The 57500-nt window shown below is 37.1% G+C and overlaps 1 protein-coding gene across 4 annotated transcripts; it reads right to left on the bottom strand.

Moving 5' to 3' along the window:
* Positions 1-9283: 9283 nt before the first annotated feature.
* On the bottom strand, positions 9284-44869 carry Cnep1r2 (CTD nuclear envelope phosphatase 1 regulatory subunit 2). Of its 4 annotated transcripts, XM_076188390.1 has the most exons (6): positions 44769-44784; positions 43958-44028; positions 31459-31509; positions 28086-28157; positions 10267-10401; positions 9284-9502 (listed from the first exon to the last, which is right to left on the bottom strand). In XM_076188390.1, exons 2-6 carry the CDS (start codon positions 44004-44006, stop codon positions 9357-9359), a joined length of 453 nt encoding a protein of 150 aa, XP_076044505.1. In that variant the 5' UTR covers positions 44007-44028; positions 44769-44784; the 3' UTR covers positions 9284-9356. The 4 variants fall into 4 exon arrangements, with proteins under 4 accessions (XP_076044505.1, XP_076044504.1, XP_076044507.1 ...); XM_076188389.1 differs by lacking the exon at positions 43958-44028 and having other exon boundaries at positions 44769-44869; XM_076188392.1 differs by lacking the exons at positions 43958-44028; positions 44769-44784 and adding an exon at positions 44584-44664.
* Between the last annotated feature and the right edge of the window lie 12631 nt (positions 44870-57500).

Below are 57500 nucleotides of genomic sequence, written 5' to 3'. Positions count from 1 at the left end.
AAGGTGTGATTAGAAAAAAGGTATATACATGATAATAGATAGAAATTCTTATGAAAATAAATAGATAAATTAATAGATAATTGAATAAGTAATTGAATAAAAGATATAAATAATAATATTCATAATGAATAATAAATTAATAATAGAAAATAAACATATATAATTGTAAATAAATAAATAATACTAAATGAATAGATAAAATAAAATAAATTGCAGGCATTACAGCATATTGCTTAGGTGTTTATCTAAATGACTTAAAACTTCGAGGTATACTACATTGCACTGCCTCTGCAAGAAGTTTATTCCATTCATTTACTACATGGTTGGCGAAGTTGTTTCCATCCAATTCCAAATTAAGTCTACTTCCTGACAGTTTTAAACTATTATTTCTTGTCTTAATCGCATTCAGTGTGAAAATATCGTCACTTCTGATGTTGTCAACTCCCTTTAGAATCTTACAGACCTGTATCAAATTACCTTTGAGTTTACGCTTTTTTAGGAAAATAGATTCGTATGTTTTAGTCGATTTTCGTATGATTTATATTTGATATTTGAAATCAGTTTTGTGGCTCGCCGTTGTTTAATGAGGTTCGATGACCATATGGAAACAGCATATTCCACATATGGATGAACAAATTATCTATACGCTTATTAATGACAGATGGACTTTTAAAATCAAAAGATATCGCAATTAGTCCTAGAATCTTATTTGCTTTCTCTGAGGCGGAAATACACTGCTTAGATGATTTGAGATCATTAGTAATAATTACGCGGAGTTCCTTTCCACTATCCACTTTTGTTAACGAATTTCCAAATAACTTGTAATCGTATTTATTGTTATTTTCACTTATGTCCTCAACCACCACGTTACTTAGGAAGTGTACAAAGTTTAAATTAATCCTTTCCCTGACTGAAATATTTTGGCGTCAGTCAGAATATTTTGGATACATTCTGGTGCTGAAGGAATTAATCGATATACATTATTATTGTTTTTATTTATTCATTTATTTGTTTATCATTATTATATACATATATATATATACACATATATATATAATATATATATATACATATATATATATATTTGCATCCGACCTAGATATGGACCAAAAGGTCTCCTGTCGGCATGCTCCGCCTTTGTAATCCTTTGTAATTTGTTCGCCACGGTGGCATCCTCAAAACTAAACTGAATCATTTGGTTTTATGACGTGATAAAGAAGCCTGCAAAGTACGTCATTGTAATAAGGCTGTATAAAGAAGGTCAATATTCTATACCAGGAGGCGATGAGTAGATGCGGCCGAAGCCGCCATCTTAGCTCCACGCGCTTTTTGGACTGCTGGGTCAGGTAACAATCTGTCACTGCTGGGAACCGGAGAGGAGTGCGGGACTCGAACTCATAAAAGTACTTGCGAGACCATCACGTAGTAAGCTTTTCATTGCTGTTAACGACTCTGAAGCATTTGTTCTGGCTGATACAAATTCATTTTATGCAATTAAGGGAAACCCTGTTTCGGCATCAAGTTCCCGTCTTTTCGGCAGCTTTTTCCCGTTTTGATGAGCAAAGCGAGGAAAAGCTGTCAAGAAAACGGGAACTTGGTGTCGAAACATTACTCGTATGAACCGCTCTAACCAAAGGGATCAAGTCTTTCAAAGATAAGAGTTTCACACCCAATTTTTATTTGACAACATTTTAGCTTTTAAGCGTTGAAAAAATTACCTCAGAAACTTAGAATTAAAAGAGCATTTTATAGAAGTTAGTAAATAACATTTAAAAGAAAAATGTATACACTGCACGAGTAGCTGGAATAACTTACATTGAAAAAATCGCGTATGAATTTCAGCTTATACAGTACGTCTTCAATCCCTATAGTATTGAGTGACAATTTTCCTTTAATTCTTTCTCCTGCCCCCAGACGATCTTATTCTTTTCCACAAGACCCCTTCCGCAGCGAAAGCGCTGTTATGGAAATATTAACCTTAAAATGTCTTTTCAGAAACAAGAGAAAAAAGTCATATAATTCTATAACCCTAACAATTCTCTTCAAGATATATTTAATGTTTACGAATATATTTCTATTATGACAAGGTTGATTATAGAAATATTAACCCTGAAATATATTTTAAGAAATGAAAAAAAAAAGTCATTTAATAACCCTTACATTGTCTTCAACATATATTTGATGTTTACAGATACACTTACAGTATGTTTCCACTATGGCAAGGCTTTCGGAGCAAATTGTAAGTTTTTTCTTGCGGGGATGCTGAACTGGAAATAAAAGTTGAAAATCGAATTCTAACGTTTGCAGACCACCATTCCAACCTGCCCCACAATGCTGAAACAAACTAAAGTTCACGATTTGTTTACTTCTGATTAAGAGATCTTGTCATTGCAGTAAAGCTAATGGTGTACGTGACAGGAACTGAGCCTCTTGTTTAATGCTAACATCTCTCTCTCTCTCTTTCTCTCTGAGCCGTCGTATGCTAATTGGGTCCATCCAAAACGAGTAGCACTTGTTTCATTCTGGCTGCCGCTAGGCTGCTTTATTTACATTCATGGTACAGTACTTCCTTGGCAGCATGGGCAAATTAGGACCCTCAAAGGCCTACCTTACCTTACCTTATGGAGATCTCGACGACTTCTCAGCTAAAGGAACTGCCGCTGCTCCTCCCAGGCCGTGTTGCCACCAGTGAAGTGCTATACGATGTACCAGCTTGTTGTAGTGGGTCCACGTATCATTATAGGATGGTATGAGAACTGTGTTTTCTATTTCTTGTAGTAAGGCATCCAGCAGTCTTTTGAATACTTCCACTGTGCAGGATGTAGTGTTCTTCAGGTAGCTGGGGAGACAGTTGAAGAGCTTGGGGAGGGGGTGGGGGCGCTCTGGTGAGGAAATTTGCTCGGGGAGACATGGTGCTCCTTGAGCTGCTGGCTATTCCTTCAACATAGCAAGATCTCCTTCTCGTCCTCTCTTGGCTGAGCGTCTCATAAGATTTTGCTGCCCCCATATATTTAAGTGTTTAAATGCATATTTGAAGATATCCCGTCATTATGAAGACAGCATTTAACTATAAATGTAATTCAAAATATAAGCAATAATAAACCATAATATAAAACTACATTTTTCGAGATTAAATATAATTTCCTGAAAGATGGAAATGTTTATTTTTATATATCCACTTTATAATTAAAAAAAGCTAAACATATGTGAAAAAATAACTTTTTTTCTGTGATGTCCCCTTTACCTTGATGACCTAAACACGTGCTTGTTTGATTTTTACTTTTATTTTGCTTATTTTGGTTAACGCAAGCCTGCTGGGCAGCAATGGGGTTAATATTTGATAAGAGATATATACATGATCTGTTTCTTCTTTTAGAGGATCTGCAGGGGTCACTCGGTATGTGTTGGTGAGAAAAACATTCAATATTCTTTCTCAAGTCCCTGTGGTGTTGTGATAATACTTATCTCGATGAGAAGCTAGTCTTTGCCCATTTCGAATATTTATGGAATTATGGAACAGACTTTCTTTCCATCTCGCCGTAAATATATGTTATTCTTAAACCTGGACAAGTATTTTAAGCCTGGATTATTTTAACTACACCTAATATTGTGATAATGAATATTTCTAGGTCTTCATAAATGGATAATCTAGTATTTTTTACTCCCTAAACCTTCAATGTAAATACGAGCGCAAAGAATTAGAGTGATCCTGTAATATGTACACATTTCCTGGGAATTCCTGATAATTAATTACAAATGCTATATACAACATACATGTCTCGGTGTCTAGGAGAAAAATAATGTCATAAAACCAGACGGTGAGTTTGGTGTGTAACCCTCTAGAAAATAAAAACGGTAAGAAAACGCTTGCGGGTACACTGAATATACTCTCGTCATAGAAAACGGTATCACTGTGAACACCGAAGAAAACGTAATGTAACATCATTACCTAATTTAAAAAATTACTAGCAAAGTTCTTACAAAATCCGTAGGCTGGGATTATCTTTTTCGATAATGTTTTTTTTATAAAAAAAATTTTTGTTCATAAACAATCTCCCCTTCAGCTTACATTTCCACAAATGTGTGATGAGACTAATGAAGATTTTTTGTATTCCTTACTTTTTCCTGTAAGAAACATGGATTGTTTGTACATTTCTAGTTTATTGTTATTATTATATCAGTCTATCTTTCCACCACCCTTTCCCCCCTCTTATCATGGATCCTCATGGATAACGGGTCATCCTTTTATCCCACCCACTGCCCTGGGTCAGAAGTAATGTAGCAACAGTAGACCTACATCCACAGTAAAGCCGCTTCACATAATCGGCGAAACCCCTCTCCTTTCTTCGTGTAGAAAAAGAGATGACGGAGAGAAATCCCTTCGGCAGCGTCAAAATATCTTTCATACATAACCACTCACTATCCCCCCTCCCTTGCATCATTTACGCATGAACACACATATATACGTGTATATATATATATATATATGATTGATATGGTTCAACATCCTCCCCTGTAGGGAGGATAGGATGGTGCCTCTTATAGTGAACTTTGTAGCGTGAAGTTTAATGATTCATACAGTTCATTCAACTTCACCAGTGGCTAGGTTCAAACCACCATTCCCTTGACCTTCACCGCAAGTAACGACGACCTAACCCCCCACAGCTAGTTGGCAAGGAAACTAATTCAATAGAGTGTTATATATATATATATTATATACATATATATGTATATATATATATTATATACATATATATATATATATGAATGTATATACATATATGTATTTACCTAGTTGTATTTTATGGCAAGGGGAGCTATGCTTGTGGCATCCTGTCTTCATATATAATTTTATCTAGATTGTTTTTAAATTCATGTATTGTTTTTGCACACACCACTTTCTCATCTAACTTGTTCCAAATGTCTATTACTCTGTGGGGAAAGCTGTTCTTTTTCAGGTCTCTTCTATAACTGTCTTTCTTGATTTTCTTTCTGTGTCTTCTTGTATTTCTTCTATCCCATTTTATTAGATCCTCTCTATCAATAATTTCTATGCCTTTCATGATTCTATAGTTATCAAGTCTCCTCTCTCCTCTTTGCTCTAATGTCTGTAGCTCAAGTTTTGCTAGTCTCTCTTCATATGACAGTTCTGAGTGTTGGTGCCAATTTTGTAATTACTCTTTGTATTCTTTCAAGTTTTGTTATACATTTTTTGTACTTGGTGGCCACGTCGTCGCTGCATATTCCAATCTTGGTCTTATCAAAGTGATTAGTATTTTCTTCAACATTTCTTCATCCAGATATGTAAATGCCACTTTGATTGTTCTTATCAAATTATAAGTTTCTCCAAAAATTTTGTTTATATGTTTCTCGGGGGACATATTATTCATAATAATGACTCCCAGGTCCTTCTCATTTTCTACTTTTTTTTTCTTCTTCTTTTCCCAATTTATATGATCCCACTATTCTTTTTTTTGCTTCTTCCAAATTCCATTATACTACACTTCTTAATATTGAATTCCATCTCCCACTTCCTACTCCATTTCCATACTTTATTGAGATCAATCTGTAGCAACTCACAATCTTCTTCAGGGTTCACTTTTTTCAACAATTTTGCATCATCTGCAAAGAAGCTCATATAACTTTCAATTCCTTTATCCATATCATTAATATATATAGCAAACATTATTGGGGCCAGAACTGTTCCTTGTGAAACACCACTTATCACTTTATGCCAATTAGTGTTTATCTCTTATCACTACTCTCTTTTTTCTTTCATGCAAGAAGTCTTCCATCCACTTCAGTAGTTTGTCCTGTATTCCTCCTGCAGTTTCTAGTTTCTTTAGCAACTTCTTATGTGGCACCTTATCAAAAGCTTTTTTCAGGTCTAGAAAGGCACAATCAGCCCATCCATCTTTCTTGTATTACATCTATTAACCTTGAAAAGAAACACATTAAGTTTGTGAAGCATGATCGTCCTTGTCTAAATCTAAATTGTCTTGGATTAAGTACGTTTTTTTTTTTTTCAAATGCCTTACCCATCTAATTTTGATAATTCTTTCACAAATTTTAGCTATCGTACTTGTAAGAGAGACCGGTCTATAGTTAGTAGGATCTTCCTTGTTCCCCCTTTATATATTGGTACTATATTTGCTCTTTTCCAATCTTCTGGAACTTTTCCTTCTTTCAATTAATTGCTTATTAGACTTTGTATTTTGTCTGTTAGTTCATTCCTGCATTCTCTCAAAATCCAGTTTGCCATTTCATCTGGACCATGCGATTTTCTGACATCGAGATTACTCAAGTGATTCATTATCTTATTCCTTGTTACTTCTATCTCTTTCATAGGGGTGACTTTCTCCTCCCACTCGATATCTCTAGGTTGTATGTTCTCCCTCGTAAACGCCGATTTAAAATGCTTGTTCATAATTTCTGCCATTTCTATTTCCTCTGTGTATTCAATTCCTTGCCATATTTTATCTAATTCTTGTTTGTTTTTCAGTTTGTTGTTTACAAATCTGTAAAATAGTTTTAGTTGATCTTTACATTTTTCTATGACATCTTTTTAGTAATTTCTCTTTTCTTCTCTGCACACTTGTACATATTCATTTCTATAACTAGTACATATTTTCCATTTTTCAGGTCTTTTGTCTTTTTTCCGTTTTATCCAAGCTTTTGTCTTTTAACTCCCTACATCTTTTGTTGTACCAACACTTTACATATTCTTTTTCTTGCTTTTGTCTTGGGACATACTTTTCCACTCCTTTATAAATTTTGTCAAAATATTCCAATTCTCTCCTATTTCCTCCTTGTGTATTCTTTCCCAGTCTGCTTTTGAAAGAATTCTCTTATTTTATAAAAATTTGTTTTTCCATACATCAATCTTTCCTTTCTATATTGTTCGTTTTTTTTTATATGTATTTTTCCTAATTTAGTTCCAGTTCAACCAATATGTGGTCACTTTTACTTATTGGTGTCTTATATTCAATCTTGTCCACTATTTTGGGTTCTGATGTGATTATTAGGTCCAGTCTCAATGGTTCTTCCTCATTTCTATACCTAGTATTCTCTTGTATTCATTGCGTCATTGTATGTTCTATAATCATATCAAGTAGTACATTTCCCCATAGGTCATCTCCACCCTTCACTGTCATCTCTTCCCAGCAGATTTCTTTACAATTAAAGTCACCCATTATGAAAATTCTTCCTCCATTTTCCATTATCTTATTTAGTGTTATCCTTGTGTCTTCCAACATATTTTTGTGTTCTTTCTCTTCCCATGAAGCCATTTTAGGTGGCACATAACCTACTCCAAATTTCCTGCTCTTCCCATCCTTGTCCTCTACTGCCATCATAATCATTTCTATTCTTTCCAATATGTGACATTCCTCACATTTATATCCTTCATAGTCTGGAACATAACTCCACCCCCTTGTTTTACCTTCCTGTTTCTAATCCAATAATCATATGTACCATGTCCTGCACTGTTGGATGGTAGTGGACTCTTCAATTTTGTCTCTACAATTCCCATTATGTCAGGTTCTTTTTCCTTCTGGTAATCATTCAGTTCATTCAAGCCTGTTATTAAGCCATCTAGATTTGTGCAAGACACTTCTAATTTTCTGCTACTTCCATTGTGTTTTGTTTTTCTGTGCCATGAACCATTTCCTCACTTTCATATTCACTACCCTCCAATAGAATTTCTATTTGTCTCTGTTCTTTTCTCATTTTTTTCCTTAGCTTCTAGTCATTTTGCTTTCTCATCCTCTCTATTCATTTCTCTTTTTATCCATACCTGTTTATATTGATCACTGGTAGTTTCCCTGTTTTTGCTAAGATATTCTCTGCTGTTTGTGACCTGAATTTAACTTTAATTGGTCTGGTCTTATCTGTATTTCTCTTGTCTATATACTTCTTCTATTTGTTTCCCTGTTTCTGGTTCATCTTCTTGAGCTACTTCTAATATTTTATTTACTTTTTCCTTTTCCTCCTTTATTCTTGTCTATTAAGATTATACTTCTCTTCCATCCCTAATATAATTATACATTTCTTTTTATCCGCTAAATCTCTCACTATATTCTCTTTCTCCCTCATCACTTTAATAACTATGTCCTTAGTTTGTTTTTTTCATTTGCTGTTTCACTATATCTCTAAATTAAATGTTATTGTTCTCTTGTACTCTTTTCCAACCACTTACCTCTTTTGCTATGGACTCTTTATTCTCTTTATTATTCCTTTTTAATTCCTCAATATCATCCTTTACTTCTCTTAACTGTCTTTTAATTCTTCTGTTTCTTTAGTTAGGTTTTGATTCTCCTTCTTTAGTTCTTCCAGTTTATCAACTCTTTGGGTAACTAGTGTTAATTGGTTAAACCTAACCTCCCATGCTTTGTTCATTTTTTTTCAGTTTCTCCTCTAGATTTACAAGTCGGGGGAGGTTGTCCCCTCCCCCCTCATTAAATCCATAAAAGCAGTTATCTTCTCTTTCCATTGAGCTACTATTATCTATATTTCTGCTCTTGACACCTCTGCTTCCTTGTTCTTCCTTGTCTGTGTGTTCTGCACCCCTTTTGTTCACCCCTTCTAACATCCGGGCCCGTTTGTCCCCTTCCTCATTTCCTTCCATTTTCCTCAGTAATACCTCTCTCCTTTTTCTTCACCTTCCCACTACACCACAAGCTTTCCCCTTCCCTACTAATACAACAAATGTACTCCCTCATTGTTGAGATCTATGAAACTTGAAATATTCCCAGAGTTCCAAACTTCGCTGTCACTTTGACCGACATGTGTGTGTGAAAAAACAACAATGTAAATAGTAAAAACCATAAAAAATTCTAAATTAAATCTCCTCTAATAAAGCAGTTGGTGCAACTGAAAGTAAAATGCCATCACCAAAACAGCAATGCAACATTATCAGCAAGTATTTCTCCAAAACAACCTTCAAGCCCAGAACACCAGAAAATAAGAAAATAATTGAAGAAATACAGAAAATCAAGCCAGAGACTGAAGCCACTGCCTCCCTCTTTCACCAGTAAAGATAAAGAAGTCATAGAGAAACTGAAAAGCTCCCAAGCAGAAGCCCTTGTCAGGACATCCACCTCAAACCTCTTGCCAAAACAACTATAAAAGTCTTAAATGAGATTTTCAACTACTTTTTAGATACACAACATAATCCTTATTTTGAAACCAAACAAGCTCTTGCAAACCCTGCATCATACAAACCAATCTCACTACTATCTAATACATAACCTAAAGGAAAGGCTATTCCAGGTTAAAAAACATAATTATAATCAACTTTATTGTAAATCTCTATATTATACAATTGAATTTATATTACACAGTTAAGTACATTTGAACTAAGTTGCAGTTGGCCTTGGCTTTAGTATCAGCTTTCCTGTATCATCACATGACATATTAAAGTCTGCAAGCACCTGACGAGTTCTAGAGGTGATAATAGAAGGTGCTACAACCCTTTTGTGTATCCCAAGGATGAACAAAAGAACTGAAAGAGAAAAAAATATAATAATTATAATAACATTATTAACCTACTTTCTCATCTTAGTTCTTTGTGAATGAAGGGTCATCCCTGTCTCCTGTCCAATGCCTGGGACAGAAGCAATGCAGGAAGACACAGTACATCCACAGCAAGTCCGTTTCAAGGTAATCAGCAACCACCCTCTTTGTACCCACATGCAGAATAATAATAATAATAACAATTATCACATTATCAAGACTATTCTCTTTAGTCATTGCATTAGCCACACAAAAAATATCAAATTCTAATAACTTCCTTCCTATGATGGATTCTACATGTAATATTTGATACCTGTACTGGTACCCCAGCATTGACTCTATGTTCTTGTGCAGTGGAATTGTATGGTAGCATACAGTCAAAGCTTTAGGGACTGTTTTGGGGCACCCCTATGTACAAAGGTCACACATAATTTGTCTATGGTAGAGTAAAATCTCTACTCATGGAGAAATGATACTTTTGTACTACAACTGTCCCTCTTTTATGCTGTTCCTCTGAAACTGTCCTTTCACACTTCTATAACCCCTCTTTTATCCGCTGTGGTGGTGGTGGTGGTGGGGGGGGATCTTCCACTGTGCCATGCAAGTCATACAAGGCAACAAAGTAGGAAAGATGTTCATTCTACAAGAAGTCCAGGTAAAAGAGGGTCTATGAGAACATCAACCAGAACCCTAAAATTTGAGTCACTAAATGTGTGTGGTTTGGTAATAGGGAAGAGATTCACATTTACTCACCTAAAATGGCAGCAGCAGCTGTGAAGAATATGTGGTTTACAAGGGACTGGAGAAACGTGGCATTCTGTGTTACTGGATCTGTCAGCCATAAATATGCCCCCAGTGCTGTACATGCAGAAACAACAGCAAGCAAAACTGGAAAGAAAGAAATTATATGCACATACATATATATACATACCCATATACATATATTATTCAAGTAATTCATTATTTCATTCTTACTTCTATCTCTTTCATAGGGGGATTTTCCACTCCCACTCAACATCTCTAAGTTGTATGTTCTCCCTTGTAAACACTGATTTAAAATGTTTGTTCATAATTTCTGCCATTTCTATTTCCTCTGTGTATTCTATTCCTCCTTGTCGTAGTTTCACTAATTCTTGTTTGTTTTTCAGTTTGTTGTTTACAAATCTGTAAAATAGTTTTGGTTGATCTTTACATTTTTCTATGACACCCTTTTCATATTTTCTCTTTTCTTTTCTACACACTTGTACATATTGGTTTCTATAACCAGTATATATTTTCCATTTATCTGGTCTTTTGTCTTTCCTCCATTTTATCCAAGCTTAGCCCTTTTATCTTTTAACTCCCTACATCTTTTGTCGTACCAAAATTTTACATATCTTTTTCTTGTTTTTGTCTTCAAATACACTTTTCCACTCCTTATAAAATATATAATTATACATTTCTTTTTATTTGCTAAGTCTCTATATTCTCCTTCTCTCTCATCACTTTAATAACAGTGTCCTTAGTGTGTTCCTTCACCTGTTATTTCACTATATCTCAAGTCAATTTTGCTATTCTCCTGAACCTTTTTCCACCCACTTACCTCTTTTGCTATGGATTCTTTAGTCTCTTTATTATTCCTCATTCTTATCCTTTACTTCTTTTAACTGTCTTTTTATTTCTTCTATTTCTTTATTTCAGTTTTGGTTCTCCTTCTTTACTTCTTTCAATTTATCAACTCTTTGTGTAATCAGTGCAAGTTGACTAAACCTAACTTCCCATGATTCATTCATTTTTGTTAGTTTTTCCTCTAGACTTGCTAATCGGGGGAGATTGTCATCTCCTCCCTCATTAAATCCATAGAAATAATTATCTCCACTTTTTATCCATAGAAATAATTATCTCCACTTTTTATCCATAGAAATAATTATCTCCACTTTTTATCCATAGAAATAATTATCTCCACTTTTTATCCATAGAAATAATTATCTCCACTTTCTATTGCACTGCTCTTATCTATATTTCTAATTTTTATGCTTTTACTGATTTTTTCAACTTTGCCTGTATCATCTGCACATCTCATTTACATTCCTTCTAACGTCTGGGGCCCATTCGTCGCCTTCCTCATTTTCTTCTATTTTCCTAAATAATCCCTCCCCTTCTCCTTTTTCTTCACCTTCCCACTACACATAGAGCTTTCCCTTCCCTACTATTACAACAAAGGTACTCCCTCGTCATTGAAATCCACGAAAATTGCATTTTTTCTGGTGTTTCAATCTTCGCCGTCAATTCGACGATCATGTGTATTTACCTAGTATTTACCTAGTTGTATTTTACGGGAAGGGGAGCTATGCTCGTGGTGTCCCGTCTTCATATCTCATTTTATCTAAACTATTTTTAAATTCATGTATTGTTTTTGCACACACCACTTTCTCATCTAACTTGTTCCAACTGTCTATTACTCTGAGGAAAGCTGTTCTTTTTCACATCTCTTCTATAGCTGTCTTTCTTGATTTTCTTTCCGTGTCCTCTTGTATTTCTATCATCCCATTTTATCAGATTCTCTCTATCAATAATTTCTATGCCTTTCATGATTCTGTAAATAGCTATCAAATCTCCTCTCTCTCTTCTTTGCTCTAGTGTCTGTAGTTCAAGTTTTGCTAGTCTCTCTTCATAGTTTTGAGAGTGTTGGTGCCAATTTTGTAATTGCTCTTTGTATTCTTTCAAGTTTTTTTATACATTTTTTTGTACTTGGTGACCACATCATTGCTGCATATTCCAATCTTGGTCTTATCAGAGTGATTAGAATTTTCTTCACCATTTCTTCATCCAGGTATGTAAATGCCACTTTGATTGTTCTTATCAAATTATGAGTTTCTCCAAAAATCTTATTTATATGTTTCTCAGGTGACATATTATTCATAACAATGACTCCCAGGTCCTTCTCATTTTCTACTTTTTTATTCCTTCTTCTCCCAATTTATATGATCCTGTTATTCTGTTTTTGCTTTTTCCAAATTCCATTATACACTTTTTAGTGCTGAACTCCATCTCCCACTTCCTACTCCATTCCCATACTTTATTTAGATCACTCTGTAGTGATTCACAATCTTCTTCCGTGTTCACTTTTTTTAATAGTTTTGCATCATCTGCAAAGAAGCTCATATAACTTTCAATTTCTTCATCCATATCATTAATATATATAGCAAACATTATTGGGGCCAGAACTGTTCCTTGTGGAAAACCGCTTATTACGTCATCCCATTTTGAGTGTTTGTCTCTTATCACTACTCTCATTTTTCTTTCTTGCAAAAAGTCTTCCATCCATTTAAGCAGTTTGCCCTGTATTCCTCCTTCAGTTTCTAATTTCTTAAGCAACTTCTTATGTGGTACTTTGTCAAAAGCTTTTTTTAGGTCTAGAAATGCACAATCAGCCCATCCATCTCTTTCTTGTATTATATCTATTAGCCTTGAATAGAAACATATTAAATTAGTGACGCATGATCGTCTTTGTCTGAATCCAAATTGCCTTGGATTTAGCACGCTGTTTTTTTTCTAAATATTTTACCCATTTACTTTTGATAATTCTTTCACAAATTTTTGCTATTGTACTTGTTAGAGAGACTGGTCAATAGTTGATAGGGCCTTCTTTATTTCCTCCTTTATATATAGGTACTATATTTGCTTTTTTCCAATCTTCTGGAACTTTTCCTTCTTTCAAGGAACTATTCATTATGCTATGTATTTTGTCTGCCAGTTCATTTCTGCATTCTTTCAAAATCCAGTTTGCTATTTCATCTGGTCCATGCGATTTTCTAACATCAAGATTACTCAAGTGTTTCATTATTTCATTCTTTGTTACTTCTATTTCTTTCATAGGGGGGACTTTCTCCTTCCATTCAATCTCTTCCGGTTGTATATTCTCCCTTGTAAACACTGATTTAAAATGCCTGTTCATAATTTCCGCCATTTCTATTTCCTCTGTGTATTCAACTCCTTGTCTTAATTTCTCCAAATCTTGTTTTTCAGTTTGTTTACAAATCTGTAGAATAGTGTTGGTTGATCTTTACATTTTTCTATGACATCTTTTTCATATTTTCTCTTTTCCTCTCTGCACGCTTGTACATATTCATTTCTATAACAAGTATATATTTTCCATTTTTCAGGTCTTTTGTATTTCTTCCATTTGGTCCAAGCTTTGTCTCTTTTGTCTTTTAACTCCCTACAACTTTTGTTGTACCAGCACTTTACATATTCTTTTTCTTGTTTTTGTCTTGGGGCATACTTTTCCACTCCTTTTTTATAATTTTTTGTCAAAATATTCCATTTCTCTTCTACTGTTGTATCTTCTTTGTGTATTCTTTCCCAGTTTTCATTTTGAAAGAATTCTCTTATTTTATAAAAAAAACAAAAAAAAAAAAAAAAAAAAAAAAAAAAAAAAAAAAAAAAAAAAAAAAAAAAAAAAAAAATCATACATCTTCCTTTTCTATATTGTTCATTTCTTTTCATGTATTTTTTCTCATTTAGTTCTAGTTCTATCAATATGTGGTCACTTTTACTTATTGGTGCCTGGTATTCTATCTTTTCCACTATTTCAGGTTCTGATGTGATTATTAGGTCTAGTCTCAATGGTTCATCTTCATTTCTATACCTAGTGTTCTCCTGAATCCATTGTGTCATTGTGTGGTCTATAATCATCTCAAGTAGAACATTTCCCCATGAGTCTTCTCCATCCTTTACGGTCATCTCTTCCCAGCAGATTTCTTTGCAATTAAAGTCGCCCATCATAACTATTCTTCCTCCATCTTCCATTATCTTGTTTAATGTTATTCTTGTGTTTTCTAACATACTTTTATGTTCACTCTCTTCCCACGAGGCTGTTTTTGGGGGCACGTAGTTTATTACAAACTTTCTGCTCTTCCTATCTCTGTCTTCTACTTCTATCATAATCATCTCAACTCTATTCTTTCCATATGTGACACTCTTCATGTTTATATCCTTCTTAGTCAGGAACATAACTCCACCCCCTTGTTTCATCTCTCTGTTTCTAATCCAATAATTACATGCATTGTGTCCTATGCTGTTGGGTGGTAGTGGACCTTTTAATTTTGTCTCTACAATTCCTATTATGTCCGGTTCTTTTTCCTTCAGATACTCGTTCAGTTCATTCAGTCCTGTTATTAATCCATCTATATTTGTGTAGGACACTCTTAACTTTCTGTTATTTCCATTGTATTCTCTGTTTCTTTTTTGTTTCTCTCTGTTATGGTCCATTTCCTCAATTTCATATTCACTACTCTCCAGTAGAATTCTTCTTTTTCTGACTCCGTTCTGGTCTCGTTTTTTTCTTTAGTTTCTTTCCTTTTCATTTTTTCTTCCTCTCTTTCCTCTTTATTCATTTCTCTTTTTATCCATACCTTTTTATATTGTTCACTTGCTGCTAGCTTCCCTGTTTTTGCTAAGATGTTCTCTGCTATTGTTTGTGACCTGAATTTAATCTTAATTGGTCTGGTCTTATCTGTACTATATTTTCCGAGCCTTAACATCTCTTCAATTTGTTTCATTATTTCAGGTTCATCTTCCTTAACTAATTCTAGTAAATTGCTTTCTTTTTCTTTTTCCTCACTGATTCTTGAAGTTCTAACTAGGTTATGTTTCTCTTCCATTCCCAATATAATTATACATTTCTTTTTATCTGCTAAGTCTCTTACTATATTCTCCTGTCTCATCACTTTGATAACTGAGTCTTCAGTTCGTTCTTTCATTTGCTGTTTAATTATATCAGTAAATGCAACTTTACTGTTTCCTTGGATTTTTTTCCAACCCTGTGTTCTTTTGCTATGGCCTCTTTATTGTCTTTATTATTCCTCTTTAATTCTTCATTTTCCTCTTTTACTTCTTTTAACTATCTTTTTAATTCTTCTATTTCATTAGTTAAATTTTTGTTCGCCTTCTCTAGTTCTTCCAACTTTTCAACTCTCTGCGCAATGTTGGTTATGTTACCGAACCTATCTTCCCAATGTTCGATCATCTTATCAAGTTTCTCCTCTAGTCTTGTCAATTGGGGGAGGTTGGTATCTCCCCCACCCTCATTAAATCCCTGGAAATTATTATCCTTACCTTCCATTGTGCTGCTCTTATCTATATTTCTAATCTTTACATTTTTGTTAATCCCATCACCAGAATCATCGGTCCTCCATTTGTTTACAAGACGTCTGGCCTCTTGGACCAAGTCTTCCCCTTCCTCATTTCTTTTCATTTCCCTCAGTAATCCCTCCCCTTCTCCTTTTTCCTCACTTTCCCATGACACCACGAGTTATCCCCTTCCCTGTAAATACAATAGGTACTTCCTTTGCATTGAGGTCCACGAAAATTTCACTTTTTCTTCAGAACTCTAATCCTCGCCGTCCATCCGACAAAAGTGTGTGTGTGTGTATATTATATTTGCAGACAATGCAAAAATATTGAATAAAGAGAGCACCAAAGAAGATTGTGAGTCACTGCAGAGTGATCACAATAAAGTATAGGAATGGAGTAGGAAGTGGGAGATGGAATTCAACATTTGGATGAAGCAAAAAAAGAATAGTGGGATCATATACGTTGGGAGACGAAGAAATTAAAAAAGTGGAAAAAGAGAAGGACCGAAGAGTCATTATTATGAATAATATGTCCCCTGAGAAACATATAAAAAAAAAATTTGGAGAAACTTATAATTTAATAATATCAAAGTGGCATTTACATACCTGGACGAAGAAATGGTGAAGAAAATGCTAGTCACATTGATAAGACCAAGATTGGAGTATGCAGTGATGACGGGGTCACCAAGTACAGAAAAATGTATAACAAAACTTGAAAGAATACAAAGAGCAATTACGAAATTGGCACCAATACTCTCAGAATCATCATATGATATAGAATCATGAAAGGAATGGAAATTATTGATACAGAGGATCTAATAAAATGGGATGGTAGAGATACAAGAGGACATGGAAAAAAAATCAAGAAAGACAATTATAGAAGAGACCTGAAAAAGAAGAGCTTTCCCCACAAGATAATAGACATTTGGAACAAGTTAGGAAAAAATGTGGTGAGTGCAAAAACGATACACGAATTTAAAAACAGTCTAGATAAAACGAGATATGAAGACAGGACACCACAAGCATAGCTTCCCTTCCTGTAAATTAGAACTAGGTACCGTATTTTCTGGCTTAAAATGCGCATCGGGTTATAATGCGCACCCATGCACTTCGTTATCTCAGTACACAGATAGCGCGCACCGACGTATAACGCGCATGCCCGATCGCCATCTAGCGAGAGAATCGAGAACCAAGAAAAAGTCGGAACTACATGTACCGGTATATGACTCATGTTGTGCGTTGGTCCCTTATTACTTTGTAGCTTAAATAGTTTGTAGGAAATATGATCTAAAAAAAGTTTATTGCAAGTAAAATATACAGAAAAATTTCGGGATTTTTACAGAAAATATTCATTTTATATCTTGAGGAAATAATTTGTCTTTACCATTTTTTATTTAATACTGAAACAAACTACAGACTGTTTCGTTTTAGCTTTGAACCTGCAATGACAGTGGTGAAATAGGATAGTCTCTCATCGAGGTGACATTTAGTTAATATAACTCCCGAAAGAGGGTGTTGTAGTCAGGTGTTTGACACGAGTTTATGAACGGCCACAATGGAATTTGTACCATACCAAAAGTGAAGCAACAAAGCCAACATAAAAATTCAAACTAGGATGCTGTGAACATGGGCAAATATCATGAATATTGATCATGTTTCATGGTGTTTAGGCTTATTTAAACATGAAAAATAAGATTCGATAGATACCTACCTATACCAAATATTTATATACGGTAGCACATGCTGGCGTATTCTTTCATGTCACCATGGCTGTTCTTGTTTTCACGGAACGTCATGGAGAAGTGTGCCGTCCCGACTTTGTGACGGCCAACATCGTCACATTGTTGTGAAAAAAATTACACACACAGCCGCAGAATTTTTATCGTAGGCCGTAGATAATGCGCACCACCGGATAACGCGCATCCCCCATTTTTAGGCCCTTCCAACGGCAAAAAGTCGCGCACTATAAGCCGGAAAATACGGTAAATACACATTGAACAGCCATGGTGACATAACACATACCTGTCGCAGTCCCACCTTTACTTCAAACCTCTTCCTCTCATTTCCAATTCAAATACAGGCTCTACTACTCTCATAAATGCTCTTGACTGCACTTAACAGCTTTCTGCCAATCCTAAATATCTGCAACATCTCCCATAGTGCCTTCCTGTCTACCCTGTCATAAGCCTTTTCCAAATCCATAAAGGCCCAAAAAACATCCTTACCTTCTGCTAAAGCTTTCTCACATATTTGCCTAACCACAAAAATCTGATCCATGCAAACCCTACCTTTCCTAAACTCACACTATTCCTCACCAATTACTCTCTCTGTTCTTCTAATCCTCTTAATCAAAACTCTCCCATATGCCTTCCCTAACTACTGTACATTCAACAAATTAATCCCTATGAAATTATTACACTCACATTTGTCCCCTTTTCTCTTGTAAGGCAGAACTATACAGGCATTCCTCCAGTCCTCCAACTCTACCCTTCCTTAACCTCTTCACTCCGCGGCACATCGCACCTCTGGCAGCATTAGCTGCCCAATGTGTGATGTTGTGTCATAATAATCGCATTATAAAAAATAAAGTCAGTGCTCAATCGTTCGTTCTCTTTCACCGTGTATTTTGATAACCATAGAAAATTGATGAAGCAAGTTTAGAGAGAATGGAGATTACGTAGGTACGACTACAATAAATATAATCAAGATGCCGACGTCGGCATCATCGAGTACCCACTTGCTCCTCATGCCACCTACGTAGGCGTCACCGTATGGAAGTGGTTAAACACACATTAAGCAACCTCACTAGCCATTCCACTATTACCGTACCTTCTTTCTTCAGACACTCCAAATGACACCCCCCATCTAACCCAGGTGCCTTACCTATTCTCATAATTTTCAAACTTACTTGCACCTCATCTTTTTGTATTTCTCCTCCATTTTCCTCTCTCATCACCATAATTTTCTTAGCACCTCCCACTGCTGCCACCAATCCCTCCCTATCTTCCTCCACATTCAGCAGTTCTCTAAAATAATCAGCCCTTACTACCTCCTCTTGTGTTGACATCTGTCCATCTGCACCTGTTAGCTTTTCTTCTTTAACTCGCCTCTCCTTCCTCTCTTGACTTCATACATACATTTGAGAAAGGTGTAAAAAGAGGACACGTGGTCAAGCTAAGGACTCGAACCCAGCTCAGATGTAACAAGTGAACAGTGACTTAGACCATTGCGCAATGGTCTAAGTCACTCTTCACTTGTTATGTCTGAGCTGGGTTCGAGTCCTTAGCTTGACCATGTATCATTTTCTGTATATACTTTCATCGAGCTCATCAGTCTTGACCATGGAATTAAAGTGAAAATTAATGTGGTTGAAAAGATGAATACAGTCGTACCTCGGTACTCGACCGCCTCTATACTCGACCAAATCGGTGCTCGACCAAAAAATTCGAGTAGAAAATGCATCGGACCTCGAACAGATTTTTGGTACTCGACTAGCTCGAACAGCGGGTAAGCGTCAGTTCGACTCAGACCGCCAGCGGAGTAAGACGTACGCAGTTTGTTCGAGTATTTCTTCCCAGATTTAAACTTTTTCGTGTTGCTCTAGCCCTTAATAATGGGTCCAAAGACAGTGATAAGGGGAAAATTGGTTTCGGTGTTCGAACAAATCGGTGCTCGACCACCACCTCAGAACGGATTATGGTCGAGTACCGAGGTACGACTGTATCTGTACATTGGGGACCATTCACTGTGTGTAAAACACACACATATACATATACATAAACAAATTTCTTGTCCTAGGTCTCTCTTGCAGAAGACCCATAACTCCTAATTAACTGGTAACAACCAGTGAACCAACCTATAATTCATTCAAGGAAGAAATATTATATTACTTGGGATATCCAACAGTGAAACTGATTGGCCAAACTCTTCCAATAGAAAAGAACCCTAAAATCCTGGACCATCTTTATGATACTCACATGATCTTGAACCCACATATCAACAAAAATATAAACATGCTATCAGTGGCAAGTGCAGATTTTAGACAGCATAAGAAAACTCCAATTACAGTATCTATAATCACTTCTTGATAACCACATTAGACTACATTTCCACAGCAATAATTAGGAAAACAGACACCTTAAAAACTATACAAAATAAAGTGTTGAGAATAATAACAAAATGCACAGAAACCATTCCAAAAGAACACCTTCAAACAAAAACCAGCCCCTCCCTATAAAATATCACATAAAACTGATAGGCACCAGGGTCCTCACATGTATGTGTGTGTGTGTGGGGGGGGAGCATATGCCCTGGGGTGGCACATTTAGGCTGACAAAATAATTATAATAAAAAAAGGTCAAAGCAGGCTTGAATATCCTACCGTAATATACGAATTTTGCTTTAGAATCAACACAATATCTTTTCTGCAATAGGGACATTAAAATTTCTAAAACCTGTTTGATGATTTCACAAGCCAGTAGCTATAATAGGCAGTAAGGAATGGTGGAGATAGGAATTGGTGATGGGGGAAGGGGGGGAGGGGGTGCATCACTGAGAACTTTGCCCTGGGGTGGCACTTGGGCATGTAAAGGCTCTGATAATCACACAGTTCTATGCAAGAGCCCTCAACCCTAATCACCTACTTCGTAACATTACACAAGCACAAACAACAGAATACACCAGCAGCATAATACTCAAACATCTACAACCTTCTACCTGGGCTATAGAGCATACCCATACAAAAACACATACACACTCCTACTCTACCAAACACCTCCAAACATTATCCTCTCATAAAATATCTCTCCCAAAAGAAGATTGATCCGCATTTAAATGGCTGCACTCTGGTTACTATCCAGCAAAAATAGCCAGAGGCATGAAAACCAACCCAAGCCCATATACATGTCCCATATGTATAAAACTAATATTACACTACACACATCCATTAAATCCAATACATGCCACTCTTGGTTCCACCTCACATATACTACACTATACATCATAAACCAGTACAGAAAGAACTGGAGCTGTAGTTATCACACAACATATGCAACCACAAACACTACAAAAAAATACCACTAAGCATATATGAAATTACAAACACACATAGCTGCTTCAGTTCCTCCATAAATACAACATACACATAACACTAATTAAGAACAAAATTAATACTACAATCTACAGTACCTACATTCATTTATTACACATCATAAACGGAAGACAACACTCAAAAATGACAGATACCACCCCTCATTTTACCAACAGACATACATAAATATATCAAAGGCTTTTTCCCCATTACAAGGGAGATGGCCAAAAAACAAAGGCATAGAATCCACTCCCACCCATTTCATCCCCAACATACTCCACTCTCATCCACCCCCCTCCCTCCCTCTTATCTTGGTTCCTCCTGGATGACAGGTCATCTCTGCATCTCGCCCACTGCCCTGGGTCAGAAACAGTGTTGCAAGACACAGCCCTTTCACAGCAAGACCACTTCATTAAATTGATGACTCTCCCTCTCCACCCTCTCATGCAGAAATGGAGAAGATGGGAAGAAATCCCTTTGGGCTGTGTCAATTTATTTTTCACACATAATCCCTCACCTCCCATCCCCCACCCATTCCCTTTCATGCATCACAGTATCATCCATACACAACCATCCTCCATTCACTCTTATCTTCTGTCTTCTGTCCTTTCTCAACAGACATTCTTCACTTACCCCTACTTTCTGTCTTCTCCCTTCCTTCCTTAACAGACATTCCCCTCTTTCTCAATACCCCTTTTACCCCATTCATCTATCTCATCCTTGGTCACCCCATTATGTTCAGTCCTCCTATTTCTGCCTTCCACACCTCTTTTACTAATCTTTCTTCAGTCATTCTTTCCATGTGTCCAAACCATCCCAATACTCTTTCATCAACACTATCTCCCAATGCTCTTTCCACTCCCATTTTCCTCACCTTGTTTCTCACTCTATCCAACCTAGTAACCCCTATCATACTTCTCAGGCATTTCATCTCAAACACATTCAAACCCCTCTCTTTCTCTCTTATGTTCCATGTTTCTGTCCCATACAGTGCTGTTGGTACAATCATTCCTTTATACAATCTCCTCTTAGCATCCATTACCAAATGTCTATTTCTCATTACACTTTTTAATCCCACAAGGCATTTCCTTGCTTCTCTCAAGCTACATTCTACCTCCACCTCCACTCCCTTTCCCGCCACATTCATACCCAAGTATCTAAAACTATCCACTTCCTGCAGTCTCTCTCCCTTAATATTCACTTTCAGCCTGCTGCCACTTTCTTCTATAGAACATCTCATCACCTTACTTTTACCCATATTTATCTTCAACTTTCTTCTTTTGCACACCTTCCCAAACTCTGTCACTAATTTCTTCAATCCCTCCTCTGATCATGCTACAAGAGCAGTGTCATCAGCAAACAGCAACTGGTTTATCTCCCACTTTTCTCCCTTTTCTTTAACCATCTTCAATCCCAGACCCATTACCCTTGCATTTACCTCTCACACCACCCCATCAATGTAATTGACAGTCAAGGCAACATAACAAATCCCTAGTGAAGTCATACCTTTACCTCAAACCACTCATTCTCTCCATTTCTGATTCTAACACAAGCTCTACTACTCTCATAAAAACTTTTGACTGCTCTTAAAAGCTTTCCTCCTATCCCATATATCTGCAATACCTCCCACAGTGCCTTCCAGTCTATCCTATCATAAGCCTTTTCCAAATCCATAAAGGTCCAAAAAACATCCTTACCTTTTGCTAAAGCATTCTAACACACCTGTCTTACAAAGATCTGACCCATGCAACCCCTGTCCTAAACTCACACTGTTCCTCTCCTAATCCTCTCAATCAAGACTTTCCCATATGCCTTCCCAACTACACTTAACAAACTGATCCCTATGAAACAACCACACCCACACTTGTCCCCCTTTCCCTTGTAAAGTGTAACTATACAGGCACTCCTCCAGCACTCTACCCTCTCTTAAACAAACTTTAAATAACCTTACCAATCATCCCACCATCACTGTACCTCCTTTTCTTAGACATTCTGCATGACACCCATCCAACCCAGGTACCTTCCCTGCTCTCACCATCTTAACAACTGCCTTCACCTTATCTTTCCTTATTTCTCCTTCATTTTCCTCACTTATCAATGTCATTTTCTTAGCACTTCCCACTGCAACTACCTTTCCTTCCCGATCGTCCTTCACATTTAGCAATTCCCTAAAATACTCTGCCCATCTTTCTCTTACTGCCTTCTCTTCCATAATCAACTCTCCATCTGCACCTTTTACTTTTTCTTATCTAATTGATTCACCTCCTCTTCCTCTCTTAATTTCTTTCCAAAACATCTTGTTGTTACTTTCAAAATTTTGTCATGCTCTTACCCCATTTCATATCTGGTCTCTTCTTTGCCTCCTTTATCTTATGCTTTACTTCTCTTATCTTTTCTTTGTACCTCTCATATGATTCTCTCACCCTATTTTGTAATCAATCTCTGAAAGCTTACTTATCTTCTACATCTTGCTTCTTCATCCCGCCACTCACTACCCTTCCTCGTATTTCCTCCCATCCTCCTTGTTCTACTAACCATCTTTGAACACCTTGTGACTCCCTCCTTGAACCATCCCCATTTCTTCTCCACTCCTAGTTCTACTCTATCCTTCACTCCCTCCTACTCCTCTCTCAGCTTCTTCTTGTACTCCTTCTCCCTCTCTTTCTCATTTGAGCAGTTCACTTTAAACATCTCCCTACTTTCTCTCCTTTTCCTCTTTCTCCATCTATCCTCCACTATCAACTTACTTTCCACCAAAAAATTATCTGATATTCCCCTACTCTCTCCCCTTTGAACATGTACATCCTTAACTCTTCCTACTATATTACTGGTTACCACTATACAGTCCATTAACACTCTACCATCCTTCCATCCACCACCCTCTCCCATGTGTACTTATGCTTGACTTTCTTCCTAAACATTGTATTTGCTATGATCAACTCTCTAGACACATCACCAACTCCCCGCTACAATTGTTTCCTGGAACTTCACACTTACCAACCACTCTGTCTATTGGTTCATTTCCTACCCTAGCATTAAGGTCTCCTAATACCACGACATTGACATTTCTGCCTAATCCCTCTATGCATACATTTAAATCTATCCAAAAAGCCTCCCTTTCCTCTACACTCTTCTCACTACCAGGCCCATATGCACTTACAGAAACCCACATCTCCCTTCCCACTTTCACCTTCATCAACATTAACCTTGAAGAAACCTTCCATTCCACCACACGCTTACCTATCTCTTCACTTCTTAGTATAGCCACCCCTTCTCTCTCTCATCCTCTCTTCACTCCTGAGATCCTCTAAACTACACTCCCAAACTCAAGCTTGCCCCCTCTACCACCCTTTTGCATGTATACTTATGCTTGGCTCTCTTCCTATACACTGTGTTTGCTGTCATCAACTCCCTTTCTAAGCACATATCTTACACCTCTCCACTATATTTTTATGGTATCACAAACATTATTATTCCATCTATCACTTCATCTCTTTAATATGAGATCACTCAAAACCACTACATTAACATTCCCCCCAAAACTGCTGTCATTACTTTTACCACAAGCTTTCCATTTTCTAACAGAGTAAAACAAGTCTTCCATACTGTTGAAAACTTAGTTCTAACCATTATGGATACTATAGGTTAAAAAGTCTTAAAGTGGGTATAAGATTGAAACAATGGGCTGAAAAGAGAGGCAAATGAGGAACAACTTTCCTCTCTGGGAATCCACAATTTACTGGTGTGAACTAAGTGGTGGGACATAGGGCAAAGGCTGACCCTAGAAGCTGATATGACAGTAAATTCTACCTTATGCATCAACAAATGCTCACCAAAGCTAAGCTATTACCCTTTGTTTCACCATGAGCAGTGATAGCCACAATGAGTGACAAGTCACCAGAAGACCCTGGGGACTGAACTAGACCTTTCACACTGGCATGGTGAAGCCAATGTCAACATGCAACAACAATACATTCATGTTTGTGTTATCTATATATCAAGGGATTTTTCCCCCTTATAAGGAAGGTAGCAAAGTCAAAAAGCATGCACCCATTCCCACCCTTTTCATTGCCATACAAAGGATTACAAAGGATTACAAAGGTGGAGCATGCCGACAGAAGACCTTTTGGTCCATAACTAGGTCGGATGCGGAAAAAATTATAATAATGATAAATTAAAGGAAATAAATAAAAATCATATTAATATAAATAATAACAAATATAAATAAATGCATAGGTATAGTTAAATAATAAACAGATAAATAGTAAATAATAATAAATTAACAAATAACTAATAATAAATGAAAATCAAGCAAATAATAAACAGACAAATAATAAAAATAAAAAATAATTTAAATTAAATAACGGTCATTACAGCATCTTGCTTAGGTGTTTATCTAAATGAATCTTAAAGCTTCGAAATGAACTACATTGTACGGCCTCTGCAGGAAGTTTATTCCATTCATTAACTACACGGTTGGAGAAGTTGCTTCAACCCACCTCCAAATTAAATATATTTTCTGACAGTTTGAGACCATTATTTCTTGTTGGATTCTCAAGGTGAAAATTTTGTCACTTTTGGTGTCAATTCCCTTTAGAATCTTAAAGACCATCAAGTCACCTCTGAGTCTAACCTTTTTTTTAGGGAAAACAGACTCATTTGTTTTAGTCAATTTTTGTACAATTTATTCTTTATATTTGGAAGTAGTTTTGTGGCTCTCTGTTGTACTTTTTCCAATCTGTCAGTCTTTAATGAGATTCGGTGACCATACAGAAACAGCATATTCCAAATGTGGGCGAACTAACAATTTATATGGCTTGTTAATGAGAGATGGACTTTTGAAGTCAAAAGATCATGCAATCAGTCCTAGAATCTTGTTTGCTTTCTCAGAGGTGGAAATACACTGCTTAGATGATTTGAGATCATTACTGATAATTATGCTGAGATCCTTTTCACTATCCACTTTTGTTAATGAATTTTCAAACTTGTAATCGTACTTACTGTTATTTTTACCTATGTGCATAACCTTGCATTTACTTGTGTTAACTTTCATTAGCCACTTTTCTGACCATTGCTGTAATTTATCTAAATCTTCTTGAATATCTAATTGATTTAAGTGATCATTTGCCATTCTGCACAGTTTTGTATCATCCGCAAATTTGGAGACAATAGATTTTAATCCATGGTCTATATCATTTACATATACTATGAATAGAAGTGGCCCAAGAACGGAACCCTGAGGAGTTCCACTCATAACATTTTTCCATCCTGAAGTTTTGCCATTTAAAACAACTCTCATTTTTTTATCATTCAACCAATTTCTATTCCAACTTAATAGGCTACCTTGTTCTGTGTGAAACTAATTTAGTAAGTAGTGTTTCGTGGGGGATGGTATCAAAAGCTTTTGCAGTCTAGACACATTAAATCTATATTGTTTCTTTTGTCATAATTCGAGATGACTGTGTTGTAGAATTTGAATAAGTTAGTCACGTAAGAACATTTCCGTCTGAATCCACAATGGCTATCATTTATCAAACAGTTACTTTCTAAATGATGTTCGATAGCATCTCTGATGATAGTTTCCGTCATTTTTCCTTTGATTGAAGTCAAGCTTATAGGCCTGTAGTTATTTGGTTTCTTTTTGTCACCTTTTTTGAATATGGGAGTAATGTTAGCTAGCTTCCATTATCTTGGGACATCGCCAGATATGATGGATTTCTTGAAAATAATTTCTAATGGAACAACAATCTCATTTTTCATTTCCATTAAGATTCTTGGATGCCAACCATCAGGCCCTGGTGTTAATTTTGAGTTTCTCTATACACCTTTTTTTTTTTACCATAGTAAGTTTACCCTAGACTTTTCACAGGTTTCAGTTTGGAGTTCACTTTGAGGTGTTTCGTTTATGAATACTGAGTTAAAATAGTTGTTTAATATATTACACATTCCTTCATTTGAATATTCAAGTTGACCATCAGCAGATAATAGTGGGCCAATGTGATTCCTAATAACCTTTTTATCTCTAATGTAACTATAGAATCCTTAGGGATTCTCTTTGGATTTATCAGCAATATTCATTTCGTATTGTCGTTTTTGCTTTTTTATTACATATATACATACATATACCAAAGGCTTTTTTCCCACTTACATGGGAGGTAGCCAAAAGAAAAAGGCATAGAAACCACTCCCACCCATTCCATCCCCTACATACTCCACTCCCCTCCACCCTCTTCCCTTCCTCTTATCTTGATAGTCATTATGTGCACCCAAGCACTTGTATTTCTTGTAAGCGTGTCTCTTTTTAGCAATACTTTTTTCAGTTTCTTTGTCAAGCCATTTTGGGCAAGCCTGATTTGGGGGCATCTATCCTTACAAGGGATGTAAGTATGAATCATCTTGGTAAGTGTATTTTGAAATATTTCCCACATCTGATCTACACGCCTTTCACTTAATTTTGCCTCCCAATCTGTAAGCTGAAGCTCCTGACATAGTCCTATGAACTGAGCTTTACTAAAATCAGGTATTTTAGATACACAAGTATTCTAAAAAAATTTGGCAGTTTGAATCTAAGTTGTGATCACTATTTGCAACTTCTACATTGGTTATCATGCTTTCACAGCTAGTGATCAATAGATCGAGTAAGTTTCCATGTGTTGTGGGCTCTTTTACATGCTGAATTAAGTAATTGTCACCGAGAAAACCTATCAAGCGACTACCTATATGGCCATGTTCAAGGGTCATCCAATCAATGTCAGTAAAATTGAAATCACCCATTATCAATAAGTCCCAGTTGCAGAAACTAGACAGTTCTTGAAACAACAGTTTGTTGTCTGCTAATGATAATGTTTTTGGCCTATATATTACACCTACATTCATTGTTTGTCCATCTGTTTGGGCTAATTCTACCCACTTATATGCATCCTGTTTCACTTTCTCTTAAACACAGGCATGGATATTGCTTTTAATATACAACAGAACACCCCCACCCTTTCCTCCCTCTTATCTTAGCTCCTCATGTCATCCACTGCCCTGAATCAGAAGCAATGCAGGAAGATACAGCACGTCCACAGCAAGGCCACTTCATTTCATCAGTGACTCCCCTCTTCGTCCTCTCATGCAGAAAATAGAGGAGACAGGGAGAAATCCATTCGGGTTGCATCAAAATATCATTCACACATAACCACTCTCTACTCCCACCCATCCCCTGCCCCCTCCCATCACAGTATCATTTATGCACAGCCATTCTTAACTCAAACTTATCTCCTGCATTCTCCCTTCCTGAGGTTAAAGATAGAAAAAGAAAAAATAATACTTGTCTTCCCAACAACCTCTTGATTACTGTATCTGCCACTTAATATCATACTTACTTCTCCAACGTGTAGTAGCTGGCTGAAGACAGGAAATAACTTCAGTCAATCTTCTCTCAAAAGCCTTCAAATCTGGGAAGGAACAGAAAAGAGAAATTTATAATAATAATGATAATAATAACAATAATAATTATAATAATAATAATAACAATAATAATTATAATAATAATAATAATAATAATAATAATCTAATGAGACTTATTCAATTATACTGTGCTTTGTTAGCTTTCATCTCAATTTCTTCAATAACAATAGTTTCAACTTTAATCCAATCAATCAAATGATCTGTTACTCCAGGTCTCTCTTGCAGGAGACTTGCAAACTCCAGGTTGGCCATGACCACCAGTCAAGTCCACAAGTCAGTCAATGAAGAAATTTTGTATTGTCTGGATAGGGTGAATGAAGTGCAGTGTGGGATACTGTATTCTGTGTAGCAGTTGCCTCTGGGGTAATTGATGTCTGTTGCCAAGCTGATTCTGTGTCAGTAGTTTTCATGCAGGGTAGTGACTTGAATGCAGGCATCCAAGTGTAGTTCTTACTTGTCCTGGGAATGACTTCTAAGTTGGGTTGATGTCTTGGGGAGTTTGGTGAAATATAGAATTTAGAGGTTCTATTGTGGAGTGCATGTTTTGTGATCTGAGTGTGTATGTTTTTGTATGGATGTGTTGAGAGGTGCTGCGGGGCAGATTACTGTAGATGTTTGTGTAATATACTGCTGAGGTTACTATTCTAATGCATTCAATGGCTTGTGTTTATATATGGTTTGTGGGCTGATTTACCATGGTCTCATGTGTTGGACTCATGATCGACAGCTATGAGAGCCTAGAGCTCTTATGGCCTGATCTATGGGTAATGCTGTGACTTTGTATATGTGATTAACCAAAAATGACATGGTGTGATGGGTGATTTACCACAGTCTCATATATCATGTGTTGGACTGATTGACAAATGACTGACAACTCTTGCCCTACAGTATGAAAGCCTAGAGCTCTTATATGGCCTGATCTATGGGTAATACTGTCACATTGTATATGTGATTCACCAAACATGTAACAACATGTTTGTGGGAAGGCTTGAGAGCTCTTGTGTACCACAGTGTGCCTGTTATTCTCATGTGCTGTTCTACAGTAAGAATCTTAACTTTTTAATTTAGATGTTCTACTGGGGTCGCTTTTATACATCTTGTTACTTTCAATGGTTTGTATTTTTTTGTAGGATGTCTGTTTTCTTAACTATTGGGTACTTTGCTGTAGAGGCTAGCTGAGTGCAGTTTTTGAGTTGTTTGTATACAATGATAAGTGTTTCTTTCTGATGTCCAAATCCTGCACCTGCTACTGTATGTTTAGTTTCTTATTTGCCCTCATTGTCAGGTCTTTGATGTGTGGCTTGAAGGTTATGTGTGTTTCAAAAATAAGGTCCAGTATTTTAGAGTTTTAATCCTGTGAGAGGCAGCTCATACAATCTGATTTCCTACATGACAAATATTCAACTATATCTAACCCTGACAGTCACTTTTCAAAGATATGCGTTACTCAATCAATCGTTATCTAGTTTCACTGACTGGAAACCTGCAGCCAGACAGCATCTGGCAATGGTCCTAAAGCCTTCCCATAGATCTAAGAAGAAATCTTGGACTGTTGTCTGATGTATTAGCATGGGACTATTTCTATGTCACTAGCTGAAAGTAGTGGAAGGAGGGAAGCAATAGCTGATTGTCAGCCCTCCTTGTGTTTAAAGGTGGGGGGAAATACAGGTGAAGTTGATAAAGAGGTATCTTGGGCCCAGTCTAAAGACGGTCAACCTCTTAGATATCTATCCATCATATACCAAAGGGTCCCCCTTTATATGAACGGTAGCCACCCAAGAAATGCACACACCACACCCATTACACTCACATCCATTACTCATTTGTTTCCCTTCCATTAAGCTCTTCATAGTTGAAGGGTCATCCCTGTCCCTCATCCACTGCCTGGGTCAGAATCAATACAGTAAGACAGCACCTCCACAGTAGGACCCGACAGCCAAAGTGAGTTAAGCCTCACAGCTTCATTTACTTGGCTACCCTCCCTACTTGTCCCGCGTGTTAAACGTAGGGCTACACAACCCCGAAAATAGATACAGCTTAGATAACACGCTTTTTGAGAAAACTGAGTGTGAGAGAGACTTGAGAGTTCTAGTGAGTCTGGACCTTAAAACCAGGAAACAGTGCATTAGCGCCAGGAATAAAGCTAACAGAGCATTAGGTTTCATTGCTAGGACGGTAACGAATAGAAGTGCAGAGGTAATTATCAAACTCTATCTAGCAATAGTTAGACCCATCCTTGACTATGCGGTACAGTTTTGGTCTCCGTCCTACAGAATGGACATCAATTCGCTAGAATCAGTACAGAGAAGAATGACCAAAATGATACATGGACTCAGAAATTTGCCTTACAAAGAGAGGCTTAGGCACCTTAACTTACACTCTCTGGAAAGATGCAGAGTGCGGGGTGATCTAATAGAGGTGTTCAAGTGGATCAAAGGTTTTAACAAGGGTGATGCAAACAAGGTCATCGTATTATAAGAACAGGGCAGGATTCGCAGTAATGGATTTAAACTGGATAAATTTAGATTTAAGAAGGAAATAGGCAAGAATTGGTTTACTAATAGGGTGGTCGATGAATGGAATAGACTCAGTAACCATGTAGTAAGTGCTGAAACTATCAGTTGTTTTAATAAACGATTAGACAACTTTATGGATGGGGATGACAGGTGGTGATAGATACGGAGCTGCCTAGTGTAGGTCTTATGGTCTCTTGCAGTCTCCTTCATTCTTATGTTCTCTTGCAAAAATAGAGAAGATTGATGAGAATTTCCCCGGCTGCATCAAATTATAATCCATTCATAATCATTTTCCACTCATATCTTTCTCTTGTTGTCTCCTTTCCCTGCTCAACGGACATTCCCCTTCTACTCAAGGCCCCCTTCACCCCATCAATTCATCTTATTCTTAGTCATCCCCTCTACTTCACTCCATCCAGCTCTGCCTTCCACAATCATTTTGGTAGTCTTTCCTCACTCATTCTTTTTATGTGCCCAAATTATTCCAGTATTTTTTAGTCAGCCCTATCTGCCAGTTTGCTTTCCATCACTAATCTCTTCCTCATCTCTTCATTTTTTACTCTAACGATCCTCTTAACCCCTACCATACTTCCCAAATACATAATCCAAACCACACAATTTCACTATTGTACTGGTCATTAACCAACACAATTGTGAAATTATGTGAATGGATTAAGAAAGATCAACAAGCCAAACATCTTGAAGAGATGAACATCCTGAAAATTTTCTTTTGCATGCAAAATCTTCATACACTTATCTGATTCAAACTTACCTTCACAAGCGGTCTGCTCTAAAGACATGGTGCGATAAAAGTATTTATCTTCTGAAAAATAGAATAATGATAATGAGAAAAATTACTTTATTTTTTATATATCACAGCACACAACAAAATCCTCAAGTTTTACCATCTTGTGCTGATAATGTAATCTACTGCCTCATAGTCTGAGTGACTGGAAATCTGTAGTTCTACATTGGCTGGCAATGGTCCTCAAACCCTATAGTTTTCTCTTGGAAAAAAACATTTGACTGTTGTTTGTGTTGACTTGGTGTGAGACAGTTTCTATGTCATTAGTTTATAGTTGTAAGAGGGGAGTAGTCACTATCAGTCAGTTCTCTGTGGAATGGTAGAATGCAGCTAAATATGTCCAGAGTGCACCAGGGCCACTCCTTTTGGACTCCTGCATATGAAAGCTGGAGTTCTTACCATGGACCACCACCCTGAACACCACACAACCTTCACACTATATCTCACAAGCACATCAAACAGAAAAGAAGAAGTATCTATACCAGCAGCATACTATAAAATTTACAACCTACTGCCTGTACCACACAATAACATATGCATGCTCAGATCACTAAATAAATCCTTTGGGACAGATCACTGAACTTAATAATCTACCAACAACCCACAGACATAATCCCTACATAATAAAACCTTCCCACACCAGGAAAGAACTACTCTGACATTGCAAAGGTAAAGACATGGAATAGGCCTTGACACAGATTCAAGTTGCTTCAGATTAAACCACCATAGAGAGGACACACATCCCCTCATACTACCGTGCCCCACACTAACAATCCCCAGACAATACCTTTTCCCTAAACAACTTGCAGACCCACCCAGAGAATGTTGCCAGTCACTGATGGCAAGGCAAGTTACCTGAAGCCTTCTACAAGAGAGACCAGGGGCAATGCATTGACTGATTGACCTAGAGCTCTTGAGCCCAATCTGAAGAATGAGTGTCAGCTCCTTCGGGCTGTATTTACAAATGGAGGTGAGGGGGTACTGAGAGGTTCTGAAGATGGGTAACAGGTAGACGATTCTCTCTAAGACCATCTTGCAGGACCACCACTTGCACATATCTGTCACTGGTTCCTGCTAATAATGCAATAAGAAAAGTGCAACTAGAACACATATGACTGCAATTGGCCAGTGACGTTGTGTGAAGACTAAATATAGCAAGGTTTTATTTACTAGTTTTGATGATAACAATTATACTCAGACTTCAGCTTAACATACCACCATTAAACAGATTTTGGGGGCAATGGATAAAGTTCAGAGACTCAAAATAAATCTCTGAGTCTCTACACTATGTAATGAACCCATCTTTTTAATATTGTTTTTACCAATGTCCACCCCCCCTTCTGTCCATTATATTGAGAGACAAGTGTATTTACATGCAACTATCAATGACCTAATCATAGGAAATTATCTAAACCAATCTGTTGTCCCAGTTTTCTCTTGCTGGAGACCCACAGTCCCATGGTATCCAGCAACAGCCCTCAAGTTGCCCCATAAATCACTCACAGAATATTCAAATCACTTAAAGAAGAAATTCTGTATTGCGTCTGTGCTTTGTGAATGTTTGGCATTATAAAATAATGTGTTTTGTCCTCTTTGCAGTCATCTTGGAAGTATATTTAACAACAACCCCCAGGTTAGTCCAAAGATCACCCTAAAAGTTTTTCTACTAGTATCTGTCTTCTGTGCAGTGCATCTTAATTAAGTATCCAACAAATGCCCCTAAGTTTGTGTATAAATCACTCAAGAAAATTTGTATTGTCAGTGCACTGCTAAAGTTTGGCCATGTAAGATTATATATCCTTATGTAATGTGTGTTGGTGCATAAACAGCCCTACTCAAGAAAATTATATCTTTGACCTAATATTTTCTACAACAGAGAATCTTATAAATGAAGAGAATGTCGGCCCAATATTCAGTACTAGCGATCATTGTATCATCACATTCAAAATGAAAATGGAGGCTAGTATATCTAAGATCAGCAAAGAAAAAGTACCCGACTTCTGTGGAGCCAATTTTAATAGACTCCAATCATTACTAGAAAACTCAGACTGGAGCAAAACTTCAAACGAAATCAATATTGATAAAGCGTGGGAAAACTTCACCATGGAGGTAAACAATGCTATCTCTGTGTTCCCTATCGTGAGAGATGTCCGGCAACAAATAAACCAAAGTAGTGGAATAGGGAAATTAGTAACAACTTCTCTTGTAAAAAGCGTGCATACAAAAAGTATTTATCAACTAAAAGCCAAGATGATAAACTAACACCGCAAAACCAAAACACTGACAAAGTGTAGCAAGAAAAATCTTTAAGAGTATATTGCTGAGGCAAGCAAATTGAACCCTAATACAGGTGATGAAAATGAGATGGCCTCAATCCTTCATAATTTTTTTTAATTTGTCTTCACAGATAAGGACTGCTCAGCATATCAGCAACCAGAACATAAAATGTCCCAAAACATTTTAAATCAACTCATAATTATCAAAAGTGATTTTGTACAAGTAATTGATAAGCTCAAAATAAATAAAGCCCCGGGACCTGACAAAATTTCACCTAGAATTTTGCAAAAATCTAATCAGTAAACCCTTGTGCATCCTTTTCAACAAGTCTTTAACACTTGGTAAAGTCCCGTCAGATTGGAAATGTGCTAACGTAATTCCAATATTCAAGAAAGGGGACAAATCACAACCAGGCAACTACACTGATTAGCTCGACTTCAATTGTGTGTAAACTACATTTGCAACAGTGTGGTGAAATTTTTAGAAAATAAAATTATGAAAGATTTGCAACATGGATTCTGTAGCAAACAATGTTAACTAATCTCCTCAACTTCTTTCATGATGTCTTTAACAAATACAAGGAATATAGATCTACTGATATAATTCATCTAGATTTTCAGAAGGCATTCAACAAAGTTCCCCATAAACAATTGCCTGACAAATTAAAAACACACAGTATTTATGGTAGTATCTGCAACTGGATTAAAGATTGGCTCTCTGAGTGAAAACAGAGTTGTAATTAATGGGGCCTCACCTAGCTGGCTCAACGTTAAAAGTGGCATACTGCAAGGATCAGCTTAGGGACCCATTTGTTCTTAATATATGTAAATGATCTAGACAATGGCCTCTGCAAAGTATAAAAATTTGCTGATGACACAAAAGTTACCAGTAAAGTAACAACCACCAGAGAGAAAGAAACTCTGCAATCCAATCTAGACAGATTATCAAGCTGGGCTAGCAAGTGGCAAATAAAATTTAATGTTAACAAATGTAAAGTCATGCACATTGGAAGTAACAATGATCACATCCAATACCAAATGAATGGCGAAATACTGGATTCAATAACTAAAGAAAAATATCTAGGAGTTTTAATATCAAATTACTTGAAACCAAGTCAACATGCTCAGAAGTTGTTAAAACAGCAAATAAATTGGCTGGCTTTATCAGAAGTCTTCAAAAATAAATCAGAAAAAATAATGCTAAAACTTTACAATTCCTTGGTCCGTCCCTATCTTGAAAAATGTGAAAAATTTTGGTCCCCATACTACCAGAAAGATATTAGTAAACTAGAAAGAGTGCAATGGAGAATGACTAAAATGATACCAAGGTTGAGAAATCTGCCATATGAAGAAAGATTTAAAAGTCTAAATTTATTCTCACTTTCAAAAAGGAGAATGCAAGGAGATTTAATCAAAGTTTTTAAAATGTTCAAAGGCTTTGACAACAATGTCAAAGGTTACTTTTCATTAGACCAATCAAATACAAGATGTAAAGATTTTATAGTAATTGGTAAAAGATTTTCTTCTAATGAAAGTAAGCATTTCTTTTTTAACCGGGTTGTTAATGTGTGGAATTCGTTACCTTCCACCATCATTGAAAGTAACACAATAACATTTATAAATTGCTTAGATAAATATTTGGACTCTAATTTACAAATAAAATATTATCCTTTGCAATAAAAGATCTGACAGCCCTTCTATAGCAGTCCTTTTTGATTTTCTTTTTTCATGTCCTCTTGTATTTCTCTTATCCCAATTTAGTAAGTCTTCTCTATCAAGGACTTAAATACCTTTCATAATCCTATAGATGTTCAATAGGTCAACTCTTTCTTTTCTTTGTTCCAGAGTTAGTAATTCCAGCTTTGACAATCTCTCCTCGTATGACAGTTTTGAAAGTGTTGGGACCATCTTCATAATTGCTCTTTGGTTTCTTTCAATTTTATATTCTTTTTAGTACTGGGTGCCCATAGTGTTGCTGCATACTCCAGTCTTGGTCTTATCAATGTGACTAGTATTTTCTTCACTATTTCTCCATCAGAGTAGGAAAAGGCCACCTTTATTGATCTTAGCAATTTGTAGGTTTCTCTGAGAACTTTATTTATCTGTGTATCATGAGTTCTTTTGTGATAATTGCTCCCAGGTCTTTTTCAGAACTCTCTTTACTTCCTTTGTACTATTCTATACTGTCCTGATATTCTTTTTTTTTTTTCTTTACCTTTTCCATATTCCATTATGCTACATTTCTTGATGCATGTTTAAGTCCACTTCCCACTTCTGACTCCATTATCAAACCCTGTTTAGGTCTCCCTGTAGCAACTCACAGTCCGTTTATGTACTTTCTTCATCAGTTTTGCATCATCTGCAAAGAAATCCATGTAGTATTCTATACCCTCATCCATGTCATTTACATAAATACCAAACATTATTGGAGCCAATACTAATCCTTGTGGGACATCACTAATCACTTCTTCCCAAGTAGAACTCTTATCTCTGAGCACTACTCTCATTTTTCTTTCATGCAAGAAGTCCTCAATCCATTTAAATAATTTTCCTTGTATCCTTCCTATGGTTTCCAGTTTTCTTAATTTTTTGTGTGGTACTTTAACATAAGATTTTTGTAAATCTAGGAAAGCACAATCAGCCCATCCATCCCTTTCTTGTATTGTATCTATTAGTCTTGAATAGAAACAGATACAAATGTGGCACATGAGCTTCCCTATCTAAATCCAAATTGTCTCAGGTTTAGTATATTGTTTTCCTCCAGATGTTTTGTCCACCTATTTCAAATAACCTACTGTATTTGTAAGGGAAACTGGTCTGTAGTTTGTTGGATCATCCCGGTTTCCCCCTTTATATATTGGTATGATATTGGCATTTTTCCAGTCTTCCAGTATTTTTCCTTTGTTGAGTGAGCAACTTATTATCTTATATACTTTGTCTATTAGTTCATTTATAGATTCTTTTAGTATCCAGTTTGCAATTCCATCTGGGCTGTGTGATTTCCTAACATCAAGTTTTATCATTTGGTCCATTATTTCTCTTCTTGTCACAGTTATTTCTCTCATAGATGCAGATTTCACTTCACTTCTTTCATCCCCGTACTGTATATTTTCTATGGTGAACACAGCCTTAAATTGTTTGTTCATGACTTCAGCCATTTCTATATCTTTTGTGTATCATATATTCCCTTGGCATAATTTTACTATTTCCTGTTTGTTTAGTTTACTGTTCACATATGTATAGAATAATTTTGGTTGGTCCTTACATTTTTCTATTATGTCTTTATCAGTTCCTTTTTCCTCCCTGCATACTTTTACTTATTCATTCCTCAGATTGATATATATTTGCCACTTTCCAGGTTTCTTATCTTTTTTCCATCTTTTCCAAGCTTTATCTCTTCTTTCACCTCACTGCACCTTCTGTTAAACCAGCACTTAATATACACCTTTTCCTGTTTTTATCTTTGTACATATTTATCCACTCCTTCATTGTAGATTTCTTTCAAAATAATCCATTTCTCTTCCATTTGTGTCTTTTTATTGTAGGATTTTTCCCAATTCGGTTTTTGAAAGAAGTTTCTAAAGTCTGTTTTGTTATACATCAGTCTTCCTTTTCTGTATTTCTCATTTCTTTCCATATATCCTCTTATAGTTCAAACTTAAGTAGTGTATTTATCTAGTTGTACCTTACAGGAAAGGAAGCTATGATCATGGCGTCCTGTCTTTGTATCTCGCAGTGTCTAGTTTGGTCTTAAATTCATGTATAGTTTTTGCACACACTATTGTTTTATTCAGTTTGTTCTAGATATCCATTATATGTGGAAAACTGTTTTTTCAGGTCTCTTCTATAACTATCCTTTTTGAGTTTCTTTTCATGTCCCCTTGTATTTCTCTTTCCCAATTTAGTAAATCCTCTCTATCAAGGACTTCTGTGCCTTTCATGATTTTGTATATGGTCAGCAGGTCGCCTCTTTCTCTTCTTTGTTCCAAAGTCGGTAATTTCAATTTAGCCAGTCTCTTCTCATATGACAGATTTGAAAGTGTTGGGGCCATTTTCATGGCTGCTCTCTGGATTTGTTCAATTTTCTTTATATTCTTTTTGGTACTGGGTGACCATAGTGTTGCAGCATACTATAGTCTAGGCCTTATTAGTGTGACTAGTATTTCTCTTTAACAATTTCTTTGTCTAAATAGGTCAAAGCCACCTTTATTGATCTTAGCAAGTTGTAAGATTCTCCGAAATTTTTGTTTATCTGTTTATCAGGGGACATGTCATTTGAGATACTTACTCCCAGGCCTTTTCATATCCCACTTTACTTCCTTTGTTCCAATTTTATATTGTCCTGATATTCTTTTTTCTTTTATTTTTTCTGAACACCAATATACATTTGTTAATGCTGGTCTACTTTCCACTTTTGGCTCCATTTCCAAACCTTATTTAGGTCTCTGTAGTGATTTACAATCTGTTTCAGTATTCTTTTCCTCAGCAATTTAGCATCATCTGCAAAGAAGCCCATGTAATAATACACATCTTCATCCATGTCATTCACATTAATAGCAAACATTACTGGAGCCAATACTGATCCTTGTGGAACTCCACTAGTCACCTCTCAAGCTCAACTCTTTTCTCTGAGCACTACTCTCATGTTTCTGCCATGCAAAAAATCTCCATCCAGTTTAGTAGTTTACCTTGTACCCCTATGTTTTCCAGTTTTTTTTTAATAACATTTTGTGTAGTACTTTGTCAAAAGCTTTTTGTGAGTCTAGGAAAGCACAATCAGCCCATCCATCCCTTTCTTGTATTATATTAGTCTTGAGTAGAAACAGATCAAATTTGTGGCACATGATCTTCCCTGTCTGAATCCAAATTGTCTCAGTTTTATTACATTGTTTTATCCATCTATTCTTGATCATTTTTTCGCAAATTTTGGCTACAGTGCTTGTAAGGGAGACTTATCTGCAATTTCTTGATTCCTCTTTGTTTCCTCATTTACTGTATATATTGGTACAATATTGGCATTTTCCCAGTCCTTTGGTATTGTTCCTTGAGTGAGCAATTTATTATGTTATATATTCTGTCCATAATTTTTCTTTAAATTCTTTTAGTATCCAATTTGCAATTCCTTCTGGGCCATGTGATTTCCTGACATCAAGTTTTGTTAGTTGATTCATTCTTTTTATGTTATTGTTATTTCCCTCATGAGGGGTGATTGTACTTAAATTCCTTCATCCCAATGCTGTACTTTCTCTGGTGAAAACTGACCTGAAGTGGTTATTCATGACTTCAGCCATTTCTAAATCTTCTATGAGATCTGTTAAAAAATTATGCGGACTGACTTCATAAGGCAAAATGTACTTTATTTGGAAGTTACAGATCTGGGTCCCCTTCAAAGTACTCTCCTCCCCAACGCACGCACTTTCCAATGGTGTTTCCACTTGTTGAAACAGTTCTGGTATGCTTCTTTTGTAATGTCCTTCAAATCCTTCGTCATATTTGCCTTAACCACTTCCATACAGTGACACCTACGTAGGCAGCATGAGGAGCAAGTGGGTACTCGATGTTGCCGACGTCGCCATCTTGATTATATTTATTGTAGTCGTACCTATGTAATTTTCAATCTCTCTAAACTGGCTTCATGACTTTTCTATGGTTATCAAAATACACGGGTGAAAGAGAACGAACGATAGGGCACTTTAATTTTTATAATGCAATTATTATGACGCAACATCGCACGTCGGGCAGCCAATGCTGCCAGACGTGCGATGTGCCCCATAGTGAAGAGGTTAATCTTGGGAATCGTCTCAAATCTTCTTCCTTTCAAGGGTCTTTTGAGTTTGGAGGAACAAGAAAAAATTGCAAGAAGCAAGGTCAGGTGAGTAGGGGTGGGTGGGGAAGAACAGTGATTGAGTGTTTGGCCAAAAACCCACGAGTTCTGAGGGCTGAATGGGCTGGAGCATTGTCGTGATGGAAAAACCAGTTGCCACTCCTCCACATTTCTGGCTTTTTGCGACAGATGGCGTCCCTCAGATGTTTCAGAACTTCAGTGTAGTAAGTCTGGTTCACTGTGGAGCCTTTGGGGAGGTATTCATGGTGAACAAGCCCCTTAGCATTGAAGAAAACTGTCAGCATCACCTTGACCTTGGATCGAACTTGGCAAGTTTTTTTGGGTCGGGGGATGTTTCACTCATCCTCTGGGACAATTGGACCTTCGTTTCGATGTCAAAACTTTAAACCCATGATTCATCACCTGTTATGATCCTGGACAAGAAGTTTTCCTTTTCTTCTGAACGATCAAGCAGTTCCTGACAAACCTGGATGTGATGAGCTTTTTGTTCATCCGTCATCAGGTATGGCACAAATTTCACAGCAATGTGGTGCATCTTTAATCTTTTTGTCAAAATCTCATAACAAGATCCAAATGATATCCCACACTCTTCAGCAAGCTCCCTGATAGTCAGACGTCGATTTGCCCGTAACAGGGTGTTGATTTTGTCGACGTGTGGGTCGTCGGTTGATGTGGAAGGACGTCCAGGACACTCATCATCTTCAATGGTCTGTCGACCATCTTTAAAATGCTCATGCCACTTGAAACATGCCATACATTTCATAGAAACATCACCATAAGCCATGTTAAGCATAGCAAAGGTTTCAGTTGCAGATTTTCCAAGTTTAACACAAAATTTCACAGCAAGTCATTGCTCCTTCATATCATTCATTCTAAAATCCACCAAAGGAAAAAATTGCACTTCACTAAAAACTGCGTAGCTAATACACAAATAAAAATATCTGCAATCAGGAAATGGCATCATAATCAGCTGATCTGTGCAAACCTAGCGATACCAAGATTTCCCTGGAACCAACTGGAGCCACGCAATTCAAACAGTCCATATATTTTTTTAACATACCTCGTATATTCTATATTTCCATGGTGTAGTTTCACCATTTCCTGTTTATTTTTAAGTTTACCGTTCACATATCTAGAGAATAGTTTGGGTTGATCTCTACATTTTTCTGTCTTTCTCGTAGTTTCTTTTTCCTATCTGTGCACTTTTATATATTCATTTCTATGGTTGATATATATTTACCATTTTCCATTTTTTTTTCATCTCTTCCAAGCTTTATCTCTTCTATCTTTCACCTCACTGCATCTTCTGTTGAACCAGCACTTAACATACACCTTTTCTTGTTTGTCTTGGTATGTATTTATGCACTCCTTTATTATAAATTGCCATCAAAATAATCCATTTTGTGTATGTGTATGTGTACTTACTTAGTTGTATTATACGGGAAGAGAGCTATGCTCATGGTGACCATCTTTGTATGTTTCAGTATCAAGTTTTTTTTTAAAATCTTGAATAGTGTTTGCATACACTGATTCCTTATCTAATTTATTCCAGGTATCCACTACTCTATGTGGGAAGCTATTATTTTTTTTTTCCAGATCTCTTCTATAGTTATCCTTTTTGAGTTTCTTTTCATGTCTTCTTGTTTTTCCATTGTCCCATTTTAATAAATCATCTCTATCTAGGATTTCCATTCCTTTCATGATTCTATAGTCAGTAGATCTCCTCTTTCTCTTCTTTGTTCCAGAGTTTGTAGTTCCAATTTGGACAATCTTTGTTCATTTGTTACTTTGGAGAGAGTTGGTGCCAACTTTGTCGTTGCTCTTTGTATTCTAATTTCTTTATATTCTTTTTGGTACTGGGTGCCCATAGTGGTGCTGCGCACTCCAATTTTGGTCTTATTAGTGTAACTAATATTTTTTAATCATTTCCTCATCCAAATAGTCAAGAATGTGGGTGTGTATTTACTTAGTTATATTTTACAGGATGCGAGCTACGCTCGTAGTGACCCACTTTTGTATCTTTTAGCACCAAGTTTGTTCTCAAATTCTTGTATAATTTTTGCACTCACTATTTCCTCATTCAATTTGTTCCAGATATCCACCACTATGTGTAAAAAGCATTTCTTTTTCAGATCTCTTCTATAACTATCCTTTTTAAGTTTCTTTTCAGGTCCTCTTGTTTTTCTTTTATCCCACTTTAATAAATCATCTCTTTCAAGGACTTCCATCCCTTTCATAATTCCGTAGACGGTTAGTAAATCTCCTCTTTACCATTTTTGTTCCAGGGTTGGTAGTTCCAGTTTGGCCAATCTTTGTTCATATGTCAATTTAGAGAGTGTTGGTACCATCTTTGTCATTGCTCTTGGAATTCTTTCTACATACATAACATATACCAAGACTTTTTCCCCCTTACCAGGGAGGTAGCCAAAAAGGACAAGGCATAAAATCATTCCCACCCATTCCATCCCCGAAAACACTCCACACCCCTCCACCCTCCCTCCCATCTTAGCACCTCCTAGATGACGGGTCATCCCTGCACCCTGTCCACTGCCCTGGGCCAGAAGCAGTGTCGCAGGACACAGCACATCCACAGCAAGGCCGCTTCATTAAATCGGCAACCCCCCCTCTCCGTCCCCCCATATAAAGGAGAGGACGGGGAGAAATCCCTAATTTCTTTATATTCTTTATATTCTTATAAATGATGTTATTGTTACCCCCATTTAAACATCATTGTATCATTTAATGAATCTATCAACTCGGTCTCCAAACTTCTACCTAATAACCAAATCAAATTTATTTACAATTATCCAAACAGCATTTTTAGAAAGGTAGTAAATGTACACCGGAGGGATGATGTGGACCAAAACTCCGGGTTATATAAATTGCCTTGTAAAGACTGTGATGTCTACTGGGGCCAAACTGGCAGGGATTTGTCCACGAGATTAAAGGAACATAAAAACTTCATAAAATATGGACAAGTTAACTCCGCTGTGTTCTTTCATGCCAGCCAAAAAGACCATAGATTAGATTGGGATAATGCATCTATTATTTTTAAATCACACTGTAGCTATCGAAGGAAAATTGTAGAATCTTCTCTTATAAAACATTATTCTAACTTCAATACCTCAAAAGGTCAGTGGCCCCCAGATTGTATTACGAAGTTAGCGGTCAACAAAATAATGTCAAGAGCGGTCGGACAAAATACCACCAACTGTCCTTCCTTGACTCAACCATTTCAAGGGCATGTAACCTGAGTCCCCCCTCTTTCCCCATCCCCTTTTATGTACCCTTCACTTCCTCATATATACTTGTACCTTAACTTCTTGTAAGCATTCTGCTGAAGAGGACTACAGATAGTAGTCGAAATATACAGTTTCCCTGTACTTTTGTTATTATTTCTCCGATAGTGGGTTTATAGTGAACTTTTACAAATGTGTTATAACATACCAATTTCCAATATATATATATATATATATATATATATATATATATATATATATATATATATATATATATATATATATATACATACATACACATACCAAAGGCTTTTTCCCCCTTACAAGGGAGGTAACCAAAAAAACAAAGGCATAAAAACCACTCCCACCCATTCCATCCCCATCCACCCCCCTCCCTCCCTCCTATCTTGGCTCCTCCTTGATGACAGGTCATCCCTATATCTTACTCATTGCCCTGGGTCAGAAACAGTGTCGCAAGACACAGCACATCCACAGCAAGGCCGCTTCATCAAATCAGTGAACCCCCCTCTCCGTCACCTCCCATCCCACTTACTTCCACTCATGCATTCATAAATATCCTAAATGTTTCAATTTAATGCAGTAAGTAATGAGGTCATAGCATAAATTTAGTTTGTGTACATGACTATGATTGATGGATAAATGTTCATGAGAGCAAATGGTTGTTATTTACCAGATAAAATCTGTTTTTCTGAAATTGTTTGTACAATATAAGAAGGGGCATCATGTTTGAGATGCTTTGGTTGCAAAAGAAATTGTGGTAAATTTTTAGAAGTGTACATCTACATGATATAGCATTAGAAAATTAAATATTAATTTTGTAAATTATAATACACCAATGTAATATACATTTTTCTTGGGGGAAATCACTAACAGAAAACACTGCTAAAAGCAATATACTAATGAATAGAGTTCCAACAACTGCATGAGATGCCATCTTTGTTCCGATTGATGCGGAGGTCAAAGAAATTAAAATATGTAGCGTGGTGATGTCACTTGGAGTGGAAGAACACTTTGTACACAATGCAAATGCCATTGTCAAACTGACATTGATGGGACTAGACAAACAACAATATAGCATCTCAAACCTATAGTCACGTGACAATTCCATTTGTTAGTGCATTTGCTTTTAGTCATTTTTTGTTGTTGTTGTTGACTCCTGCCAAGAAAAACATATATTACATCAATGTACTATAATTTACTAATGAATATCTAATTTTCTATTGCTACATCATGCAGGTGTGCACTTCTAAAGAAAATACCAAGATTGTTTTGCCAAATTTAGAACCACAGGAGTGGGGGATGAAATGGTAAAATTCCAGAATCATGGAAACACAGATATTCAATATCAAATTTACGATGTTTAAAATTAATAGCTCATAACTTAATATAACCTAACAAACATTTCATAAAAAAATTAACCTGGAAAGGCCTTGAAGAACATCTGCATTAACAAGAAATATTTTACTACAAAGCAAAACTTCACTTGGTATACATAAACTTCACTATAAAGCATTCTCAAACATTCCAAACTACCCAAAGCATTTTGCTGCCAACATCATACATCATGGATAAGAATAAACAGCATACTCCTTAATCAGTAACTGTGATGAAAACTGCTATAAACTATCACATTAATTTGAAGACAAAATGTTCACAGTATTATCAACTGGTGTTCTAAGAGATTAAAACTAATTCTAAGTTTTTACCGAACCTATTTTTAAGCTCTTGATTACGGTAGGGCGCCCAAATCGTGCAGTGAATCTCGGTATGCGTTATTCAGCTAGCATTTATTTTCCGGTCAAAGAATTTACAATAAACTGGATATATATGAGAATGAGCTCAATACAGTTTCCTATCTCATGCGAAAATATATCTATATACATAAATGACAGATACCTTTTCCTTCTTCAAATATGAAATTTTGTAAACAAACATTAAGAAGATCCGACGACTTCATGGTGTGTTCTTACAGTCTATTCTGATCATTTGAACTTGATCACAGTAACATAATTTCAAGAGCATGCCATTTATTCTATATATATGTATGTGTATATATATATATACATATATATATATATATATATATATATATATATATATATATATATGTATACACCACACACACACACACATATATATATATATATATATATATATATATATATATATATATATATATATATATAGATTATATATATATATATATATATATATATATATATATATATATAGATACAGTATGTATGTAGGTATGTAGGTATTTATCTAGTTGTATTTTGTGGGAAGGGGAGCTATGCTCGTGAAATCCCGCCTTTGTATCTCGTAGTGTCTAGTTTGATCTTAAACTCATGAATGGTTTTTGCGTAGACTATTTCACTGACCAGTTTGTTCCAAGTGTCTACCACTCTATGTGGAAAACTGTTTTTCTTCAGATTGTAGTGACGTGATGCATCCTACGACCCGTCACACACTAATCAAAGAAATCTTCGGAGCTAGCAAGTTCCTGTAGTTGGCAAGCGTAGTTCGCAAGGGTGTCCCTGCCAGCCAGCGGTCAGCCAATCAGGAACTTGGAAAGCTCCTCACGTTCCCGCCAGCCTCCTTTAAAAGGTCGGCGTTTCGCCGAGATGGGCACACGCGTGGGAGCAACAGTGGCGCATTAAGACCAACGCGTCGAAATGCAATGCTGTATACTTCTGCTGCAAACGAACCAACAGAACAATCACAAACACTCCTCTTAAAATAAACAACACAAACATCCCAGTGAAGGACCATACCCGTGTGCTGGGTAGCACACTTGATAGTGGCCTTACCTGGACCCCACACTTCCGCAAGCAGGGAGCGAAGGCTAGGGCTGTGCTGGGTAAGCTAAGACGCTTCAAAACTGCAACACTGAGAACCAAACGTCGATTGTACCTAGCCCTCTTCAGACCGATTCTGTGCCAGTCCCGGGACTAAGCCAGCTGACATGTCCCACTAATAACTACGAGCATCAGAAGGTTCAGAATGCCGCTGTCCAGTTCATCACGGGTTCGCGATGGAGCGACATCAGAACCACTGAGTCTCTACACCAAATTTCCAACATCCGACCACTCAACCAACACAAACACAAACTTCACTCAAGACACCTAGAAAAACTGCACGACAAACACAAACATCTGATACAACACATTACACCTAGACCACACCGTACAGACTATCTGTCAGCTGCGCCCGTCCCACGTGCGGTGTACACGATAAGACGTGTATAACCGTACTTACCAATAATACACCCCTTCACCAGTTTGACTGGTGATAGCCATAATGATGTAATGATAATAATGATAGTGATAATAATAATAATAATAATGATAATAATGATAATAATATCGCATGTAACTGACAGGCTACAAGAATATACAAACAGCTCAAACCCAACCTGGGGTAAAACAGGAGTTCTCATGCCTTACCTGGGGCTAATCAGGAACGCCCTCAACACGCGGGAAGTGAAATCTACTCACTTCCCGTAAGTTACACACACACACCTCTCACGAACATAGCCACGTCCCACGCACAAACATCTACACTTACTTTTTCTTCGACTAAAATTCGCTTCCTTTCTTACTTTCTCTTATACTACATCTTCTCATTTCAGTATACCTCCCACTAAAGATTTTTCCGTTTTTCCACCTTTCTCTCCAACTACGTCTCCTACCATTTTCTGAACTTCTGGTGATGTAATCTGCTCTTCCTCCTGGCATTGACGCCGCCGTCCAAGCTCCCAGTCCAGTTCTCCCGAGCCACGACCACCAACAAGCCCCTAATCGCTCGTAATTCGCCCGGTGGCAATAGCCCTCTTTTATACGCTACTGTCTTTTCATTTTTTTTACAGACATTCTTCCCCTCCCACAAAAACGATCCCGCGCAAGCGGGTGGTCTTTCCTAGGAATCCAGAATCCAGAATCCAGAACACAGCGCTCGTAGAGGTCGGACATCTCTTCAAACCAGCTCTTTCAACAAACTCCAAGGAATCCTCGCCGGCAGGTGGTGACTAAGAGATATATCTCCTAGCTGCTGCCGGTCTGGCATGGCCGACCTCTACGTTGACGTCGGCAGGCGGGTTTACAACAAGACAAATACACACATTTCCCAAGTCACGTAAATCTCTGTTTTCAGAGTGGTGCTTGGAAGAAAAGAGGCACACGCACACTTGCTCGCTGGCAAAAGCAGAGGCCCAAACCGTCTCACTCAGAACCCTCAATCTGATCGCAGGCTGGTCGACGGAGAGACTTGGGACACCTCTCTGTCCAACCGGCCCGCAACCTAACGCTGGCCTCTTCGCTGACGCTAATGAGCGAGTTTACACTTCTAACATTTACACACAATTCCCAATCGCGTAATTCTCTGTTTTCAGAGTTGTGATTGGAAGGAAAGAGATCATACAACACCCGCCCGTCTGCCCCTCCCTCGCATCGCCACTGAATCAACTCTTCTGGAACCCAAACCCAACCTGGGGAAAAACAGGCAACGCACGCCCCACCTGTGGCTCATCAGGAACGCGCTCGCCAGCGGTGGTGGCGAGGAGTTACATCTCCTTTGCCGCTGTCGGTTCGGTTACGGACCGATCTCTTCGTTGACGTCAGCAGGCAGGTTTACACCGCCCGTCTGCCCCCCCCCCTCGCACCGCCACTGGATCAGCTCTACAGGACTTCAAACCCAACCTGGGGAAAAACAGGCAACGCTCGCCCCACCTGTGGCTTATCAGGACCGCGCTCTACACGCGGGAAGTGAACTCAACTCACTTCCCGTAAGATACACACATACACCTCTCACGAACAGTGCCACAACACACGCACAAACATCTACACTTACTTTTTCTTCGACTAAAATTCGCTTCCTTTCTAACTTTCTCTTCTACTACATCTTCTCATTTCAGTTTACCTCCCACTAAAGATTTTTCCGTTTTTCCACCTTTCTCTACTACTACGCCTCCTACTATTTTCTAAACTTTCGTTGGTGATCCTAATACTAACCCCGGCGTCAGCGCTGCCCTCCAAGCTCCCGGTCCATTTCTCCCGAGCCACGACCACCAATAAACCCCTAATCGCTCGCAATTCGCCCGGTGGCAATAGCCCTCTTTTATACGCTACTATCTTTTCATTTTCTTACAGACATTCTTCCCCTCCCACAAAACCCGATCCCGCGCAAGCGAGGTGGTCTTTCCTAGAAATTCAGATTCAGATTCAGAACAGTATCTGACCAGCGCACAAACTACATCTCGTCCAGTCTTCTAGCCGTCCCATCGAGCCTCGCCGTCATCATCTGCTACCGCCTCGCTGACGTTAGGCTCCACGTCCAGTTACAACCATAAGCTCCACTAAGCTGTGGCCTTAGTCCGAGCTTCACCTATATTTCTCATGTGACACTTCTAGTGTCGCACCTTGTGGCTAATTACCAAAAGAAAGAGATTAGATATTTTGTGTTTATTTTCATTTGTCCTGCCGTTGTTCCGAACTAAAACTACTACAAGATCTCTTCTATAGCTATGTTTTTTTTTTCCATGTCCTAGTCTTGTGCTTCTCTTGTCCCAGTTTAACAAGTCCTCTCTATCGAGTATTTCTGTGCTCTTCATGATTCTGTAGGTCATCTCTTTCTCTTCATTGCTCTAGAGTCAGTAACTCTAGTTTAGCCAATCTCTCCTTATATGACAAGTTTGCAAGTGCAGGTGCCATGTTTGTGGCTGCTCTCTGGATTCTTTCTATTTTCTTTATATTCTTTTTGGTACTGGGTGACCACAATGTCGCCGCATATTCTAGTCTAGGCCTTATCAGTGTGACCAATATTTTGTTTAATAATTTCTTCGTCCAAATATGTAAATGCCACTTTTATTGATCTTAGCAAGCTGTAGGATTCTCCGACAATTTTGTTTATCTGTTTATCATAGGACAAGTCGTTTGAGATAATTACACCCAAATCTTTTTCGGATCTCTCCTTCATTACCTCCTTGGTTCCAATTTTATATTGTCCCGATATTCTGTTTTTGCTTTTTCCAAACTCCATTATGCTACACTTGTTAATATTGAAAACCACTTTCCATTTCTTGCTCCAGTTCCATACCTTATTCAGGTCTTCCTGCAGTGATTCGCAATCCTTTTCAGTTTTTACTTTCCTCAACAGTTTGGCGTCGTCTGCAAAGAAGCTCATGTAACATTTCACATCATCATCCATGTCATTCACATCAATAGCAAACATTATTGGAGCCAGAACAGATCCTTGCGGTACTGCACTGATCACCTCTTTCCAACCTGAATATTTTTCTCTGAGCACTACTCGCATCTTTTTACCCATCAGGAAGTCCTCCATCCATTTTAGTAGGTTCCTTTGTATCCCTCCTATATGTTCAATTTTTTTTTAATAATTTTTTGTGTGATACTTTGTCAAAAGCTTTTTGTAAGTCCAGGGAGGCACAATCAGCCCATGCATTCCTTTCTTGCACTATGTCTATGAAGACTAAAGATGTTTTCAAAAGTCACTAACATAGATACGAGACGAGTGTAATCTTTGTAAACGACATCATATATGTGAAATGAAATTTAATCTATAAATAGATGAATAAATAAATAGATAAATATGTAAATGTTTAAGTATATAAATAGATAGATAAATTGATAAATAGATAAATGAATAAATTAGTCAATCAATCAGTCAATCAATCAATCAGTCAGTCAATCAATTGCTTTGACTGACAGTATGTATAGGCTGTGATACAACTTTAGCCTAACCTAACCTAACCACACACACACACACACACATACACACACACACTTTCAGCGAACGGACGGCTTGAAGAGCGCTCTGAAGAAAAGTGCAGATTGTGGATACCAACGCAAAGAGAAGTGCCTTTTTGTATTTGCAGGGGGGGGGGGAAATTGCTCGTGAGGTAGTGGGAAAGTAAGGAAAGAGGAGAGGGGGAGGGATTGCTGGGGAAATGGAAGGAAATGAGGATGTGGTGGACTTGGCCCAGGCAGACGGGCGTAAGGTCAACATGAAAAGACCACCGGACCAGCTCAGTGATGACGAAATGGCAAATAAAAATGTAAAGATTAGAAGTATAGAGAGGAGCAATACAGAAGAAAGTGACGAGAATATGTTCCAGGGATTTAAAGAGGGTGGGGGGGACACCCCCCCCCCCCGACTGATAAGACTAGAGGAGAGAGTTGATAAGGTGATCGAGGACTTGGAGCGTAAGTTAGGTAACGTAGACTCCATTTTCCAAAGAATTGAAAGGTTGGAACAACTAGAGAAGGCTAACAGAAACTTAACTAAAGAAATAGAGGACCTAAAAAGACAGTTAGGAAATGTAAAGGAGGAGAATGAGAAATTGAAGAAGAATAGTAATGAAAACAAAGAGAAAATAGCTACAGAAGCTAAAAATTGGAGAATAACTCAAGAAGGGAATAAGGTTTCATTCACTGACATAGTCAAACAGCAATTGAAAGAACATAATGAAGACTCAGTTATTAAAGTGATGAGACAGAAGGAGAATATAGTAAGAGAATTAGCTGACAAAAAGAAATGTATAATTATATTAGGAATGGAAGAGAAACATAACCCAGATAGAACCGCAAGAATCAAGGAGGAAAATGAAAGAGTAAGCAGTTTATTAAAATTAGTCCAGGAAGATGAACCAGAAATTATAAAGGAAATTGAGGAAAAATTCAGACTCGGAAAATATAGTACAGATAAGACCAGACCAATTAAGATTAAATTCAGGTCACAAACAACAGCAGAGAAAATTCTATCCAAGACAGGGAAACTAGCAACAAATGATCAATATAAAAAGGTATGGATAAAAAGAGAAATGAATAAGGAGGAAAGAGAGGCAGAAAAGCAGAAAAGAATTGAAGCTAAGGCAAAAAACGAGGAAAGAACGGAGTCAGAGAAAGAGAGATTCTATTGGAGAGTAGTGAACATGAAAATAAAGCAGTTCGACATACTAAAGAAAAACATAAGGGAAACAGAGAATACAATGGAAGTGGCAGAAAACTAAGAGTGTCTTACACAAATATAGATGGATTGATAACAGGATTGAATGAACTGAATGATTATTTGAAAGAAAAAGAACCGGACATAATGGGAATTGTAGAAACAAAATTAAAAGGCCCACTACCACCCAACAGTGTAGGACATGATACATACAATTATTGGATTAGAAACAGAGAGAAAAAACAAGGGGGTGGAGTTATGTTCCTGACTAAGAGGGATATAAACGTGAAAGGTGTCATATATGGAAAGAATACAGTAGAGATGATTATGATAGAAGTGGAAGACCGAGATAAGAAGAGCAGAAAATTTGTGATCAATTATGTGCCTCCGAAAACAGCCTCATGGGAGGAGAGTGAACATAAAAGTATGTTAGAGGACACAAAGATAGCATTAACTAAAATAATGGAAGACGGAGGAAGAATAGTTATGATGGGCGACTTTAATTGCAAAGAAATCTGCTGGGAAGAAATGACAGTAAAGAGTGGTGATGACTCATGGGGAAATGCTCTACTTGAGATGATTACTGACCATTCAATGACACAATGGATACAAGAGAACACTAGGTATAGAAATGAAGAAGAACCATCGAGGCTAGACTTAATAATTACATCTGAACCTAGAATAGTAGATAAGATTGAATATAAAACACCAATAGGTAAAAGTGACCACATATTGATTGAACTGGAACTTAATGAAGAAAAATATATGAAAAGAAATGAACAATATAGAAAAGGAAGAATGATGTATGAAAAAACAAACTTTGATAAAATAAGAGAATTCTTCCAACAAGAAAACTGGGAAGAAATATACAAAGAAGAAACAACAGTGGAAGAGAAATGGAATATTTTGACAAAAATTTACAAAAAAGGAGTGGAAAAGTATGTCCCAAGACAAAAACAAGAAAAAGAATATGTAAAATGCTGGTACAACAAAAGTTGTAGGGAGTTAAAGGACAAAAGAGACAAAGCCTGGAACAGATGGAAAAAAGACAGAAGACCTGAAAAATGGAAAATATATACTGGTTATAGAAATGAATATGTACAAAAGTGCAGAGAGGAAAAAAGAAAATATGAAAAAGATGTTATAGAAAAGTGTAAAGATCAACCAAAACTATTCTACAGATTTGTAAACAATAAACTGAAAAACAAACAAGACTTAGAGAAATTAAGACAAGGAGGAGTTGAATACACTGAGGAAATGGAAATGGCAGAAATTATGAACAAACATTTTAAATCAGTGTTTACAAGGGAAAATATACAACCTGAAGAGATTGAGTGGAAGGAAAAAGTCCCCCCTATGGAAGAAATAGAAGTAACAAAGAATGAAATATTGACACACTTGGGTAATTTTGATGTCAGAAAATCGCATGGGCCAGATGAAATAGCAAACTGGATTCTGAAAGAATGCAGGAATGAACTGGCAGACAAAATACATAGCATAATAAGCAGTTCCTTAAAAGAAGGAAAAGTTCCAGAAGATTGGAAAAAAGCAAATATAGTACCTATATATAAAGGAGGAAATAAAGAAGAACCTACCAACTATAGACCAGTCTCTCTAACAAGTACAATAGCAAAAATATGTGAAAGAATTATCAAAAGTAGATGGGTAAAATACTTGGAAAAAAACAACGTACTAAACCCAAGGCAATTTGGATTCAGACAAGGACGATCATGCGTCACCAATTTAATATGTTTCTATTCAAGGCTAATAGATATAATACAAGAAAGAGATGGATGGGCTGATTGTGCATTTCTAGACCTAAAAAAAGCTTTTGACAAAGTACCACATAAGAAGTTGCTTAAGAAATTAGAATATGAAGGAGGAATACAAGGTAAATTGCTAAATTGGATGGAAGACTTTTTGCAAGAAAGAAAAATGAGAGTAGTGATAAGAGATCAGCACTCAAAATGGAATGAAGTAATAAGCGGTGTCCCGCAGGGAACAGTTCTGGCCCCAATAATGTTTGCTATATATATTAATGATATGGATGAAGGAATTGAAAGCTATATGAGCTTCTTTGCAGATGATGCAAAATTACTGAAAAGAGTGAAAACTGAAGAAGATTGTGAATCACTACAGAGAGATCTAAATAAAGTACAAGAATGGAGTAGGAAGTGGGAGATGGAGTTCAATACAAAAAAGTGTAGTATAATGGAATTTGGAAAAAGCAAAAACAGAATAACAGGATCATATAATTTGGGAGAAGAAGGAATAAAAAAAGTAGAAAATGAGAAGGACCTGGGAGTCATTGTTATGAATAATATGTCACCTGAGAAACATATAAATAAGATTTTTGGAGAAACTTATAATTTAATAAGAACAATCAAAGTGGCATTTACATACCTGGATGAAGAAATGGTGAGGAAAATCCTAATCACCCTGATAAGACCAAGATTGGAATATGCAGCAACGATATGGTCACCAAGTACAAAAAAATGTATAAAAAAACTAGAAAGAATACAAAGAGCAATTACAAAACTGGCACCAACACTCTCAAAACTATCATATGAAGAGAGACTACAAAAACTTAAACTACAGACACTAGAGCAAAGAAGAGAGAGAGGAGATTTGATAGCTATTTACAGAATCATGAAAGGCATAGAAATTACTGATAGAGAGAATCTGATAAAATGGGATGACAGAAATACAAGAGGACACGGAAAGAAAATAAAAAAAGACAGCTATAGAAGAGATTTTAAAAAGAACAGCTTTCCTCACAGAGCAATAGACAGTTGGAACAAGTTAGATGAGAAAGTGGTGTGTGCAAAATCAATACATGAATTTAAAAATAGTTTAGATAAAATGAGATATGAAGACGGGACCCCACGAGCATAGCTCCCCTTCCCGTAAAATACAACTAGGTAAATACAACTAGGTAAATACACACACACACACACAACACACCTCTCATGGCGCTGTGGTTAGAGCTCTGGCCTGCCACTACGGAGGTCCGGGTTCGACCCTCGCCCGGGGCTGAAATAATATCAGTATCGCAGCGCTGAGGGGTGTTACTCCAACTCTCGTGGGCGGGGAGTTGGGTGTGTGTGTGTGTGTGCAAGGTCATGGCATTACCCATAGATCGGACCTACGAGCTCTGAGCTCTCTTCCAGGAGGGAAATAGCTGTCGATCACGAGTCCAACACGTGATCCAAAGACCAAGTGAATACACACACACACACACACACACACACACACACACACACACACACACACACACACACACACACACACACACACACACACACACACATATATATATATATATATATATATATATATGTATATATATATATATATATGTATATATATATATATATATATATATGTATATATATATATATATGTATATATATATATATATACATATATGGAGTTCCAGGTAAAAATCGTACTGGGGAATTGTGGTAGAGATGTGTCTTGAAAGAGAGTTGATGATAGCAAATGCAGTGCTTAGGAAGAAAGTCAAGCATAAGTACACATGGGAGAGGGTGGTGGATGGAAGGATGGAAGGATGCCAAAATATACAAATAAAACGTCTTAGGCCCCTTAATTTTCTGTTAATTAGAAATGAATGTTGTGATATATATGTTGATTTATTAATAGTACATTTCTTATGCACGGTTCTAAAACGAATTATCTCTCTCTTTCTCTCTCTCGCCTCCACAGAGCGCACCCTAGCCACGCTTGTCGAATCCCACCAAATCGTCATCACGACTGTCGCCACCTTCTCTGAGAAATTGGAGGCCCTCACCACCTAGTTCGAAAAATCCACTAACCAAATACTTACCAAGTCGTCGGTTGGGAGTTCTCGGTAGTGCTTATAGGTGAGCGTGTCATAAAAAAAAAAAAAAAAAAAAAATTCTCTGGTGAACTTATGTATACTTACCTTTTCCAATAGAGTATAATTCCCCATTAAATTGTTTCAGTCACATGTATATGTTGCGTGTAGTGAATATTTTTATATTTTATAGTGAAGATGATATATGTAAACATAACTTTAAAGAGAAGGTGTCCATATCAACCTACTATGCAGGAAATAAAAGATTAGAGTCTTGGTAAAAACTTAGTAAAATTATATCTTATCTCATTCTCATTCCTGTTTTTTATATAATTATTTATTTTGCATAATGAAAAATTGCTGTGAAATTCTGGTAGGATAAACAAATAAAAGATTTAAGTTCCAGTTTCCGTTATTTACGTTTTAGGATATTAAAGTATAGCTTTTTCCCTTTACAATGCCACAAGAATTAATAGAATTATTTAAATAGAACTATATATATGGCTTATTAAAGAAATAAAAAAATAATTTCGCAAGGTGTGGAGCTTTAATATTCAAAAGGACTGCAACACCTTTTAAATGCTCCGGCCTCATAATCACTCGTGAGACTGTTTGTTAGTTTACGTTTTCTCTTAGAGCATACATTCTCACGTTCTTTATCTCGCTTTTTAAGGTATAAATCTAGTAGTTTTGTGTATGATTGTCCAAGAAGAGGAACCACAAATCCTTCTTCATAGTCAACATTGTAATCAAGAACAGATTTGGCAACCGCATATTCGAGGCTCTTCCCATGGTTACAGCTGGAGAAATAAGTAAAAAAAAAAAAAAAAAAAAAATGGATCGCGTGCTTGACTTGCAGGCCGGGAAACAACGTCTTTCTCCCTCAAGGTTTCATAACACACTGAGAGACGCTGAGGTGCACCGCTGCCAGATATCCCCACAAACAAAATAGTAAACAAAATGGAACTGGCTATCGAAATTTAGACTAATTCAATATACAGAATGTTTTTTATGCAATGGGGTTGTCAGAGGTTGCCAATAAACTATATATCTTATTAGAAATGAAACAGAATTGAACTGTAATATTAGGTCAAAGTGTTAACACCATCATAAGGATTCTTTTGAAATGTTTATCTAAAATTCGTTCATGTGCCAAAAAATTTCGAGTGATCGCCTACTAGGCTGGGAAGCGACATCCTTCTCCCTTAAGCTTTCATAACACACTGAGAGACGCTGAGGTTCATCGCTGGCTAGGTAGAGGCGGGAAGGGTTGCCAGATATCTCCATAAACATAATATAGTAAACAAAATAGAACTGGCTATCGAAATTTAGAATTTATTTCAATATATAGGATGTTTTTTATGCAATGGGGTTGCCAGAGGTTACCAACAACTTATCTATTTTATTCTGTATATATATATATATATATATATATATATATAAACGGAATTGAGTTGTTATATTTGGTCAAAATGTTAATACCATCATAGAAATTATTTTGAAATGTTTACTTAAAATTCGTTCATGTGCCAGAATTTTTCGAGTGATCGCCCACTAGGCTGCCTTAAAAGCTGGAGAATAGGATTTGCTCGTGTTCGAAGTCTTGTCCACAGATCGTTTGGTGGCGGTGGTGTGGATGGGCGTGGTGGTGGTGCGGGTGGCGGTGGTGGAGGCGGCTGCGGTGGTAGGGTGGCAGTGGTGGCATTAGTGACATTGGTGGCAGTGGTGCCAGTGTTGGTGATGGTGGCGGGCCGGGTAGTAGGTAGCAGTGGCTGCCATGGTGTGGTACCAACATGTTGCTCGTGCATTGACAATGAAGGCCAATGTTGCTCAGTAATGTTCTCGTTTTCACTGAGAGTGAGGTCGGCATCAATATCGGTGAGGGTGGCAGGTCCAGAATAAGCCATGTTGCCACAGCAATATGGCCGAATGTAGGCAATTGGTGCTAGTGGGGCTGCAGTGACGTTAAGGGACGTCATACTCTCATACTGCGCGTGCACGCATAGGCGGAGCAAGGGGCACAGGGTTTTTGGCCAAGGATAGGATTTTCTTATGGCAAATATTTACTAAATCCTATAGCCCTCAAAACTACTTATACCAAAGGACTGACACCTGGTGCTTACTGTTGTGCTTAGCTAAGCCTGGGAGACAGTAGCCCGTTAGATATTCTATAATTTCCTCGAAATAGTATAAAGTCAATTGTGGATATGTTTACATTCAGTCAGCAATGGCCGATCGATCGATCGATCGATCAAGAAAGAGAGAGAGAGAGAGAGAGAGAGAGAGAGAGAGAGAGAGAGAGAGAGAGAGAGAGAGAGAGAGAGAGAGAGAGAGAGAGAGAGAGAGAGAGAGAGAGAGAAAGGGAGACAAAGGGAGGCAGTGAAAGACAAATATATATATATATATATATATATATATATATATATATATATATATATGCCAAAGGCTTTTTCCCCCTTCCACGGGGTGTAGCCAAAAAGAAAAAGGCATAGAAACCACTCCCACTCATTCCATCCCCTACATATTCCACTCTCCTCCATCCTCCTCCCTTTCTCTCATCTTGGCACCTCCTTGATGACGGGTCATCCCTGCTTCCTGTCCACTGCCCTGGGTCAGAAGCAGTGTTGCAAGACACAGCACATCCACAGGAAGGCCTCTTCATTAATTCGGCTCCTCATGCATAAGAGGAGAAGACGGGGAGAAATCCCTTCGGGCTGCGTCAAATTATTTCTCATATATACTTCCTCACCCCACATCCCCCACCCACTCCCCCTCATGTATCACAGCATCATCTATACACAACTCTTATCCATTCAATCCTATCTTCT

Source organism: Oratosquilla oratoria, chromosome 7 (assembly GCF_046742065.1).
Source record: "Oratosquilla oratoria isolate Oo_2021 chromosome 7, ASM4674206v1, whole genome shotgun sequence".
Classification (NCBI taxonomy): Eukaryota; Metazoa; Arthropoda; class Malacostraca; order Stomatopoda; family Squillidae; genus Oratosquilla; species Oratosquilla oratoria.
The sequence above is the reverse complement of the archived record's forward strand: the minus strand, read 5'-3'. Positions and strand labels throughout refer to the sequence as shown.

Excerpts from the sequence above, each read along its gene's own strand:
- Cnep1r2 (XM_076188389.1), bottom strand. The coding sequence starts at position 44,829 with ATGAAGTCGTCGGATCTTCTTAATGTTTGTTTACAAAATTTCATATTT. Across the intron at positions 31,510-44,768 it reads CATATTTGAAGAAGGAAAAG|AAGATAAATACTTTTATCGC; the intron begins GTATCTGTCATT and ends TCTATTTTTCAG. Across the intron at positions 28,158-31,458 it reads AGAGCAGACCGCTTGTGAAG|ATTTGAAGGCTTTTGAGAGA; the intron begins GTAAGTTTGAAT and ends GTTCCTTCCCAG.